General features: G+C 36.2%; 3 protein-coding genes across 5 annotated transcripts in view; 1 reads left to right on the top strand and 2 right to left on the bottom strand.

Annotated features, from left to right (window-relative positions):
* Positions 1-29,230: 29,230 nt before the first annotated feature.
* On the top strand, positions 29,231-36,718 carry LOC142340775 (uncharacterized). The gene is made up of 4 exons (XM_075391480.1): positions 29,231-29,298; positions 33,359-33,450; positions 35,564-35,614; positions 36,249-36,718. The coding sequence occupies exons 1-4, from the start codon at positions 29,231-29,233 to the stop codon at positions 36,539-36,541; spliced, it is 504 nt and encodes a 167-aa protein (XP_075247595.1). The 3' UTR covers positions 36,542-36,718.
* A 2,259-nt stretch (positions 36,719-38,977) lies between these two features.
* LOC142340777 (uncharacterized) lies at positions 38,978-49,170 on the bottom strand. Its single transcript, XM_075391483.1, has 5 exons — positions 48,925-49,170; positions 45,341-45,530; positions 44,784-45,001; positions 41,903-42,130; positions 38,978-39,249 (listed from the first exon to the last, which is right to left on the bottom strand). The coding sequence occupies exons 1-5, from the start codon at positions 49,024-49,026 to the stop codon at positions 39,064-39,066; spliced, it is 924 nt and encodes a 307-aa protein (XP_075247598.1). The 5' UTR covers positions 49,027-49,170; the 3' UTR covers positions 38,978-39,063.
* Positions 49,171-66,466: 17,296 nt separating this feature from the next.
* Positions 66,467-72,089, bottom strand: part of LOC142340772 (uncharacterized) — a 13,096-nt gene continuing 7,473 nt past the window's right edge. For all 3 annotated transcript variants that reach the window (XM_075391479.1, XM_075391478.1, XM_075391477.1), the window contains exon 4: positions 66,467-66,739. In XM_075391479.1, coding sequence (XP_075247594.1) covers positions 66,552-66,739 — 188 coding nt within the window. In that variant the 3' untranslated portion in view covers positions 66,467-66,551. The remainder of the gene's footprint in view (positions 66,740-72,089) is intronic.

Below are 72,089 nucleotides of genomic sequence, written 5' to 3'. Positions count from 1 at the left end.
ATACGTGGAAATATGACCAGTCATATGCGATAGATAACAGGAAAAACGAGAACTGAAGAAAATTTTGGGTTCATTTTACCGCTTAAGTTGAGTTTTGGTGAGAAAAAATTATCAGAAAAAACCTTTCGCTAGTGTAAAATCAAGCTACAATAGTCCTCCCGTCTTTTGTTATTTGAAACAGGATGTAAGCAATACTCTCCTTTGACTTCAAACAATTTTGAAATGGTCTTTTCGAGTCGAAGAATTGATAAATCTCATTCGCGACAGTTGTCCAACATGAAATTTGAATTGAACTGTCATCCTAACCAACCACTGAGGCTCTCAAGGACAATACTTTTTGTAAAAAGCATGTTATCTAAACATACGTCAAAATATGACCAGTCATATGCGATAGATAACAGGAAAAACGAGAACTGAAGAAAATTTTGGGTTCATTTTACCACTTAAGTTGATTTTTCGAGAGAAAAAATTATTATAAAAAACCTTTCGCTAGTGTGAAACCACGCTAGAATAGTCCTCCTATCTTTTGGTATATGAATCAGGATGTAAGCAATAATCTCCTCTGACCTCAAACAATTTTGAAATGGTCTTTTCGATCCGAAGAATTGATAAATCTCATTCGCGACAGTTGTCCAACACGAAATTTGAATTGAACTGTCATCCTAACCAACCAGTCAGGCTCTCAAGGACAATACTTTTTGTAAATAGCATGTTATCTAAACATACGTCAAAATATGACCAGTCCTATGCGATAGATAACAGGAAAAACGAGAACTGAAGAAAATTTTGGGTTCATTTTACCCCTTAAGTTGAGTTTTGGTGAGAAAAAATTATCAGAAAAAACCTTTCGCTAGTGTAAAACCAAGCTACAATAGTCCTCCCATCTTTTGTTATTTGAAACAGGATGTAAGCAATACTCTCCTTTGACTTCAAACAATTTTGAAATGGTCTTTTCGAGTCGAAGAATTGATAAATCTCATTCGCGACAGTTGTCCAACATAAAATTTGAATTGAACTGTCATCCTAACCAACCAGTGAGGCTCTCAAGGACAACACTTTTTGTAAAAAGCATGTTATCTAAACATACGTCAAAATATGACCAGTCATATGCGATAGATAACAGGAAAAACGAGAACTGAAGAAAATTTTGGGTTCATTTTACCCCTTAAGTTGATTTTTCGAGAGAAAAAATTATTATAAAAAACCTTTCGCTAGTGTGAAACCACGCTAGAATAGTCCTCCTATCTTTTGGTATATGAATCAGGATGTAAGCAATAATCTCCTCTGACCTCAAACAATTTTGAAATGGTCTTTTCGATCCGAAGAATTGATAAATCTCATTCGCGACAGTTGTCCAACACGAAATTTGAATTGAACTGTCATCCTAACCAACCAGTCAGGCTCTCAAGGACAATACTTTTTGTAAGTAGCATGTTATCTAAACATACGTCAAAATATGACCAGTCCTATGCGATAGATAACAGGAAAAACGAGAACTGAAGAAAATTTTGGGTTCATTTTACCCCTTAAGTTGATTTTTCGAGAGAAAAAATTATTATAAAAAACCTTTCGCTAGTGTGAAACCACGCTAGAATAGTCCTCCTATCTTTTGGTATATGAATCAGGATGTAAGCAATAATCTCCTCTGACCTCAAACAATTTTGAAATGGTCTTTTCGATCCGAAGAATTGATAAATCTCATTCGCGACAGTTGTCCAACACGAAATTTGAATTGAACTGTCATCCTAACCAACCAGTCAGGCTCTCAAGGACAATACTTTTTGTAAATAGCATGTTATCTAAACATACGTCAAAATATGACCAGTCCTATGCGATAGATAACAGGAAAAACGAGAACTGAAGAAAATTTTGGGTTCATTTTACCCCTTAAGTTGAGTTTTGGAGAAAAAATTATCGGAAAAACCTTTCGCTAGTGTATATTCACGCTACAACAGTGCTCCCATCTTTTGTTAATCGAAACAGGATGTAATCAACAGTCTCCTATGACCTCAAACAATTTTGAAATGGTCTTTTCGATTCGAAGAAATGTTAAATATCATTTACGACAGTTGTCCAACACGAAATTTGAATTGAACTGCCATCCTAACAAACCAGTGAGGCTCTCATAGACAACAATTTTTGTAAATAGCGTGTTTTGTAACCATACGTCAATATACGATCAGTCATATGCGAAAGATATCACTTGAAAACGAAAACAGAAGAAAATTTTGGGTTCATTTTACCCCTTATGTTAAGTTTTGGAGAGAAAAAATTATCCAAAAAAACCTTTTCTCTAGTGTGAAACCACGCTACGTTAGTCCTCCTATCTTTTGGTGTTTGAATCAGGATGTAAGCAATAGCCTCCTATGACCTCAAACAATTTTGAAATTGTCTTTTCAATTCGAAATGATAAATCTCATTCGCAAAAATTGAATTAAATTTGAAAGAAAACACAAAAGAAGTGAAACACTCGGAAAGAAGATTTCAACAGTTATAGTAAATCATTTTCAATCAATTTGAACAGGGTTTCTCTGAAACAGATTAATCGCGCTCAAAAGTTACGCAAAGTGTAGACAAAATTAAGCGTCCGTCTATTTCTCGAATAATGCAAGGCGATAAAAGTTTTTTCACATCAACTAAGGTGACATCACTATTCGCACACTGAATTAAATGATGATTTTCGTAGCAGCTACTGACCAATTCAAGCCCCTCGTCCAAATTCACTGCTACTCTGGAATGCTCGGTTGGTGACGAGTGATTTTCGAGTTTCTGTATAAGAAAACCTGTGAATGTTTTCGATGAGTCAAAATCAACAAGATGCACAGCTGCACTTTTTTCCGAAACATCAACAAATATGTCAGTCAACTGACCAAAACCTGTCGCGCCTTCTTTTTCATACTCAAAAAAATGCACGCAGGTTTTGTTAACGTTCCAAGTACATTTACTGCCGTGACAAGCATACATCTTAGAATCTAGCTCAAACGTCTTGCTTGACATTAAAGTCTCCCGGCTTCCATTTACTTCAATTATACGCTCCGTAGGCTGAAGCAGCTTGAGTGAACCCACTGTTATCGTCTTCGAGTTTCCCTTTAACTTTTTCCTGAAAAATCGTCTTTGATGCCGTTTGACTGCTAGCTTTGTAGCAACAATGGCACTTGTGTTTGGACCAATAGCGCGTTTCAGATGAAAATGAGCGGACTCAAATGGAATTGACGACAATGAAGCCAAGGGTCCCGTCTTTTTTGCCTGGTCAGCTAGATGACCGAGAGAATGCATATTGTAACTTTGAGCCGCTTCTCCATAAAAATTAGGAACCAATTTTGATAAGAACCTCTGCCTTGTCATAACTCTGCTCTCTGACCGGTTCAATTAAATAACGTATTGCAGTACTCAGTAGATAGAAGTGCACAAACATGGGCACTGAGAGAACACCAAAAAAAGACACAAAGCCGTATAAGAGAAACAACTTCAGTTCTGTTGCCTTCCAATATTTGAGTGTTTCTGGTGATCGCAATTGTCTTTTGTTGTCAGTTCCTGGCACCTTACATTTTGAAAGGTTGGCTGACACCTGCGTTTTATTCCGGCCCAAAAATTTTCTCGATCCGTTGATTCTGCAGAGAAGGGTTTTGACAACACCAAGGAGCACTTGATGCATGTAGTCTATCAGCATTTCATCGGGGATAGTAACAACACTTTCAATTGCTGAGGGCCCTAAACAAAAAGATATCCAAAACAATTGGAAAATTTTTTGAGTTTTTATGGGACTCTAGGAAAAAAACAGTGACTAAACGTTCTTAAACTCGAGCTATGCAGTAATGGGAGAAAGAAAAGATCAGAAATATTACCTCTTAAACCATATAATGATCTGCACTCTGATCCCAGGCATTCCAAAATTAACTGCCGCTCTTTTGATGTCCTTTGAGACACATCAGGCTCATGGAACGGATAAATCCAGGTATCTTTAGCCAGAGCTCTACGTCCAACAGCTAGGCAATTCGTGCACCCATAACGCCCATTAAACTGAGTTTGGTTCACTAGAGGTGCTTTCATTACCATATCAACAATTACGTATTTTAGCTTCACAGTGAACGTATAGGAACTCCCATTTATCTGGAGAACCTTTGGCGAACTGAAACCTGACAGGATTTTGACTGTATGTTTCATCAGATTTTCACAATGCGGTTTTTTTTCTCCACCAAATAATGAAACTAAGAGTAAATTCCGGTAGCTAACACGTCGCCTTGCGGGTAAGTTGAGAAGCATGAGCCAGACTGGGTACAGAGAAAACTTAGCTGAGTTAAAAGGAGAAACCCCGTCAGTGCTTAGAGCAAAATATAAACAGAATTTATTCGACTTCGGTAAACACAAGTCAGTCTGGAGTTGATAACCTTCAGTGCTAACAAGATCAAAATTTTCACTGAGCAAGTGACTGAGTTGTCGCTCAAAATTAAGGTCATACAGGAGGCCTTCTGGTAGTTGAGTTTCACTAAGGCCAGATAGTGAACTGATTTCTTGTTGTCTTAGTGAATATAAGCTCGGCAAATTGTTAGCTGCAGGTAACGCTTTTCTAAACAAGGAAAGAACTGCGCCCAAACCACGCTCGGGGAGATTATGAATGTCAGCTAATTCTATTAACTCAGAGCAAAATGATCGGGTAGTCAAACTCGAACCCAAACAGATCATCTCTTCAATTTCAGAGCTACTTGTCATGTTCGATCTTTCACGCCTTTCATCATCAGAGTGATCACCTGAGACCCTATCGGCTCTAAAAGCTCTTCGTCGTTGTCCGATATAAAGTCAATTCTATTAGGCGTTGAGCATTCCTTTTCTCTTACATTGTCAAAAAAAAGATTAGCTTCGGATGAAATGCCTAGACTTTCATTTTCTGATATATCGGGCGACGCAGTAATAGAGCTCGAAGACTCGGAAGATGTTTCGTATCTGACTCTGTACCGAGACTTCTTAATTCTTAGCGGCTGATAAGTTGGCCCAACATCTCGATGTCGCCTACGAAGTTTTTGAAGAGCTCGTTGCTCTGTGGTACTTGTCGCGAGCCGTTCGCTAACAGTGCTTAGGCTTCTAACTTTTCCAGAGCGCGTCCAACTTTGAATTGGATGTTCTTTACCGTGCATTTCAGAGAAGGGACATTCGCAATGCACTCTATTTGGGCCAAAATAATCACCACTGTATAGCACAGTTATCTCATCACCAGGAAAAAGACCGTTTCTTGAAATCACTCGAATGCTCACTTTCGTTCGCTTTGAATTCCCAACATAAGTACAGTTTTCCCTGCAACTAGAATTGATGAAGGAAACGCCTCCTAGCATAATTTTCGATCCCGTATGATGACGAAAAACCGACACATCGTTAACACCCTCAACAATTTCGCATTCTTTAATCGGAGCCAAGAAACCAACAAGACCAGGTATAACATCTCCTTTCACAAATCTTTTCTTAGCAAAGACGCCAAAGCTTGTGAAACCGTTGTCCATTTTAAAATTTGAAGAAAGAGCTCGATACTCAACGTTTAACAAAGACAGAACATATTCCTTCTCAATTTCGTTTTTCAGATGACTGAATCCGGACTGGTTTTTAAGAGATAAGTCGGAGACAATTTTATGGGAAACTTTGCCGTCCGAATCAATGTACTTCGAAGTGAGTTCAGCATCTGCTAACGCTAAGTCATGCCAAAATATATGACGATTCATGTTTTGTACTAAAGTATGAAACAAAGGAGTCAATTGGGTGTGGAAAAACTTAGAAAACAGTATATTCAAACAATTTCAAACACCGACCAGGCTATCTAAATTTGGTGTCGATCCCCTAACGAGCGTGATTTGAACCAGTTTAAAGTTGTATCAACCGAAAAGAAAGACAAAGGATGAATTGCTTTGGCTAAAGTTTTATTTCATTTCAATTGCCTTATCCCACATTGTGAAACAGTTGGAATGGGTTATAATGAGAACGGAAAAAGCGTGCAGCGAAAAACTAGCAGGCCACAGAGGTTGAATTTAAAAATAAAACATTTTAAGCATTACTGAATCAAATTATAGCTTGTCAGAAAATTGATTAGTTCAACACATTATTAAGACAACAGCAATAAGTTCTAAGAAAAGAGGATAATCAAACTCAGTGATCATGACTCAGTGTTCCAGTTAACAATTTTTGCAGCAAAAAATTTCGGATTCTACAAAGCAATCATTGCAACTAAATTCTCCGCACTTCGGACATTCTACAAAGTCAGCATTTGTGGATTTGACATTTATGCGGCAGACCGCACATCGTAGTGGCAAGAAAGAGCCAAAGCTTGAAGTCAAATTCCGTTTCTTGAAGCTTTGCCACCATTCAGTTCCTGCTTCCTGCCGTTCATGCCAAGTTGCAGGGAAGTTCACATCATAGTACTTCCCCTTTTGATAAACATATCCCAGTATTTGCTTTAGTTGTCTTTTTCTTTGTGAGCACCAACTTTTGATATCAGTAGCCATGGCTGCCTCTTGGATTTTGATGAACACGTTCCTCTGAGCAGGACTATTGGTCTTCAGCTTCCTTTTCAGGGTACTCAGTGGCACACCCGTAGACCGTGCAACACATCTTGCTCCATAATTCCCCTCTTGCACCAAAAACAACGCCATCTTCAAATCATACTCTGTGTAGCTATGAGCGGTTTTTCGTTCCTAGGATCTAGGCATTTTGCATCTTAAACAGTTACACAAACGAAGACAATAATTGTTTCAAAAATTGATGCGTTATCTATGTTATTTAGTAAGATGTTCCACAAAGATGTGTCGTAAAAATCAAATTCTAAAAAACGGTTCGATTCAATTGCAGGTTCTTCGGGGGACAACAAAACGAAAAGTCCAGGTTGGCATTGTCTAATTCAGAAAAAATTGAGCTCAAAAAAGGAATACAAAGAAAATACAACATATTCCTTCTCAATTTCTTTTTTCACATGACTGAATGCCGACTGGTTTTTATGAGACAAGTCACAGAAAATTTTATGGAAACTTTGCCGTCCGAATAAAAATACTTTGAAGTGAGCTCAGCATCTGCTAACGCTAAGTCATGCCAAAAATTATGACCATTCATGTTTCGCACTGAAGTATGAAACGAAAGGAGTCAACTAGGTGTGGGAAAATTTAGCATATTAAAACAATTAAACACAGCCCGGGCTATCTAAATTTGATCTCAATCACCTAACTGGCCCAATTTCAACGAGGTTAAAGTTTGATCAACCAAAAAGAAAGAAAGCAGAAACTGGTTTGGTTAAGCTTTTACATCATTTCAAATGTTTTATCCCAACTTGCGGAGCAGTTGACATGAGTGATAATGAGAACGGAAAAAGATTGCGAAAAAACTGGAAGCCAACAGAAGGTGAATTTATGAATACAGAAAACTTTTTACCATCAATAAGAGTCATTTTAAAAGGCTAAAAAACTTGTATCAAAACAATATTAACACAACAGCATCAGTAAAAGTAAAATAAAATCAAGAACTTCTGGTTCAAAAAGTATTATCGCTGTATAGAATACTGTATGAGAGACGCTGTATAAACCAGGAAACGATCCATCGTAATTGCTCGAATTGTTTTCAAATCGAAGGCTTTCAAAACTCCTAGTTTAAGTCCAATTGTTCACCATTATTTCCGGAGTTGTTAACCGTAGCTGACAGTTTCTTCAAGTCTCTACCTTTTTGATTGATTGTCCTTCTGGCTTCCTCCCATTTATTGCCGAACCTGCTCTCAATATAGCTTTTGATAATGTTGACTTTTTCGCTGTCCAACGGAGTACGGGTTGAAGTCTTCTGTGGGCTTATTATTCCCTCTCGCAGTTCGTCTTCCGTAAACAATTCACTTGCCAAACGGACTCCATATGCCCCAGGAGTTGCACCAGTTTTCAACTTCAAACCACTGTCACTCTTGCCAATTGACTGATCGTCTTTCGCTGGGGTTGAGATGTCGGCTCCTTCGTTTGACGTTATCGCTACTTTATGATACGAGGCTCTCTCGTTGCACCTACTTAGGGCTTCCTGCAAACGCCTGCTCTCTATTCTAGTCTTCTTAACTGAATTTTTGAGCTCTTCTGACGCGGATTCTAAATCGCTTAGAACTTTCTCAAGCTTGGTGTTCATTTCCAACTTCTAGAAATAAGGCAAAAATGAAAATTTCTTCAAAACTTAGTAAAATTGTGTTGTCCCTAAGGATTCATGCAATTATTAAAACCCAAACTTATGTGCTGTTAATATTTGAAAACACTTCAAACTTTTTAGGATCTGGAAAAAACTTAGAAAACAGCTTTTTCAAAAAATTTTGAACCAAGCCGGCTATCCAATTTAACAGCAGTTACCTATCTATCACGCTTTGAACGAGGATAAAGTTGATTCAAACAAAAAAGACTAAAAGAGGTTAATTTGGTTAAAAGTTTGTTTCATTTGAAGTGATCTATCCCAATTCTCGAAACAGTCGACATGGGTGAAAATGAGAACGGAAAAATCTTGCTGCAAAAGTATAGAAGCCCAGAGAAGGTAAATTAATGAATACCAAAAAAATCAATGAGAATCACTTCACAAGGCTGTAAAACATCAAATGCATAAATACGCCTCTCAATCAACAGTAATTACATTGAAAGCAACACTATGAAAGGTAATCGTAGCAGCTAAGAGAATCACTTTTTTACTGTATTGAAGGCATAATATCAGTTTACATAAACTTATTGCGAAAACAAAACAAGAAGCATTGGATGACTCTGACAGTCAGAACAAATCGACTTTGTCACAATTAAATGATTGGAATGAGATCTGGATTAATATAACAGGCAGTTGTATCAACATGAAAGAATAGTTTGCAACAGCATGAAAACGATCACACGATGTATCTTACTTTCTCGCAGCCATAAAAGTATCACCCTTCAGTGACCACCCCAAAGCCATCATTTTCCTTCGACGCATCCAGATCCTCCTTTTCAAAATTCTCAGCACTAGCATCCATCAACCGTTTCTTGACTTTTTTCGAGTCCCGTGCACAATCATTTATCGACTTTCGCGCAAGATACCATTGTCCAGGGAAACGCTCCTCGACCATCTTCTGAATTTTTTCCATGCGCTCAGGATCTAAAGCTGGTTTTGTTGCCTTCTCTGGTTGCGCAATTCCTCTAATTCGCTCATCTAAGGTGAATAATCTTTTAAAAAGATTAATACCAAATTTACCGGGCGTGCTCCCGGGCAGCTTATTGAGCACTTCGCCTCCTTCAATAAATTGCTCGCACGCACTGGCTTTCGGTGTTGGCTGCGCCGTAACTTCAGGAGCGTTAGAGTCTAGAAGCTTTCGAATATTTCGAGAATCTCGTCTTTGGATGTTCAATGCTTCGGTGACGAGCTTGAGCGTTTCACAAACGCTTTCTAGAGTCTCTACAAGGCGTTTATTTTGAACTTGATTAACAGCAACTTCCACATTCTCGCTTACTTCTGGTTCATCGTTTACATCGTTGATCATTGCTGTTTCAGCCTCTTGATTTGGTTGATGTGTTTCCTCGTTATCAGACAAGTTAATAGACTCATTATCGCTCTCTACCCGGATTGACTTCGATCCTGACTGCACCGGTTCTGTCGCTTTTCGTTTTCCGGAAAAGAACGACACGATGTCGCCATCTTTCTTTTGCGGGGGTTGACTTTTGCAATTTTGAGACTTGGAACTGTCTGGCAGTTCTTCATGAAGATCAGAGAACGTTAAATCAACCATTTCTGTAGAGGACACATTGTCAATCTTGTTTTCTACTTGCGTGAGTACTTGCCTCACAGAATCCTCAGAATCCGTCACACCAATGAACTTAGCGTGAAAAGTACCCTCGTCATAGCGCAACGGTAGTTTTTTGTTCGAGCCCGGCGCATTCGCGAACTTCAATCGTTCCGAGTAGTTTAAGTCCTTCGGCCAAAACTTGCTATTTAACTCGATCGAATGGTGATCACCAGTTGATGGGAAGAAGAAGTGAAATCTCTTGCCCGCATTTAATTTTAGCAGTCGTTCCTCATTTTTCCTGTTAGATTTTGTTGACAGTTCTTCAGGAATTTTGGAGACAACTTGGGAGAATAGCTTAGGCATTTTTGCAACTGAAACGGAAAATTTTGACTTTTAAATTGATCGTTCAACTTTCATGGCTTGATTAGTTCATTTCTGCTTTTTATTTCTTGGAAGCTGTCTTCAAATTCGTTCATCTGAAAAAACTTCTAGAGAAAAAGCGCTCAGACGAACAATTGAAAACAATAAAGACAGACAGCACTAATATAATTGTTAAACTTCGTTTGAGAGCAAATATTCAGCCACTCAATTGCCCGCTCAATTAGGCTCTCAATCGGCTGTTCATTGAGCCACAAAATTGGCTCTTCAATCAGTCACTAAATCGACTGTTTATTGAGCCACACAATCGGCTCTTCAATCAGCCTCTTAGTCGGCTGTTCATTGAGCCACACAATCGGCTCTTCAATCAGTCACTAAATGGACTGTTCATTGAGCCACAATCGGCTCTTCAATCAGTCACTCACTCGACTGTTCATTGAGCCACACAATCGGCTCTTCAATCAGTCACTCAATCGACTGTTCATTGAGCCACAATTGGCTCTTCAATCAGCCTCTTAATCGGCTGCTCATTGAGCCACACAATCGGCTCATCAATCAGTCACTTAATCGACTGTTCATTGAGCCACACAATCGGCCCTTCAATCAGTCACTCAATCGACTGTTCGTTGAGCCAGACAATCGGCTCTTCAATCAGTCACTCAATCGACTTTTCATTGAGCCACACAATCGGCTCCTCAATCAGTCACTCAATCGACTGTTCATTGAGCCACAATCGGCTCTTCAATCAGCCACTTAATTGGCTGCACATTGAGCCACACTCGGCTCTTCAATCAGTCTTTCAATCGACTGTTCATTGAGCCACACAATCGGCTCTTCAATCAGTCACTAAATGGACTGTTCACTGAGCCACAATCGGCTCTTCAATCAGTCACTAAATCGACTGTTCATTGAGCCACACAATCGGCTCTTCAATCAGTCACTAAATGGACTGTTCATTGAGCCACAATCGGCTCCTCAATCAGTCACTCACTCGAATGTTCAATGAGCCACACAATCGGCTCTTCAATCAGTCACTCAATCGACTGTTCATTGAGCCACAATTGGCTCCTCAATCAGCCTCTTAGTCGGCTGTTCATTGAGCCACACAATCGGCTCTTCAATCAGTCACTAAATGGACTGTTCATTGAGCCACAATCGGCTCTTCAATCAGTCACTCACTCGACTGTTCATTGAGCCACACAATCGGCTCTTCAATCAGTCACTCAATCGACTGTTCATTGAGCCACAATTGGCTCTTCAATCAGCCTCTTAATCGGCTGCTCATTGAGCCACACAATCGGCTCTTCAATCAGTCCTACTCCTACTTAGGCCCTCAATGTATTTGAATTAGTCCTTCACTATATTGAAAAACACTTTTTGTTAAACTGTAACAAAAAGATCGTATTTGAGTCCGAAATCTGACAACGTGTTAAGTACTTCTATCTCAGACAACCTAGAACGATAATTCCTTCGGCTTTAGAACCTATTTGGACTTTCCCACTCCTACTTAGGCCCTCAATTTATTTGAATAAGTCCTTCACTATATTGAAAAACACTTTGTTAAACTGTATAAAGATCGTATTTGAGTGCGAAATCTGACAACGTGTTAAGTACTTCTATCTCAGACAACCTAGAACAATAATTCCTTCGGCTTTAGAACCTATTTGGACTTTCCCACTCCTACTTAGGCCCTCAATTGATTTGAATAAGTCCTTCACTATATTGAAAAACACTTGTTAAACTGTATAAAGATCGTATTTGAGTGCGAAATCTGACAACGTGTTAAGTACTTCTATCTCAGACAACCTAGAACGATAATTCCTTCGGCTTTAAAACCTATTTGGACTTTCCCACTCCTACTTAGGCCCTCAATTGATTTGAATAAGTCCTTCACTATATTGAAAAACACTTTTTGTTAAACTGTATAAAGATCGTATTTGAGGGCGAAGTCTGACAACGTGTTAAGTACTTCTATCTCAGACAACCTAGAACGACAATTCCTTCGGCTTTAGAACCTATTTAGACTTTCCCACTCCTAATAAGGCCCTCAATTGATTTGAAGAAGTCCTTCACTATATTGAAAAACACTTTTTGTTAAACTGTATAAAGATCGTATTTTTAGTCCGAAATCTGACAACGTGTTAAGTACTTCTATCTCAGACAACCTAAAACAATAAATCCTTCGGCTTTAAAACTTATTTGGACTTTCCCACTCCTACTTAGGCCCTCAATTGATTTGAACAAGTCCTTCACTATATTGAAAAACACTTTTTGTTAAACTGTATAAAGATCGTATTTTGAGTCCGAAATCTGACAACGTGTTAAGTACTTCTATCTCAGACAACCTAGAACGATAATCCCTTGGGCTTTAGAACCTAATTGGACTTTCCCACTCCTACTTAGGCCCTCAATTGATTTGAATAAGTCCTTCACTATATTGAAAAACACTTTTTGTTAAACTGAATAAAGATCGTATTTGAGGGCGAAATCTGACATCGTGTTAAGTACTTCTATCTCAGACAACCTAGAACGATAATTCCTTCGGCTTTAGAACCTATTTAGACTTTCCCACTCCTACTAAGGCCCTCAATTGATTTGAAGAAGTCCTTCACTATATTGAAAAACACTTTGTTAAACTGTATAAAGATCGTATTTTGAGTCCGAAATCTGACAACGTGTTAAGTACTTCTATCTCAGACAACCTAAAACGATAATTCCTTCGGCTTTAAAACCTATTTGGACTTTCCCACTCCTACTTAGGCCCTCAATTGATTTGAACAAGTCCTTCACTATATTGAAAAACACTTTTTGTTAAACTGTATAAAGATCGTATTTTGAGTCCGAAATCTGACAACGTGTTAAGTACTTCTATCTCAGACAACCTAGAACGATAATCCCTTCGGCTTTAAAACCTATTTGGACTTTCCCACTCCTACTTAGGCCCTCAATTGATTTGAATAAGTCCTTCACTATATTGGAAAACACTTTTTGTTAAACTGTATAAAGATCGTATTTGAGTGCGAAATCTGACAACGTGTTAAGTACTTCTATCTCAGACAACCTAGAACGATAATTCCTTCGGCTTTAAAACCTATTTGGACTTTCCCACTCCTACTTAGGCCCTCAATTGATTTGAATAAGTCCTTCACTATATTGAAAAACACTTTTTGTTAAACTGTATAAAGATCGTATTTGAGGGCGAAATCTGACAACGTGTTAAGTACTTCTATCTCAGACAACCTAGAACAATAATTCCTTCGGCTTTAGAACCTATTTAGACTTTCCCACTCCTACTAAGGCCCTCAATTGATTTGAAGAAGTCCTTCACTATATTGAAAAACACTTTTTGTTAAACAGTATAAAGATCGTATTTTGAGTCCGAAATCTGACAACGTGTTAAGTACTTCTATCTCAGACAACCTAAAACGATAATTCCTTCGGCTTTAAAACCTATTTGGACTTTCCCACTCCTACTTAGGCCCTCAATTTATTTGAACAAGTCCTTCACTATATTGAAAAACACTTTTTAAACTGTATAAAGATCGTATTTTGAGTCCGAAATCTGACAACGTGTTAAGTACTTCTATCTCAGACAACCTAGAACGATAATCCCTTGGGCTTTAGAACCTAATTGGACTTTCCCACTCCTACTTAGGCCCTCAATTGATTTGAATAAGTCCTTCACTATATTGGAAAACACTTTTTGTTAAACTGTATAAAGATCGTATTTGAGTGCGAAATCTGACAACGTGTTAAGTACTTCTATCTCAGACAACCTAGAACGATAATCCCTTGGGCTTTAGAACCTTATTGGACTTTCCCACTCCTACTTAGGCCCTCAATTGATTTGAATAAGTCCTTCACTATATTGAAAAACACTTTTTTGTTAAACTGTATAAAGATCGAATTTGAGGGCGAAATCTGACAACGTGTTAAGTACTTCTATCTCAGACAACCTAGAACGATAATTCCTTCGGCTTTAGAACCTATTTGGACTTTCCCACTCCTACTAAGGCCCTCAATTGATTTGAAGAAGTCCTTCACTGTATTGAAAAACACTTTTTGTTAAACTGTATAAAGATCGTATTTTGAGTCCGAAATCTGACAACGTGTTAAGTACTTCTATCTCAGACAACCTAAAACGATAATTCCTTCGGCTTTAAAACCTATTTGGACTTTCCCACTCCTACTAAGGCCCTCAATTGATTTGAACAAGTCCTACACTATATTGAAAAACACTTTTTGTTAAACTGTATAAAGATCGTATTTTGAGTCCGAAATCTGACAACGTGTTAAGTACTTCTATCTCAGACAACCTAGAACGATAATCCCTTGGGCTTTAGAACCTATTTGGACTTTCCCACTCCTACTTAGGCCCTCAATTGATTTGAACAAGTCCTTCACTATATTGAAAAACACTTTTTGTTAAACTGTATAAAGATCATATTTGAGTCCGAAATCTGACAACGTGTTAAGTACTTCTATCTCAGACAACCTAGAACGATAATCCCTTGGGCTTTAGAACCTTATTGGACTTTCCCACTCCTACTTAGGCCCTCAATTGATTTGAATAAGTCCTTCACTATATTGAAAAACACTTTTTTGTTAAACTGTATAAAGATCGAATTTGAGGGCGAAATCTGACAACGTGTTAAGTACTTCTATCTCAGACAACCTAGAACGATAATTCCTTCGGCTTTAGAACCTATTTGGACTTTCCCACTCCTACTAAGGCCCTCAATTGATTTGAAGAAGTCCTTCACTGTATTGAAAAACACTTTTTGTTAAACTGTATAAAGATCGTATTTTGAGTCCGAAATCTGACAACGTGTTAAGTACTTCTATCTCAGACAACCTAAAACGATAATTCCTTCGGCTTTAAAACCTATTTGGACTTTCCCACTCCTACTAAGGCCCTCAATTGATTTGAACAAGTCCTACACTATATTGAAAAACACTTTTTGTTAAACTGTATAAAGATCGTATTTTGAGTCCGAAATCTGACAACGTGTTAAGTACTTCTATCTCAGACAACCTAGAACGATAATCCCTTGGGCTTTAGAACCTATTTGGACTTTCCCACTCCTACTTAGGCCCTCAATTGATTTGAACAAGTCCTTCACTATATTGAAAAACACTTTTTGTTAAACTGTATAAAGATCATATTTGAGTCCGAAATCTGACAACGTGTTAAGTACTTCTATCTCAGACAACCTAGAACGATAATTCCTTCGGCTTTAGAACCTATTTGGACTTTCCCACTCCTACTTAGGCCCTCAATTGATTTGAATAAGTCCTTCACTATATTGAAAAACACTTTTTGTTAAACTGTATAAAGATCGTATTTTGAGTCCGAAATCTGACAACGTGTTAAGTACTTCTATCTCAGACAACCTAAAACGATAATTCCTTCGGCTTTAAAACCTATTTGGACTTTCCCACTCCTACTTAGGCCCTCAATTGATTTGAAGAAGTCCTTCACTATATTGAAAAACACTTTTTGTTAAACTGTATAAAGATCGTATTTTGAGTCCGAAATCTGACAACGTGTTAAGTACTTCTATCTCAGACAACCTAAAACGATAATTCCTTCGGCTTTAAAACCTATTTGGACTTTCCCACTCCTACTTAGGCCCTCAATTGATTTGAAGAAGTCCTTCACTATATTGAAAAACACTTTTTGTTAAACTGCATAAAGATCGTATTTTGAGTCCGAAATCTGACAACGTGTTAAGTACTTCTATCTCAGACAACCTAGAACGATAATCCCTTGGGCTTTAGAACCTTATTGGACTTTCCCACTCCTACTTAGGCCCTCAATTGATTTGAATAAGTCCTTCACTATATTGAAAAACACTTTTTGTTAAACTGTATAAAGATCGAATTTGAGGGCGAAATCTGACAACGTGTTAAGTACTTCTATCTCAGACAACCTAGAACGATAATTCCTTCGGCTTTAGAACCTATTTGGACTTTCCCACTCCTACTAAGGCCCTCAATTGATTTGAAGAAGTCCTTCACTATATTGAAAAACACTTTTTGTTAAACTGTATAAAGATCGTATTTTGAGTCCGAAATCTGACAACGTGTTAAGTACTTCTATCTCAGACAACCTAAAACGATAATTCCTTCGGCTTTAGAACCTATTTGGACTTTCCCACTCCTACTAAGGCCCTCAATTGATTTGAACAAGTCCTTCACTATATTGAAAAACACTTTTTGTTAAACTGTATAAAGATCGTATTTTGAGTCCGAAATCTGACAACGTGTTAAGTACTTCTATCTCAGACAACCCAGAACGATAATCCCTTGGGCTTTAGAACCTATTTGGACTTTCCCACTCCTACTTAGGCCCTCAATTGATTTGAACAAGTCCTTCACTATATTGAAAAACACTTTTTGTTAAACTGTATAAAGATCATATTTGAGTCCGAAATCTGACAACGTGTTAAGTACTTCTATCTCAGACAACCTAGAACGATAATTCCTTCGGCTTTAGAACCTATTTGGACTTTCCCACTCCTACTTAGGCCCTCAATTGATTTGAATAAGTCCTTCACTATATTGAAAAACACTTTTTGTTAAACTGTATAAAGATCGTATTTTGAGTCCGAAATCTGACAACGTGTTAAGTACTTCTATCTCAGACAACCTAAAACGATAATTCCTTCGGCTTTAAAACCTATTTGGACTTTCCCACTCCTACTTAGGCCCTCAATTGATTTGAAGAAGTCCTTCACTATATTGAAAAACACTTTTTGTTAAACTGTATAAAGATCGTATTTTGAGTCCGAAATCTGACAACGTGTTAAGTACTTCTATCTCAGACAACCTAGAACGATAATTCCTTCGGCTTTAGAACCTATTTGGACTTTCCCACTCCTACTTAGGCCCTCAATTGATTTGAATAAGTCCTTCACTATATTGAAAAACACTTTTTGTTAAACTGTATAAAGATCGTATTTTGAGTCCGAAATCTGACAACGTGTTAAGTACTTCTATCTCAGACAACCTAAAACGATAATTCCTTCGGCTTTAAAACCTATTTGGACTTTCCCACTCCTACTTAGGCCCTCAATTGATTTGAAGAAGTCCTTCACTATATTGAAAAACACTTTTTGTTAAACTGTATAAAGATCGTAATTTGAGTCCGAAATCTGACAACGTGTTAAGTACTTCTATCTCAGACAACCTAGAACGATAATTCCTTCGGCTTTAGAACCTTTTTGGACTTTCCCACTCCTACTAAGGCCCTCAATTGATTTGAAGAAGTCCTTCACTATATTGAAAAACACTTTTTTTTAAACTGTATAAAGATCGTATTTTGAGTCCGAAATCTGACAACGTGTTAAGTACTTCTATCTCAGAAAACCTAAAACGATGATTCCTTCGGCTTTGAAACCTTTTTGGACTTTCCCACTCCTACTTGGGCCCTCAATTGATTTGAATAAGTCCTTCACTATATTGAAAAACACTTTTTGTTAAACTATAAAGATCGTATTTGAGTGCGAAATCTGACAACGTGTTAAGTACTTCTATCTCAGACAACCTAGAACGATAATCCCTTGGGCTTTAGAACCTATTTGGACTTTCCCACTCCTACTTAGGCCCTCAATTGATTTGAACAAGTCCTTCACTATATTGAAAAACACTTTTTGTTAAACTGTATAAAGATCGTATTTTGAGTCCCAAATCTGACAACGTGTTAAGTACTTCTATCTCAGACAACCTAGAACGATAATTCCTTCGGCCTTAGAACCTATTTGGACTTTCCCACTCCTACTTAGGCCCTCAATTGATTTGAAGAAGTCATTCACTATATTGAAAAACACTTTTTGTTAAACTGTATAAAGATCGTATTTTGAGTCCGAAATCTGACAACGTGTTAAGTACTTCTATCTCAGACAACCTAGAACAAAAATTCTTTCGGCTTTAAAACCTATTTGGACTTTCCCACTCCTACTTAGGCCCTCAATTGATTTCAATAAGTCCTTCACTATATTGAAAAACACTTTTTGTTAAACTGTATAAAGATCGTTTTTGAGTGCGAAATCTGACAACGTGTTAAGTACTTCTATCTCAGACAACCTAGAACGATAATCCCTTGGGCTTTAGAACCTATTTGAACTTTCCCACTCCTACTTACGCCCTCAATTGATTTGAATAACTCCTTCACTATATTGAAAAACAATTTTTGTTAAACTGTATAAAGATCGTATTTTGAGTGCGAAATCTGGCAACGTGTTAAGTACTTCTATCTCAGACAACCTATAACGATAATCCCTTAGGCTTTAGAACCTATTTGAACTTTCCCACTCCTACTTACGCCCTCAATTGATTTGAATAAGTCCTTCACTATATTGAAAAACACTTTTTGTTATACTGTAATCGGCTGCACATTGAGCCACACAATCGGCTCTTCAATCAGTCTTTCAATCGACTGTTCATTGAGCCACACAATCGGCTCTTCAATCAGTCACTCAATCGACTGCTCATTGAGCTACAATCGGCTCTTCAATCAGTCATTCAATCGACTGTTCATTGAGCCACACAATCGGCTCTTCAATCAGTCACTAAATCGACTGTTCATTGAGCCACACAATCGGCTCTTCATTCGGCCTCTTAATCGGCCGTTCATTGAGCCACACAATCGGCTCTTCAATCAGTCACTAAATGGACTGTTCATTGAGCCACAATCGGCTCTTCAATCAGTCACTCACTCGACTGTTCATTGAGCCACACAATCGGCTCTTCAATCGTCACTCAATCGACTGTTCATTGAGCCACAATTGGCTCATCAATCAGCCTCTTAATCGGCTGCTCATTGAGCCACACAATCGGCTCTTCAATCAGTCACTTAATCGACTGTTGATTGAGCCACACAATCGGCCCTTCAATCAGTCACTCAATCGACTGTTCGTTGAGCCAGACAATCGGCTCTTCAATCAGTCACTCAATCGACTAATCAGTGAGCCACACAATCGGCTCTTCAATCAGCCTCTTAATCGGCTGTTCATTGAACCACAAAGTTGGTTCTACAATTAGCCACTCAATCGGCTGTTCATTGAGCCATGATTGGCTCTTCAAAACAGCTCAAAAAGCAAAGCAAAAATTCTTAACCATATAACTATGCAAAGATTGGCGTCAAAAATTTGAAACAGATGTTGCAAACGTTCAATTTGGAAATTCATGACAAAATATAAAAGCACAATAAGTTCATAGCACACAAGTTAAAAACTCAAAAACTTAAAGCACCATGAATGGCCAAATCAAATAAAAGTTAGAGCAACTTTGCAACTTTCTTCATCAACAACTTGCTTATGTTCTTATAGCACTTTAAGTGAACTCCATCTTGGAAGTCTTGTCGCTTTATCGCATTCTCAAGCTGGATATGGCGCCGCTTGTATTTGTCAGCAAGCCTTGAATTTGTATAATGAATTCCCCGCTCGTTAGACAACCGAGGTATTATGTCACAAACGAAGCATTTGTGATTATTGTCCTCCACGAAAGTTACTAATTCTCGCATGCAATTCATCACGCCTTTGATATCAGATGGTGAGGGCACAGATGGGAACTTCGAACAAATATCATTCCCTCCTAGCATTATGATGATAATATCATAGCCAACCATTTCGTCCGAATAATTCCTCCAATTCTCCAACTTCTCACCACCTTTTCCAAGGATAACAATATGTGGAGGTAGAAGTAGCTTCTGAACATGGGAATCGCCAAACACGGCAATGGACTTGTTGTTTAGATACATTTCCGACTTGAAAAAGAGCAAAAACATAAACTTTTGTGAAGACATTACACAAATCACATTTACAGCAGTGACCATGTTAATAAATTACAGCATAAATTAACCCCTAAAGCTTAGTACCCCTGATACCCGGGGCTGAGTGGTCCCACTTCAACCCGTGGTGGGTGGTCCCAGTTCACACTTGGTGGCGTCCCCTGATACCCGGGGATGGGTGGTCCCATTTTTAACGACGGTACGGATTAAGCGCAACAAGCGATTCACAATGTAGATACACCAAAACTCTGGTTTTTTTTTACTATTGGAGACGTCTACTAGTGCTAACTAATTAATCCTGATCGTATGAAGTCCAAAAAAATTAACTCAAAGAGATAATTTGAAAAAAAAGAACGTATATATTGAAAAACACTTTTTGTAAAACAGTATAAAGATAGTATTTTGAGAGCAAAATCTGACAACGTGTTAAGTACTTCTATCTCAGACCACCTAGAACGATAATTTCTTCGGCCTTAGAACCTATTTGGACTTTCTCACTCTCACGTAGGCGCTCAATTGATTTGAATAAGTCCTTCACTATATTGAAAAACAAAAAAGAACGCTTTGTTAAACTGTATAAAGATAGTATTTCGAGAGCAAAATCTGACAACGTGTTGAGTTCTTCTATCTCAGACCATCTAGAACAATAATTCTTTCGGTTTTAGAACCTATTTGGACTTTCCCACTCCTACTTAGGCCCTCAATTGATTTGAATAAGTCCTTCACTATATTGAAAAACAGTTTTTGTTAAACTGTATAAGGATCGTATTTTGAGTGCGAAATCTGACAACCTGTTAAGTACTTCTATCTCAGACAACCTAAAACCATAATCCCTTAGACCTTAGAACCTATTTGAACTTTCCCACTCCTACTTACGCCCTCAATTGATTTGAATAAGTCCTTCACTATATTGAAAAACACTTTTTGTTAAACTGTATAAAGATCGTATTTTGAGTGCGAAATCAGACGTGTTAAGTACTTCTATCTCAGACAACCTATAACAATAACCCCTTGGGCTTCAGAACCTATTTGGACTTTCCCACTCCCACTTATGCGCTCAATTGATTTGAATAAGTCCTTCACTATATTGAAAAACAATTTTTGTTAAACGGTATAAAGATAGTATTTTGAGTGCGAAATCTGACAACATGTTAAGTATTTCTATCTCAGACCACTTAGAACGCTAATTCTTTCTGCTTTAGAACCTATTTGGACTTTCCCACTCCTACTTAGGCCCTCAATTGATTTGAATAAGTTCTTCACTATATTGAAAAATACTTTTTGTTAAACTGTATAAAGATCGTATTTTGAGTGCGAAATCTGACAACCTGTTAAGTACTTCTATCTCAGACAACCTAAAACCATAATCCCTTAGACTTTAGAACCTATTTGAACTTTCCCACTCCTACTTAGGCCCTCAATTGATTTGAATAAGTCCTTCACTATATTGAAAAACAGTTTTTGTTAAACTGTATAAGGATCGTATTTTGAGTGCGAAATCTGACAACCTGTTAAGTACTTCTATCTCAGACAACCTAAAACCATAATCCCTTAGACTTTAGAACCTATTTGAACTTTCCCACTCCTACTTACGCCCTCAATTGATTTGAATAAGTCCTTCACTATATTGAAAAACACTTTTTGTTAAACTGTATAAAGATCGTATTTTGAGTGCGAAATCAGACAACGTGTTAAGTACTTCTATCTCAGACAACCTATAACAATATTCCCTTGGGCTTCAGAACCTACTTGGAATTTCCCACTCCCACTTATGCGCTCAATTGATTTGAATAAGTCCTTCACTATATTGAAAAACAATTTTTGTTAAACGGTATAAAGATAGTATTTTGAGTGCGAAATCTGACAACATATTAAGTATTTCTATCTCAGACCACTTAGAACGATAATTCTTTCTGCTTTAGAACCTATTTGGACTTTCCCACTCCTACTTAGGCCCTCAATTGATTTGAATCAGTTCTTCACTATATTGAAAAATACTTTTTGTTAAACTGTATAAAGATCGTATTTTGAGTCCGAAATCTGACAACGTGTTAAGTACTTCTATCTCAGACAACCTAGAACGATAATCTCTTGGGGTTTAGAACCTGTTTGGACTTTCCCGATCCTACTTAGGCCCTCAATTGATTTGAAGAAGTCCTTTACTAGATTGAAAAACACTTTTTGTTAAACTGTATAAAGATAGTATTTTGAGAGCGAAATCTGACAACGTGTTAAGTTCTTCTATCTCAGACCATCTAGAACGATAATTCCTTCTGCTTTAGAACCTATTTGGACTTTCCCACTCCTACTTAGGCGCTCAATTGATTTGAATAAGTCCTTCACTATATTGTAAAGCACTTTTGGTTAAACTGTATTAAGACACACACGACCTACAAAATTGCCGGGCTTGGTCACAGGCGGTCTTGAGCAAAAAAAACAGTGACACGCATTGCTCAAGCCGTCACTGTGTTGCCCAAGAAAGAGCGCTGCACCGCAGCACTGCTACAAAAAAAACAAGGCACTCGATGAGTGCTCACAGGACTCAAACAATTGCAGCGCTTCATCACAGGAGGCTCAGAGCAAGCACAAAAAAGAAGCTCAGGCCATCACTGTGAGCGCTGAAAAGCAAAGAGAGCACAACGTGCAAAGTCACCATTTGAGGGTTGAAGATAGCTGTTGTTGCACGAAACAAACAAACAAATGCTCTAAAAAAGAGCATTATTCTTACATGAAAAGAAACATAAACACAGAGAAACACAGAAACACACCAAAACGCAACGAAAGACGCCCGCAAAACTCGCCCGCATCGCACGTACGTCCCCATCATGAGGTGCACCAAAGCCCAGAAGTGGGGGGGGAGCCGACTAACCGGCGTCTCAACGGGACAGGGGGGGAGGTGCACCCCATGGGGCGAAACGCCCTCACCTTAGAATAATAGTATACATAAGTAATAAGAGGAGAGAAGATCAACCCCTCAACCAATATGGGTAAAAATTGGAGTACAAGTTACCCACAATACATGGGTACTACAGCGCTGATACTGGTACCCCAAAACATCAATTTTCCTATTTTCCCAATGAAAATTCATGATTTTGGGCATATATTCATGGGGGTTGGGGGGGTTCACCTGCAGAGTGAAAATTGACCCCCTAGATCTCGGAAAACCCTATACAAAATATATATGGGGAGATTCCCCATTACAAATGGAGTTCAACGAGCCTATTCCTGCAGTTAAAGTCATTAGTTTCAACATTTCACACGTAGAAACGTGAAACGTACCAGTCACTAAAAGGCCAAAATGACCGTATGTGTCGAGGCCAATTTCTCGATAACGGCTGAAAGAAACAAAACGCCATTTACAGGGATTCAAGTATTGCTCAAGCTGAGTTCAAATCAAAATACAGATCAAAAATCGGTTCACTCTATGAGGAGATATTCCAAGATCAAGATACCGTACCAAATGACCAAAATGACCCATTTCGGGTCCTGTTTCTCTACTATAACCAATAACCACTCATTATAACAACCTGTAAAATATATATGGGGACAATCCCCATTTTACGTGCTGTTCAAATCACTAATTTTTACACGTGCATTTATGAAATTCAGAGTTCAGAGTGACCGCAGAACTGGCAGTCATCCGCTTCTGGGGACAAAATGGGGTCAAGTTCCCTGGCCAAGTTCTCTAAAACGGCTGAACAAAAAAAAACGCCCTTAGTACAGTTTGTAGCACTGCTTAAGATACGCATCATATTAAAAAATGAGCACAATCGGTCCACTCTAGAAGAAGTTATAGCAAAAAGTAGGTACGGTACCAAATGGCCAAAAAAGCGAGGTGACCTGACTTCAGAGCTAAAATTGGACATTTAAACCTCAGAAAACGCTACACAAAGTATACATATTCAGAATCTACGTTAGACGGGCTATTCAGAACACTAATTTTGTAACCTGAAGTAACAAAATTCAAAGGTTCAAAACGGGTACCAAGTACAGGTACCCTGCTTCACCGGGTCAAAATTGGGGCACCTGTCCTGGCCAATTTCTCGAAAACGGCTGAACGAAACGGAACGAGACCTATATCAAAACAAAGCTTATCTCAAGCTGGGTCTAACAAAAAAAATCATCAAAATCGATACACTCTACAACGAGTTATTGCAAAGTTAAGGTACCGTACCAAATCACCAAAAAGCCAGGGTCCTCTGGCTGCAGAGCCAAAATTGACCATCTAAACCTGCAAAAACGCTACACAAAGTATACATATTCAGAATCTACGTTAGACGGGCTATTCAGAACACTAATTTTGTAACCTGAAGTAACAAAATTCAAAGCTTCAAAACTGGTGCCAGGTGGTGTCATTCGCTTCTGGGGCTAAAACGGAGGGCAAGTTTACTGGCCAATTTCTCTAAAACGGCGAAACGAAAACGAACGCCCTTAGTACAGCTTGTAGCACTGCTTAAGATACGCATCATATTAAAAAATGAGCACAATCGGTCCACTCTAGAAGAAGTTATAGCAAAAAGTAGGTACGGTACCAAATGACCAAAAAAGCGAGGTGACGTGACTCCAGAGCCAAATTTGACTATCAACATTCCGTAAAACGCTATGGAAAATATATATGGGGATACTCCCCATTAACTGAGGATTCTAAAACACTAACACTTATTCCGCAAATCAGCTGTTTTGTTGTACCTGAATTTGGGTCACCCAGAATAGCCCAAAAATTCGACTTTTTTCAACTTTAAACATTATTAACTTTCTGATGCGACCGATTTGAGAAACCAACCAAATACTGCAAGCAAGAGGGGTTCAGTGCCGACAAAATGCGACCACTCCCGTTTAATTTGGTCCAGTACTTTAGCAGATATTAACAAAATACTGACTTGTACCCCATTTTTTGGGCTAAAACCGAAGCCCGAAATCTCCGGAACTGACGTAAAACAACGTGAAACAGAGTTGCCGGCGTATTTGTGGGTGTGATTCTGGTCCACTTCGACGTTCTGGGTCACGTAAAACCTTCATGAGGAGGTGGGAAAAAATTTCCCACCTCACCATGAAGGTTTTGACGTTTTGTGTATTTTGACATAAAACAACATCCACAGAAATTTGATGAAATCGTGAAAAAAAAAATTGTTGAGTTAACCCCATTAATTGATACAAATAGCTTCAGGAACCTAAATACTGCTCAGAAAACATAAAAAGCACGCCCAAAAACTTGTTCAATCGCAAGAAAACACCACTTGACTCATTCATTTGGTCAAATGACCTATTTTGATTACCAAGTTTCAAGTTTCGCTAAAATAAACCATCAAAACTTGTAAAAAAAATAGTACAATGTGTACTTGGGGATACTCCTCATCTACTGAGCAATCCAAAACACTACAATACTTATTCTTGACACAAAAAATTCCAACTATGTCGCCGCCGAAATAGCCTAAAATTGTCGATAATCGAGGTTCCTCGCTTACAGAGCAAAAATTGACCCACTCAACTCAATAAAACCACATAAAAAATACAAATGGAGATACTCACCGCTATCAGCGGAATCCAACGAACTAATATATGTAGGGAAACTAAGGTATTTTGGGGTATCCATTTTTGGGGACTCCAATCTCACCTAAAATGTTGACTTTTTTACAATTTTACCAATCCATAACTTTTTTTTACCCAGCCGAATTAGGGTTAAAAAATTATCAGAAGTGCCCGACGATTACAATACCAACACAATGAGCTCATGTTGGTAGAATTCTGCAAAGCACTTGCCTACTTATCAACAAAACAACTAACTGTACCTCTATCAATCTGAATCTGAAAGACTTTAAAAAAATGGAAGCTACATGAGGACCCTACGTCATTACTGCTTCTTTTTTAGTGTAATTCAGTTTTCCAGAGATCTATTTTATGCAGAAAGAATAGTTTTTGATTTAATACATAAGGAAGAGAGATTGCAATCAAGTTGGTCCACTTTAAAACCACTGCGTTTCCTGTTGTTATCATTTGAAGAAATTAAAGTCCTTTAAACCGTTTTTTCTGAAACTTCATCATTGATATTCACTTCAGAATCCCCAATGGCTCCTAAATTACTTGTTCGATCCAGAATTATTAGTAGGGCTAAAGTGTGGGAAACGTTTATATTAAACTTAACCGAAACTTTGCGAAACTTAATAAACGGCAGGAAAGAGTTTCATGAATGTTTGTTTTGTCTTCTATAATTTGTGCAGTGCCCTGTTTCTGAAACATGTACCTAAAATAACAAACAAATTCCAGTTTTCGAAGGACTGGGTTTTTGAAGCAGTGCTCATGTAGGAAAATGGTATTAGTTTGAATTAAAAAGAAAATCAATCTGATTCTGAAAGACTTTAAAGAAATGGAAGCTGAATGAGGACCATATGTCGTTACCGTTTCTGTTTTTGTGTAATCCAGTTCTACAGAGATCTATTTTATGCAGGAAAACTAATTTTTGATTTAATATATAAGAAACAGAGGTTGGATTCAAGTTGATCCACTTTAAAACCACTGCGTTTCCTGTTAGTATGATTTTAAAAAATTAAAGTTTCTTTAACCGTTTGTTTGAAACCTCAGTATTGAAATTAACCTGAGAATCCCCTAATGGTTCCCAAATTACGTGTTGAATCTAGAAACATGAGTAAGGCTGAAGAGTGGGAGACCTTTATATTAAACTTAACCGTTACTTTGCGAAACTTAATAAACGCCGGAAATAGTTTCATAAATGTTTGTTTTGTCCTTTAAAATTTGTAGAGAGCCCTTTTTCGGAAACATGTACCTAAAATTTGAAGACTAACTTCACTTCGACGAACAGGGTTTTGAAGCAGCGCTAATGTTGGAAACTGGAAGTAGTTTGAATTAAAAGGAATATCAATCTGATCTAAAAGACTTTAAAGAAATGAAAGCTAAATGAGGACCATATGTCGTTACCGTTTCTGTTTGTGTGTAATCCAGTTCTACAGAGATCTATTTTAAGCAGGAAAACTAATTTTTGATTTAATATATAAGAAACAGAGGTTGGATTCAAGTTGATCCACTTTAAACCCACTGCGTTTCCTGTTAGTATGATTTTAAAAAATTAAAGTTTCTTTAATCCGTTTGTTTGAAACCTCAGTATTGAAATTAACTTGAGAATCCCCTAATGGTTCCCAAATTACGTGTTGAATCTAGAAACAAGAGTAAGGCTGAAGAGTGGGAGACCTTTATATTAAACTTAACCGTTACTTTGCGAAACTTAATAGACGCCGGAAATAGTTTCATAAATGTTTGTTTTGTCCTTTAAAATTTGTAGAGAGCCCTTTTTCGGAAACATGTACCTAAAATCTGAAGACTAACTTCACTTCGACGAACAGGGTTTTGAAGCAGCGCTAATGTTGGAAACTGGAAGTAGTTTGAATTAAAAGGAATATCAATCTGATCTAAAAGACTTTAAAGAAATGAAAGCTAAATGAGGACCATATGTCGTTACCGTTTCTGTTTTTGTGTAATCCAGTTCTACAGAGATCTATTTTAAGCAGGAAAACTAATTTTTGATTTAATATACAAGAAACAGAGGTTGGATTCAAGTTGATCCACTTTAAAACCACTGCGGTTTTGTTAAATTTTTGTTGTTTCACTGCTGAATACAAAAAAGGTGGTAACCACACCTGAACTTGTTCAGGTGAAAATTTACCTGAAATACAGTTCAGTTGTATTTCAGGTGCTTTTACACCTGAAATTTACCTGAACTTCTAGTTACCTGAACTTTTTTTTAGTGTTTACAAGTTTTATCTTGGTTGAAGTAAAATTCCGACTCGGAAATATCCCATATCCTATTAGAAAACGAAGGAAAACAAGCGAGAAAACTTTCCTACCAGGAAATTCAGGAAAAAAAGAAATTGTAAGATTTCCTACTAGGATTTGCGAGAAAAGCAGGCGAAAGTTTTTTTCCGAGCAGGAAATTGCGGAAAAGCGGGTAAAAGTTTTTTCCGAGCCGGAAATTACGGAAAAGCGGGTGAAAGTTTTTTTCCGAGCAGGAAATTACGGAAAAGCGGGTTTTAGTAAGATAATCAGGAATCCTAGTGAGATTAGTAGGAATCGTTGCACCGGGGAGGCAGAGGATCAAACAACCAATCTTTGCCGTGTGAATCAGGCAACTTTATCTCTCGTCAATCACTCCTTTTTTGACAACTTTCTTAGCAAAATCATGGTATAAATTATAAACTTGTTCGATATACTTTTCTAAAATCATGTAAAGGGGCTAAATGCTCTGATTTTTTGAAAATTCAGCGCCTTATAAATGCGCTGAACTTATGTAAGAAATGCACTGACTCTTCAAAAAGTTCAGCTATTTTGCTCGCGTTGCCTGAGACTCGACCCCTGCTGTACTGTTTGTTAGTCGTCACCAAATCCCCTGTGCCATTAAAGTCTGATTATTTAGTTTGAACTGAAAAACTGTTTTGCTAGAAATGCGCTGAAAAGTGCTGAAATGCACTGAATTTATAAAAAGAAATACGCTGATAGTTCAGCGCATTTCTTACCTAATTTCAGCGCATATATGCGGGTTTCAAATAAAAAATGATTTAGCTAGTTTCAGGGCAAAAACATAACATAATAATAAGCTGAAGTTAACCAAAGCTGCTTTTTACATGAAACTTAAATGGTGATCATGCGCTTAAATTTCAAAGTTCCAGTACAATCCGAAAGTTTCAGCGCAATTTATTATGGCTTCAGAGCCTTTCCTAAATAATTTTAGCATATTCAGCACATTTCTTACAATAAAATGAGCTGAAACGGGGCTGAAATCTTGACCTGGAAGTGAGTAGAATCAGTTACAAAGTTCCATGGCACCACTGAAAACGGATTACAGTCTCTATAAAGAGAACTTTGAGAACCGCATTTCAGTTTCATTTCCAGGTAAATTACGTTGTTATACGACTCAGGGGCCGCTTGATTGTGGATGCTTTCGTGCTTTGGTCCATTTAGAATGCCATTTTAGTTAATGAAACCTCTGTGGAATAAATATTGGACAATACAATCACCTAACCATATGCTCTTCTCACCAGCAATTACGTCACTGTCAAGTTGAAATTGATTATAGATTTAATACCCAGAAAACTGAAAAATATCGTCATTTTAACTGGTTATTATACGAGCAAACTTCAATTATTATACCTAAACAGGTGGTTTTTAAACAGATCAGAGTTATATTTCGGATCTAAAATTAATTGACCAATTTGAAAGTTAATCATTATAACACATTGTAACCAATTGTATTCATTGCCAAGTACAACTAAATTGTAGCAACCCAATTTCAACTCAATTGTAACCTTTGTCCGGTCGACACAATGACTAAAAAGTTTTTTGTTCTCCAAATCGCATTCATTAAATTTCAAAACAGTGTGGAAAACAGTCAGTAATTCATTAGCTATTGCTTCGACTATTCACACAGCAGTTACTGAACATGATTATACACACTTAAAAAATTTTCTACTGAGTGTAAAAATTCAAACCCAGCAATAAATTTACGCAAAAGATTTGAACAGTGTATAGTATTTAAACAGTTTGCACAAAAAAACTAACTTTTTGTCAGAGCTTTTTAATCAACAATTTTGTTTCTGCCTTTAAGGAAAAGTCTCTTAAATTTGTTATTTTTTCCGAGTTATTTGTTCTGTTTTTACGGATATATTAGCCCTTCTCAACAGCGTTCTTCTAAATATTCTACTCACTATGACTAGTGGGGGGGGGGGGGTGACTTAATTTCTCTTAACAGAAACAAAAAATTGATTTATTACAGATGCAATATTTGTTTTCAGTCGTTGAAAAAAATGAATTAATGAAAAACCAAATTAAAAGCCCTGACTATCCTAGCTCTCTTATACTGGTGCTTTGCAATTTTATATGGCGTTTCTGGCGTTTCAACGCCTCTCGTACGGGCGCTCCAACATTATTCTTAAATCTATATTACCCTGAAAATCGATTAATTTTGCTCATTTTCTCACAACAGTGATAATACATGGTAACATTTTCTCGACTAACGTCGCTGTTCATCATGATAAAAAAAAGAAAAAAAATTAATTTTCAACAAAAGTGACCAAAAGTGCATGAACTTTTTAACTCAGTTTGACAACGAGAGCTATTCTTTTCCCTAACTGAAGGAAAAATTTTACATAAAAAATGCTCGAAAGGCTCTTTTCGCTTAGCCTAAAACTTGATTCCCTAATTTATGAAACGTTTATTGACGAGCAAACTCGTAAATAAAAGTTTTCTTGAGAGCCATTATTCTTCAGAGTTTCTGTTTTTTTTCGTTTTGTCGACAATTTTTCAACAGTAGGAAGCAGAGTCATTTGTTTGACATATATGACATTGAACTGTGGATAAGTGAAAATAAAAATGTTTACAGATGGCCAAGAAAATCTAAAGTCTTACGACGTTCAAATGTGAAGAAAAGCTTATCAGACTTAAATTATCATTTGGCGAAAAAAAATTTCTTTAGAGGATCAATCAAATTATATTAAAGTTAGATCAACAACTCAGTTTCTTCTGAGAAGTTTTGGTGAGTTTACTTCTGTAGCGATACAAATCAAATTGATGAAATTATTATATTCGCTCACTTCTGTTCCGTTGACGAAACTGTTCGATTGATAAAAAGGATTTGATCAAAAAATTATCAAAGCACAATTGAACTGAAAAAAGAGCTCGGCGATTTAGAATTTATTGTTTATGTTCCGAACCACCTTAGTGAGGAAGGAACTATATGCTCAAAAGGGGTGTTCATTTCAGCTGATTATGGACGATCAACATCTTCATTCTACAGAGTTGCGAATGGTATCGTTAGAAAACCCGTAGAGCAAACCATATATAATTGAAAAGTTTTCATTTCATTTTTTTTTCTAAAAATTTCGTGAACCTTCCAATTCTTTTATACGCTTTTCAGAAATTTTGTTCAAATTTTTCGTCAGTAAAACTGAGAGTTGTTTAAACTGTTGACACAAAACTCTAATGGTTTTGCCTACAAACATGGAGGATGGTTGCCAATTTGTTTGGTCTTACCACTTTATCTCAAATTCTTGTTAGTTTTTGAAAATGCACCACTGTTTTACCAAAAATGGCACCAAATATGCTTCGTTAGCCATTTTTTTCAAAATTTTCAAAAATAGACCTTAAAATTATTGAGTAATTGCCTAAAAAGTTTAGCAATTCCTCAGATTCCGCTGAAAGTGTTCTGTGATTTTTCGACTTTTCAAAGTAAAGTTGCTAATTTCTGTTGCCTTTTCAATTGATCACAATAATAGCAGGTCCCGATGGCTTTAAAAGAAACGCCAGTTGAGTCTATATAATGCTTTAATAAAACGCACGTGCTTTTAACAACGATGAACCGTTTTCTGGTTTTTATGCAAAGACTATGGGAATTTTTTACTTTATTTACTGTGTTTTATTTACTAAATATCATTTTTGTGGTCGTATCAGATATTTTGGATATTGACATGTCTAAAGGTCTTCTTTTGAACAAATAAATTGAATTTTGAATGATATCAGTGGATAACTAATCGTTTTAATGACTATATAAAAATCGCTTTGAAGGACACTTTTGAGTTTTGCCTCTTTTTGTTTTTCTTTTTGACCATCATCCTTGAAACATCTCACCCCATTTCAGGTAAAAAAAAACTGATGTTTTTTTGGCGTTGATTCTAAATGTTTTCATATATATTTATAGATTATGAGCTTTTTACTGTGGTTTTTGATGGTGGTTCTTTTTTGTATCTTTTTGTCTCTTTGCACAGTCTCTCCAAATTAAAATTCATTTGTGACTCAAATGAATACTATCAAACTTTTCAGTAGATAACTTATGTTTTTAGTGGCTTCAACACTAAGTTTCCGTAACATTCTCTTCTTCGAGATCTATCTGCATTCGTTGTTACTTTGTAGTCTGGACACCTAATCCCTACAAAAAATGTTAAACTGGCTTTCTAAAGTGTTACAAAATAATTCTTTTAGTTAACTATGGTTGTTATTGTTGTTATGGTTATTATGACGTTTGAAACTACTTGGTTTAGGAAAAATCATTGAAAACCTAATTTTGTATTTTTTTAAACTTACTACCGCCATTCTGTAGCATAGTCGCACTAAGCACAGCATGCATCTTCTTTCTAGAGAATAAATTAATCTTAATAGCGTTTGTTTTATTTTATTTAAGAAATTTTGGCTCTGATACTTCGAGTTTTTATTTGAAAAATGTGACATCAGGATATCTGCCCTCTTAGAGTTTTAGTCGTTTTTTTGTCATGTCAATAATGACGGTTTCCATTGGTTAAGATAAACAGAGCAATTGACTATATATGATTTTATTAGTGATCAACTTATAGTTTTCACGGACTTGACACCGTTTTTTCCAAGGTTTCGGTTAATATTCGAGTTTTGGTTATTTTTGTTGCAACTGTTTTTTGTCGTATGACATGTTCATGATGATGAGTTGTCCCAATGACTTCTTATGGATGTATAAAGATTTTAGCCCAAAAATTTCAATTTAAAGCTATTGGTTTTATTGAGGATAAAAATAATTGTTTTGGAAAATATCAAATTATATTTGAAACTTTGCCCTTTTGATATTTTTCTGTTGGTTTGTTACCGAGTCTCATCTGCTTTGAAGAGAAATAAACGCAGATTTGTTTTGTTTAGTTTTTACTTGCTGCTATTTTTCTTGGATAATCATTATTTACCTTTTGTTGTCAAACAATTTGGGTATGTTTGAGTTTTTTCTCTTCCTTAATTAAGTAGACAATTATGTTCAAAATTTGGACGAGCCGGGTTGGAACATAATGCGCAATCGCACATTACAGAGCGTCCCTGTCAGAAAACTACTTAATAGATTGAAACTAGTTTGAAATATTGTAGTCCAATAGAAATTCAACAATGATTCTCCATTCAAAAATTGAGCAATCCTGATTAGCTTTATGTTTTACACTCCACGAATATGAGATTACAATAAGTTTTTAATTCTAGCTTAAGAAATTCTAGCTTAAGTGATTACTTCGGTAAAATTTCATATAAACATAAAATTAATTGTTCAGATTCATTTTCTTTCAATGTAAAAATGTAATTAGGTTGCTTTTGTTTCCAATGGGTTTTCTTGAAATAAAAGAACAGAACTTCTTTCGTCCACTTCCATTTTGCAGAGCGAGCACTTTCATTTTTTGACCTGCAAATTGACTTTGAAACACCAAAAGATGAACCATATTGTTCAAACCTAAGCAATCCACCTAAGCAATCTACTGGAACTATTGATAGTTATAATCAGGAACAAAGTCTCAGATGGAGATTGATGTTTCCAATATTTCTAACAACAATTTATGGTCGGGTTTTTACAGTAGTTTACATTCATCAACCTGTAATTAAAAAAAATTACCAATGGTCAAAAATAGAAGAGCTTAACTTTTCATATGCGAATATAGTCGGAGCAATGTGCCAAATTTAAGAAAACTTAAAAAGTACGAAGAGGAACACAATTTATTTGTGAAAAGAACAATTATCAACAAGAAAAGAAGAGACGACAAAATGGTATCAGTTGGTGAGTAACAATATACATTACATACATACTCCCGGAGTAACCACTCAGGGTGTTTCAGTACTGAAACACTGTCAATTCCGAACTTCTCTTAGACTGTTTCCCGCTTTCCCATTCTCTGTTCGCGTCAGTAAATAACAATGCCCAGTCTGATTTTTCAATTACAATTGTATTCTGAATTTAGCATGATTTTACTTTATCCACAATTATGAAACATTATCAGCTGAATTAGCATTCTAATTTTTTTGCGTAATAATGTGTATGATTTATGGCATGAAACTTAGGAATTCCCAGGTTGAGGCGCCATCCGGAAGTGACCTCTAATCCGACCATGCCAGACGAAAGTAACCTCTGATCAGACCATCCCAGACCAAAGAGTCCACTGATCAGACCCAGTTACGCTCGAAATCATCCCTGATCAGACTAATAAGCGCTTGAATCCTCCTCTGATCAGACCATCCAAGACAGAAATCACCTATGATAAGACCATTACCATATTTGGAAGTGACCTCTACTTCTGATCACACTATCACTAGACCGAAGTGACCTCTGATCAAACTATTGTGCACTCAAACCAAATCCCGAACCTCGTAATTTTGGTCTGGAAACACCGTGTGCGTTTAACTTTGATCTGATCAGAGGTCACTTCCACCTGGCACCTCAACCTGAGTATGGGCACAAAATATGTTTCAAAAATCAATATAAAAATTTGTCTGACAACTCTATTGTTGTGTGGATAAAGATGTCACAAAATTAAATTGATTCTGAATCTGATTTTTATTTGAAACTATCATTATCTTATTCACCCATCAATCAGATGTCATTAGCTAAATTTTGGAACTGTAATCTGAATCTAGCGTTAACCGATATCCAACTCGATTGAACCAGGGCCGTATATGATTCTCATGAAATTTATCGAAAAAAAATCACGTACGAGATGCTGAATTAAAATCGTTCCGCATCTCAATCATGTAAAAACTGCATAGCGAGAATCCCAAATTTTCTTTGAAACTTTTTTCATAGATAAATTTTTAAAATATAGGCTATTTTCGTGTATATTTTCAGTTCAATATGTGCTCTTGACGATGAGAAAATGAAAACAGCTCCAGCAAAAAATTTTAATGAAAAATTACCTATCATTTTGTACACGTAGAGTGAAATAGCAAAGAAGACATGACAGTTTCCAAAAAATGAGACATTTCCAATAGTTGAGAAAAATTTTTAAATCCGAAAACTCTAAAAGTGAAAATAATACGTTATAGTTACCCAGGAACGAGTAGGTAGTTGACTAATCGACAATTGAAGCAACATTCGAACAAACGCCGGAGCCATGATCGAGTCGAAATCGAGAATTGATGATCGAGTTTTGAGTATGGATTAGACATCAAAAAGTTCTAGCCAAATAGTCATTCAGGTGGGCTGGCTACCGAAGAGGAGCTCTTCACACCAATTTTGAAAAATCTTTCAAAAATTTAGAAAGTTTAATAAATTTAATCAACCAGTGTTGCCACGATCACGGTTGCATTACTTGGCGATGAGTGACACTGTCTCTCTTTTCTACTAATAGTTACCATATGGAGACTAGGCGAAGAGTGGCGAGGAAAAGGCGGCGGAAAACGATGGTGAAATCAACTGCCGTGTAATAGAAATTATGCAACTGTTGTAGTCGTAACTAGAGTTACGACATTTAAAACAGATTAAAACATTACCACATGGTTTTTATGACCTTCTCGAAGTTACTCAGCGTTTGAAACTTCTGGATTGCGATAAAAACCGCTTCCCGGGCCGAGTTCTCACCCTTAATCCACCCCTAATTAGCGTGGATTAGAGTGTAATGCGTATTCCACTCTTTTTTACCGAAGAAATTATTATAAGAGTATATATTTTTTAAAAACTACACTGAATTTACGCTCTTTTCTCCATTCGTTTTACACTCGTTGCAAGAGTGTAATCTAGAGTGGACTGTTAAAAACTCTTCCACGCTTAATTAAACGGAGAAACAGGGGCGTATTTTTTAAATTTTACAATCTTTTCCCCGTTATTTTTGGGGAAAATCCTCGGCCCGGGTTGTTAGATAATAATGACCGCATTCGTGTAACTTCTGTTTTTGTTTCAGTCGTGTGTTTGTCCTTTGCTCTCTTTGGAGTGTCACTCGGATACAGAGGAAGTGAGTAATCCCAATAAAGATATTGTCATCAGAATGCCATTAATCATCCCATTTATTCATTATATGCCATGATGCGCGGGTTATTGTTACACACCCACACTGATGAGAAACAGAGAACCTTATATCCACTTTCATTTATTGAGACAATTTTCAATTTTTTCATTGCATCCGAGCCTAACAAATGCACTATCAATTTGATTGCAAATGGCTCCACCTATAGAATTCAAAGGTAAAAAGAACTGTGGTCAATTTCTTCTATCTCTGATCTAAGATTTTCTATCTATGATTTATAGCGTTGTCGATAATGAGTTGATCGTTTTTTTGTGCATTTTTTTCTGGCTAGGGCTGTAAGTAAAAATTAAAAGTAATGGAGTTTTTGTTGGGAATTTTAGTCTGACCCAGATGCTCCTAAATCTCATCAAAAAGTTTTAGCTTATCGAACATTTTTGACACCTCTTACAACAAAATGAGGGGACACCAGGGGGGGGGGGGGCATTCGACCCGGGTGCTCTTCTATACCTTGCTCGTTTTCAGACAGTTCCAACTAGTCAAACAGAACCAACCCGGCCGTTATGTTTTGCTTTTTGAAAGACACTGACTTTTTTTACGCCAATTAATTGTTGACAATTTTCAGCCCCTCTTCTGCCGGGGGAGTGGATGAAAGTGGACCCTGAATCTATTCATTCTTCGTATGAAGAGATGGAAGATTCCCTACTCCATGCGAACCTGGTTGGAGACCAGTTGAGGATGCAGGGATGCCAGCCATGGGAGCATTTCTTGGAGGGGGAGTGGTTCAACATCATCAACCCGGATGCCAATGAGATCGTCATCCAGATATACTGTGCCGGCCGGGTCCAGTGGGTGTTCATCGCTGGTATCCCACGGCACACCGCCGATGTGTACACAGTTAACCCGATGATCGCATGAAGAAGAGATCAAGAGGTCAGCTCAGATGAACTTACAGTCAACTATTTTGGAAACTTTCAATATGTTTGTATAGTTGAGAAGGTGAATAAATTACTCGTGTATAAAAAAAACAATAAACTGCGGTTAAAGCAATGAAAATTGTCCAAAACTGCTTTCAATTAAATTATTGTACTATTTTATCGTTTTTAAGGGAAAAACAACAGAGAAGAATTCGTTGGGAACCGGGAAATCCAATTAAGATATCTCTTTTCTCTTGAACCGAGTCGGAATATCCCCGAACTGGCAAAGTTAGCCATATTTTTGTCATTCCTCTATATTTGATTTCGACCTGTGAAAAAAACACGCTCGACCGAAAAAGGTACGAAAAGAACATGAATTACTCCAACTGAACAGAGTACTAACCCAATCTAGGAGTTTGCTCAATTCACCAGCTTATAGTTGCAAAAATGTCCAAGATTAGCAGCAAAAACTGTGGAATTATGTAAAATAAGAATAATGATGAACTATAATGAAATTAGATGTAATTTGACAGCTAAATTTTGGCTGTGAAATTACATCACTAGAAAGAAGTTCAGAAAGAAGATTTGTAAGAGAAAATGTAAATGCGGTGAATGCAGTAAAATTGCATAATCTAGCAGTGAGTTTATGTAATTTCATTTCTAATGTTTTCAAAGTGTATCCAGTATTCCCAATGAATGATGTTAAATGTGAGGGTTGTTGGCTGGATAATAGGAGTGAAGGGAACTGATAGGGTGAGGGAGATAAAAACTTGCATGTCTTGCAGAAATAGCGATGCACTGGTAAAAGATTGCAGAATTGTGCATGAGGCTGAAGGTTCGAGTCTCGGACTCCGTTGTTAGGTTTTTGTAATTGCAAGGTAAATTTTTTGTTAGAATCATGCGAGATCTCAAAAGACAAACGTTTGGTCTCGACTGGGGTAGTTCGGGTCAGCAAAAGCTTTCACATATTAGCTGAAGTGAAAACAAGTAACGCACCATCGCTGAATCCAGTTCTCAAAACTGAGTTTTTTTTCTTGCGCGGTAGACGAGACTTTGTACAGATACCAACGATTCAGTGGAACGCCTTTTCATTGCTATGCTTGATATTCGGAAAATTTATTTCACATTTCTGGAGAGTATGAATTGTTGATTAATACTATACAGAGCACTAGCAAACAACCGAACCAAGTTCGGTTAAACTTCAGTAGAATGTAAATACACTTACGATAGATGGTATGGCTTTCCATCGAAAATGACACCTGAGATGTCACTTTTCATTGATTTATTTAAATGGATTTCAAATGAATCATTGCTCAAGTAATATAGCTACAAGAAGGTCCCAGTTACCGCCAAAATCACCGCAATTTTTAGGGGTAGAACCGTTCCTTACTGCAATTTTTACATTTTCGGCAGAAAAATCTCGACTCGGGTTGATTTCATAAAGATTTGGCGCTGCTGTCTCCTGTTCGGTAGTAAGTCACCTAAAAGCTTCCTTAGTTGAGAAATTTTCGGTTTTTGGACTAGAAGAGAGAATAGATATAGTCGTTTTCAAACTTAAAATAGATTTGGTATTGTTTAGAGAAACACCGGGTTTTTTCAAACATGCACACGGATTAGCCCAGCAGACGGAACAAAGAAATTATTGGCATTGGACGTTTTGAAACGCAAACAACCGTCAAACATTTTGCTTGCAAACTAGAAGTTGTTTGTAAAAATTCAGTGAATGCGAATTAATCAACAGAATTCTTATCAATGTTCACAAAGTATAATACAATTTTGAATTTAAAAAAAAACTCAAGAAACATATACTCGTTCATTTTTTTTGTGAATGAGCTCAAAAAAGAGTTTTCAATGAATTGGCACATTCTTTCAGAATTTCTTTTTGAGATGAATGTTTGGCAAACAACCGTATCATAACGTCTGAATACATTATATGCAGAAAAATCAAAGTTCTTAATGGAAAAAACCGACAATTTCTTACGTCAAAAAACCAAACATACCAATGATCGCTTACGTTTAAATACCGAACATACCGAATCTTCTAAAACCGAAAATACCGAATCTCTCCTGCGTCCAAAAACGATGATACCGAATTTCTCTTACGCTCAAAACCCTCAATACGGAGCAAACCGAACATACCGAAGCTTTCTAACCTTTGAAACAAAAGATACCGAAGATTTCTTACAAACTTTTATTGTTTTTGTTCCGTCTTCTCAAATAGGGTTATGAATTCTAAAATATTTGCGTTGAACACTTAGTATTGGATCACTTTACTTGTGTACGATGCCCTAGTAGCATATATTAATAAGTCGGTGTGTGCGCACATGCGTGGTCTGTACATTTGTATACGTGCGCGGGAGTGTGTGTGTACGTGTGTGCGCGTGTGCGTGTTTGTGCGTGCGTGTTTACTCCTGATTCCGTGTTTATAGAAAATTGCTGAGGGTTTCAAAAGCGTAAATTTGGGAAATATATGCTTTATTGCATTCAATTCAGCTCGTTTTAGTTTCTTATATTGTTCCCTGATCAGAACATGCATTGCCCGTGTTCAGTGTAGAACCAGCCCTGTCTACCTTCCAGAGCCTTTTCAACCAGTCTGTATCGAGCAATTATGTTCTGGTTAATTGTCAGCGCCTCAACAGCTTCGCGAGAAAACTGTTTTATTAACTGCTTCGTCTTCGTCATGTACTTCGACAAGGTCACTATCTCCGACTGAAATGAACTTCTACCAGGTAGAGGTCTCAGGTAATCTATGCATTGGGATGGCAATAGCAAAACATTTTTCTTAAAAATACTAACAACGTAAAAATAATACCCAAACCGTATTTCGTAACGTTTTCCTGCAAAATTTGACAGAAAGAATACAGCGACAAGAAACAACAAATGCATAATTATGAAATTGCGCCTCGAAATCTTCATTGTATCGTTTTTATATAGTTGTTTTTCTGCCTTTAGATAGCCAGACAAAAAGACTGATCTTTTCAAGAAAACTTAAGTTTCAATTCTGACATTGAAAAACATGCACATTTCAAGATAATAATTTATTTTGAATTGTAGACAAAAGTGACTTCGAGAATTTAAGAATTTCTCAGCTGAATTTAAGAACACATAATCAAAACTAACATTGGACAGATTAGACAAAAAAATAACATTTTTACTTTTGAAACTGTTGGATTTTCTACAGAAAAACGCTTCCATTAAAAACGGCTTCCAATATGCATAGCCCATCAGAACTCAGAAATGAAAGTTGATGTTTACAAAATCATATGTCACATTTTCTGGCTTAGTTCGGCTCTGGAACAAAACCATGAAATTGGATCAGAGATATCATTAGTAGAAACATTTTATGCAACAAAAACAATATTCATTGCAAGAAAACAATCACATTTGTGAGCGGATGCTTTAACACACTGCCTTGACATTTTGATTGAGCTTACGTCCTTCAAACAAAAATTGTGCTGTTTTATTGGATTATCAACATAACTGATCGGCGAGCAGTTGGCTTTGTTACTAGCTATCTACAGTTTGTGCGACTAGCTTTGGTTTTAATGAAGGGGCATGGTGTTAGGTCAGCGCAGTGGGGGTGGTCTTTGGCTGCAGGAATCCACGTCCCTACAGGTGTACGGATCTGCAGGTAACTATCTGCAGGTGTACGGATGGGGGGGGGGTGAAGTGAGGGGGGCTGATGTGTGAATTGGGTGAGGTGGGGTGTATGGGGGGCGGTCAAACCCTAAGAACCGTTCTTCACGACATAAGTATACGTCTCCAAAACAGTTTCTGTGAATCGCTTACTTGATGACTAATGAGCTGAAAAGCTGTAAGAGAACATATCGTCCACTGGCGTTACCTGTTTATCCCATTTTTGAGGAGGAAAAGTCAAATGGCTCAGACGAAAAATTGGTCGAGCAAAAAATCGCATTATTAAAGACCACAGTACTATTATTCTTGCAACAAACTTCGTTCGAGAGCAATTAAAGATCCTCTTGAAATATTGCATTAATTGAGCTGAACGTACTGCAATCGATATGATCTGTTGATAAAAAATTTCTGAAAATTTTTTTTGTTTGAGCAACCTCAATAAAATATTATAACAACTAATTATGCAGTTTAAACAAGGGTACTGAAAAACATATTTGCGCAAAGTACTGGCTCATAAGTTAAGTCAATTCAGCATAAAGGGAATGAGGAAAACAACCAAATTGCGACTCAAGAATAGTTTTATAATCTTTTTTAACTGAAAAACTATTGCACAGGTTAGACAGATCGATTTCATTCTCCTAAAAACATAGGTATCATTTAAAAAATAAAAAATGTTAACTATTATGTTAAAACAACATTTAAACTATTGTCAATATGACTCTCATTTCACTTGATAAAACAAATGGCATAAATGCGTACGCGGTAAAGCAAAATGTTCTTTTTGTTCGAATTTTCTATTAATCCAGAAAAGTTAATAATTAGAAAGAAGGCCTCCAAATTGTTTGCTATAAATAAAGAGATAAATCTGTCATTTGAAACGAACAGTTTTTTTGACGCTATAGAGAAACTTCTGCTTTCGAAAAAAAATCAATAGAATTTTCTAATTAGAGAGAATTTTTCCTCATTTTTTAAAAATTGATGCTGGGTTTTTTTTTGCCCAGATCTTTTCACCAATATCTCAAAAACAGTGACAAAACATCCAGGGACAAAACTGAGAGATCAATTCAATCTCTGCAGAGATTTAAAGTGGAAAACCTGAACTCCAGAAAAACTACCTGTACTGCAGAAAAGAAAGCCAAATATGGCAAAAGAGTCTAATGTCAAAAAGGAGAATATACTGGCATTTATGGCCTTCGAGATGCCTATCTTCACAAATACCTTTAAAATTTCGCTACAGATATTTTATAAAAGAAGTGTTAATGCGCCCCCCTGTTGTCACCAGTTTTCCCCATTTCAAACTCGGAGTCTCAAAAATGTGCAAGCCAGCAGGACATTCCCTGGACAAAAATTGCAAACATTTTTTTGCAAAAATAAAAAAAAATTTGAAGACTTTTTGCGCAGTCGTCTAATTATCCAATAAGAATTAAAAGAGACGGCTGTCAAATTTCCATTTTTAACTACAAAAAACTCAGTGAATCTTAAAAAAGTATTTAAAAAATTACACTATAAAACTACCCATTTGTCTGCCCTTATTTCATGAGCATGACTGAGAGTTGTAATGGGTGCTTCTGATTTCAGCTGGACATATTGAGAAAAATCTCCGATTTAAAACGTTTCAAACGCTGCTTATAAAACTAATGCTGATTTGCAATAGCTGTAATTGAAAATTTATAAAACTGTTATCGAAGAGCAGTTTTTAACTAAAATCTTGGAATTGAAAATTTACCTCAATTCTAGGATCGGAATCGGAAGACATCAGCGCCTGTTGCTGCAAGTTATCAAGTCGTTCCTGAAACCGCTCATAACGGGCCAGCTCTTCGTCCGATATAGCCGTGAGTGCTTGGACTGCTGCCTCTTGACGCGCTGATTTGCGGTTCAAATAATCCAGCTCGTTTCTCAGATTTCTTTCAATGTTGGCCCAGTGAGTCTCAAAGTCCCTCTCATAAATATTGCACTAAAAAACTTGACGGGCTTCTCAATGGTAAGTGGAGCACCGACAAAAAATATTTTGAACATCTTGACAAGATCATTTAAAGTTTCGAATTTGGACATGATTTTAAATAATCTTACAAATTACTGATTGTTGTAAGTTAAGGTAGAAGAGAAATGGTAAAAAAAAAGTGAGAGATATTTTGATGGAAAGGCTGTGAGAAGGATCTGCATTTGATCAAAAGTGTTTTTAGGATTTGATCTAGTTCCGAAAACTGAACTCGATAGGTCAGTCCAAAAACCAAAAAGGCGTAGGAAAATTTTCGGTTTGTTCCATTCCAACCACAAGAAGAGTTCGGAATGTTTGGTTTCTTCTATGTCATTCTTTTAAAACATAAAAACCGGTCAGTTTTGAAACCTAAGAAATTACTTAGTAAAGACTGTTTTTTTTCTGCAGCAAATTCAATTCAAGCGAGGAAAATATTTTTTAAAACCCTTTGTCGTGCTTGCTGCCCAAACTAATTGAATGTAAGAAGGTTGAGAGTGAAAAACCCAATTAAAAGTGTGAATAAGGTAGGCGCTTAAAATAGCTTAACAAGAAGCTCTACTTGTTCAAGAAGCTCTACTTGTTCAAGAAGCTCTACATGTTCAACGTAATATTTGGATTCAGAATGGATTCCTTGAGGAACGAGGCAAATCGTGAAAATGGGTTATAAGAAATGCCCATTTGCAAGAGTTTAAGACCAGTTGGTGTAGTGGTTAGAACAATAGGATTGCAAGCAAAAGATTTGTGTTAGAGCCTAGTGCTGGTACTTTTTTACCTCAGTTGCGCCTGCTTAGACCCCCTAACATAGATCGAATTCAAAATTTTGTTTAAACGTTGTTTGCAAAGTGTAGAACATATATTGACGTTTGATAATTATTACTTCACAATTAGGCCGTTTCAATAATATCATCATAATATAGATGAGTACAGAAAAAAGGTTCTTTGATTTATATATTGAATCTAAAAAAACGACGGTTTGTTACTTTTGAAAAGCAAGCAGCACTGACGACAACGGAAAAAAAAGAAAAGGCCGGCTCTCAATGTTCTGATCTGTCTCAATTCAAACACATCTGTCTCGATTTCAGTGATTTTCTTACGTTCAAATTAAACAAAAATCGAGTTGTTATATCACAAGTGGTGTCAACTCTGGCAACAAAATCAATTGAACTAGAAGATAAAGAAAGCTGCTGAAAACTAATAACGATTATGTCCACTGGTAGCTGTCAATAATCAAAACCTGTCAAATTAAGCATACTAAACAAGCAACGACAATTTTGACAAAAAATGACTCAACTGCTGTAATGATATCTTAATTATATATTTTTTCAAAATTGCCACATTTGAACAAAAAGAGGTTGTCAAGTGATTCAAAAAAAATTTTGCGCTAATTATGGCGATCACAAGTCACATGGACGCGCCTTGCTCCTGTTACTTTGTAGAGCCTTATTAAAACGAACCCTTACTCTTAGGATTCCCTTGATAATGAGTCAGAGGCATGCATGTGATTATACTTTTATAATATACCGAACACGTATTTTGTTAAAATGTATTTCTATTCTGTCCGTTTTGATTGTTTAATTCGTTGTGAATTAAAAAAATAAAGTTACTTCTCTATCTCGAATAAATTAGTTGACGAGGGTGGTTGGCTGAGATTGGTTGGTAAAATCTCGTTTAAAATGGATTAAAAATGCCTAAAAAATTTTTCAAAGAAGCACAAGACAACACGAGCACTTCCACAAAGTTCGCTCAATAGAGAATGAAGAAAAATTTTGATAGCCCAAAAATACCAGTTATAGCCACTTTTCTTCTCCCATTGAAACAAGATTTGATTTTTGGATTGAATATATCGTACATTTGAAGTTGGTGTATGCTCAATTCAGAAATAGTTTGGCCCTATTAGCAAATTGCTCGTAAAATTTTTTTAAACATTTTTTTTCTAATTTCGAAAAACATTAATTTAAAATGATTTCTTTTTAAAACTCTATTTTGCCTAACTGCGCAGTAACCAAGTCTTGCCTAATCTTAGACTTGACAAGTCTTGAGCAAGTCTTGACATGTTTTCACAAGTCTTCAGACTTGAGATTAGTCAGTACTGATTTGTCAATTCAATACGTGTATTTCATTGGAGAAGTACTGATCAAGACTTGAAATTTGTTCCGCGTAGTAGTTTCACATCTGAAATTGATGGAAAATAAAAGATATAGATCCTAACATCTTGCAAGGTAAAAGGTCAAGTAGTCGTTTTTCCCTGGCAAAATTGCTTGCAAAATTTTTGCAGGATTTTGAATTATTTATCTCTAGGTTGCTCATCGGCGATTTAGTGCAAATGTAGCATAATTAAGCGAGATATCAAAAATAATAGCTTATTTTCGATTCTTGAAAGCTCTAAATGTTAGAAGTGCTCGGAGTTTACAAAAAAAACGTTTCTTGCCAATTTGTAATAGAATTATTGTATCTTTTCCGTTTGAGCCCCCCCCCCCCCCCCTAGTGGGTGCATATTTTTTCCAGCCCCAGACGCACGTGCCATAATTTTACATAATGATTTATTATGAAATGGCATGTCTTCTGTAACGGGGGAGGGAATAACGTACTGGGGGAGGGCAAAAACTTAGAAGATCCAAATTGTTAATACCTTCACAGCATAATCCTTTCTAAACAGAGCCTCTCTATGTTGCTTTCTGTAATCGACTATTTTGCTCAGGTCAATTCCCTCGGCAGTTCTAGCCGCTGAGTTGTCGTAGATTGGGGTTGATTTGTAGTTACCCTCCTTACGAGGAGCCAAGTTGCGCAATCGTCTCAGAAGGGGTACTTTATTTGAAGATGAACCTCTCTTGGTTGTTTGGTATTCTTTATTTGGATCTTTTTCCTTAATCTTTGTGATTTTGATTTACTCTTTACTTTAATTATCCTAGGGCCAAACCAAATTGAGTTCTGAAACCTCACCCAAGACCCCCCCCCCCCCCAAAAAAAAAAAAACCGATTGACTTCAGAAGCATGTGAACAAAGTACCGGCGCACCAATGGGCTGGTATTTGCTGCATGACATTAATGAGAGATCATTTGTTTCGGCTGATTCTAGCGGCTAAAAATTATCGGTGCCAGCAAATAGCGTTAAATTATGAATCAAAGAATCAAAGAAGATTGCATTCCGCCGATTGCGTTATGAATCGAAAAAGGAAAAAATTCCCTTGATTAGCTTTGTTGGTTGTCGGAGTCGGGTTCACAAAACCCGGACTCTGTTTATGGCAAGGGGATTGCCAACGATGTGGTGTTGGAGTCCCGGGGTAAGTGCCGTAGAAGCTCGTATTACCTTGTTTGGCGCGAAATTGAGTTTGAAAATTCTGGTCAGCTGCTGTGAAGTTGGCATCTGGAAGCTCGCTATGGGCCAGTTAAGGTTTCTTTCTTTTATCTGCGTTTGTTGCAACCCTTTTTATTTTGAGTTGCAACTGTATCCGAGAGTAAAATGCGAAGTAGTTTTTTACTTGGATCGGTTCTGGTTGTGCCACCCCCACCCCCTCCCCTCAGTAATTTATGCTCCCCAGTCTCAGATCACTGAAATTGAAAAAAAATTGGAATATTATTAGAAGAAACAGAAGACAAATACCTGACATAGAGTCAGCTCCTATAAAATACACATAAATAAGCAAATCAACTGGGGAATAAAAACATATTTGACAAAAAATCTACTGATGTTCTCATAAAAGATCGTACCTTGCCAGCCGAATTGTTTATCTCGAAAGTTAGCGTAATAAAGCTCCAAACAGATATCAGACACTGAGGAAAATCCGAAGATTTCAAAATGTTTACTGGTCACCTAAAAGCTTGACAAAACAAGAGAACAAATCGAATTATTATAAAAAGAGAACAAAAAAAAGTGGAGTCACAAGTTTTTGATCCTGAAAAGCGTTCAAAAATGGAACAGATTGTCCTATTCCGTAAAAACTTTGAACAAAAGAACTTGTTTAGAAAGTTTTAGCCCAGTTTTTCCTCGACCAGCCTAAAAATACCAGTTAACAGACAAATAGGAGCGTTCAAATCCTATTTTACCTCTGAGAAAGAAACGCCGCAATTTCAAGATTATTTTTGCACAAAAGGAAAACAATGAATGTAACAATCAGATGGAGTAATTACCCAAGCCGAGGTGCCAGACCGAAAACGGGCATGCCCAGACTGTCCCAGACGGAACATGTCTGAAGCGAAACCGTCCCAGACAACAAAACCTACAGGATCAGAGTTTCTTGCGTTCAAAGTCGAGTACGTGTAGACTTGGTATTAATGTACACATTTTTGTGCGCTCACCAGTCATTTGTGCGTTCACCACACTTTTGTGCGTTCAAAAGAATCATTGCGTTCCCGGAGCGCATCGTCAGAGAGATTCAGTACTGGACCAGAAAAAAAATCATAATGGTTTTTAGGCGGGCCATTACTATGTTCAGGTCCGAGATTTCACTGTTTAGTATGATTTTAGTAAGACAAGATGAGTCATCAACTGACTTTCGTCTGAACATGAATTTGTTAGTTCGGTTTGCGGTCTGGACATAAACAAATTCTGTCTGCCCTGGTTATGGCCATATTAAAATGCCTCCTGGTTTTGATATGCGCATAGCGTACATAATTATCCGCTCTTTCGCGCTTCTATTTGCTCAAGAGCCAATTATCTCGCGTCTCTCTCTCTCTCTCTCTCTCTCTCTCTCTCGCTCGCTCTCTCTCTCTCTCTCTCTCTCTCGCTATCTGTTTTGATCGTAATTAAAAATACATGCGTTTTCAATATACATGAATTTATATCAAGTTGAAGAACTTGTTCTGCGTAAGATTTCGTTTAATAGGCTCTGAAACTATGATTATAACTATATGATTATAACTATGCTTTTGAGTTATACTTTTTGAGTTTGTCTCATGCATTTGATTAATTTTAATTGCGGCTATTTGAATTGCGGCTCCTTGAATTGCGGCTCCTTGAATTGCGGCTCCTCCGACCTCCGCCTCCGACCTCTGCCTTCGACCTCCGCCTCCGACCTCCGCTTCCGACCTCTAAACTCTTCTCTAAACTCTTCAAGCACGTAAGTGTTAACTTAAAAATTTTATGCATTATTTGTGCGTTCACTAATTTTATCCGGACTTTTCTGCATTGATGTGCAGACCTTGCTTGATAAAAATAAAAATGAACATATTGTTTGAGAGGGAAAGTCTTTACTTCAGTTATTAAAGCGTGATTCCTATCAAACTTTACCAATGCTCAACAATTATATTGTTAAACGTGTCCACAAGGAATCAAAACGTTGGTTAAAACTTTTTCTTCTCTCTGCATTTTGCAACTCTTTAACTCTAATAAGAGTGCTAAATCAACCATGCGTTCATCAAACTTTGTCAAAATTGTTCCAATTTGAAAAAAACTGCAATTGAGTCTGATTATGTAGAGACATTTCAGGGAACAGTACAGTCTATCGTGGCGAACATTTTGTAAGAATCGATTCAAAGTTCAGGACATAATTTTTTTTTGAGCCGGACTTGAGGACAATAACTTTATTTCCTCACAAAGTCGTCGAAAAGTCTTAAAAGCGTAGCCAAAATATTTTTATACCCAAAATATATCGAGGATGGTCTTTTCGCAAATCCAGAAATTATTCACGGAAGCCTATCATGTGAGTTTTAGTTTGCTTTCCATCCCACTATTGCCAATTTGATACAAATAACGTGCTTTAAAACACGCAATTGAAAATTTTAATTTGCAAAAAGTCTACAGTGTACGAACTTAAAATTCCGGAAGTTCCTATTTACATAGCCAAAAGCTGACCTCCATAATTTTTTTTCAATTTCGGGCTTGTAAATTGCGTGCTTTGAGCAAGATTACAGGACTCTGTAGAAGTCACTTCGAAATTCTGGCTGAAGCTTTCGAATAAATGCCAGAAGTTCGCAGTCCCTTCAAGCAGAGTTACTTAACTTTTACGTAAAGACGAGCGATTCAAATAAGAATTAAGGCATGAGTGAACAGAGGAAAGGTAGCAGCGCTGGTGGAGAACAAATACACCCCCCATTAACGCAAATTAACATAATGGCGTGGCCCCTATTTTTCGGGGAGTCTGAAATAGGAAAACATCATTATAAAAGAAGGGAGCGTGGTTCATCCCCATTATAGACTTTTCCCGTCGTTGCAAAATTAGTCCTTCTTATGGAATATTAGCGGAAATTGAAGAGGGGGTTGTACTTTATAAAGTTTGCGCTGGGCGTGGGGGTGGGGAGGATTTCGGGGTTTGAGCTATAATAAAAGTCCAATTTGTGTAAGTTGTGATTTTTGGGATCATTTCCATTGCCCCCCCCCCCCTCACCCAGCGTAGTGGTAGCATATCATTTGCACCTCCCGGACGTACGTGCCGTATTTTTACATAATGATTCACTAGGTAATGACAAAGATCCGATTTTTGCTATCATCCTTTTTGGTCTCCCACTCCACTTTAGTGTGCGATAATAACTTTTACCCCTGGCACTCTTTAGATAGTATAGTGTGCTATATGACATCACATAATTCGCAAGTGGGGGTATGAACCAGTACTTGTGTGAATGTCTATTTTATAAAGATCTATACAGGTAAAAGGGATCTCTTCTGTTTGCCCCCCCGCCCCCAGTGCTTTTTACGCCCCCATTTACAACTATATGTTGTTACATAGCACGATAGCATGTTACTATGTAAAAAACAGGACGTGCACCTGGGGGCGTAAAAAATATGGCGGGGGGGGGGGGCAAAACAGAATAGATCCGACAAAAGAAACGTTTCCTGGAGCTTTCTGGTGAAATATCTTCTGGTTCTGCAAGCGGAGCCAAATCATAATCCTCTAAGTCTTCATCAATAAAAGGGAAGTTTCTGGACATGGTAGCCATTGTAGTGTCTCGAAAATTTATGAGTTTTCTTGGTTGCTATGCTTGTGGATTCTCTTTCACAAAGCAAGAGTTAATTTTGTCCGATTCTATCTTTGTTTTTGTCCCGCGCAAAATTTTACGCTGCGTCGTTTTGCTACGCTGTTCTGAAAACTCTACGTTCCACGAAATATCTCGGGGGCTGCTTTCAATTACAAAACCCCGCTAAGTGCGGCAACTAGGACAAAAAAAACCCATCATGCCATCACAATGAACTGGGCAGAGTGGAGGGCGGGGGTGAGGGGGGTCAAGGGTGAGGGCGGGCTTTTTGTGTAATCTTTATTGCGAAAGACGAACTCTCGATTTTAATGTCTCTATGTTATGACCTTCGTGCGTTCCATGTTTTTCAGAACTTGCGCTTTTGAACGCATGACGCCCACTTGATGTGTTCATTTCGGTCTGGACGTATCGTTGTCTGATATGCCTCGTGGGTCCAATGCCCATACTTGTCTCCTTTAAACTAGCAGAGGTAACACAAAAGCTCCTTCTTTGAATTAAAACAAATGGCTTTACGCATAAATCGAAGTCAAGAGGAAACAAAGCCAAACTGAAACATTGCAATGACGACAACACCCAGGCTGAGTTCCCAGACCGAAAAGCAATAAGTCCAGACCATAATGAGCGTGAAAGGGTGACGTCGTGCGTTCAAAGTTACACGATCTGGAAACACGAATGAACGCACAGAAGTCTGGACATAGGCAAATTCAACGCACAAAAGTCTAGACACCGACAAATTTGAACGCACTAAAGTCTAGACACAGGCACTTTTGAACGCCCGAAAGTGCAGACATATACAAATTTGAATGCACGAAAATTTTTTCTAGAAAAGCTTTACAATTCTTATTTTACTTACTCTTGGTATACTCTATACCAAGTGTGGTTGAATTTGAATATCTCGCTGACCCGATGAAAATCCACCATTTTTTAATATATATCATCAAAAACGTCTAGCACAACACAATTTGATAGCAAACAAGCAAAGTTGTCGTTCGCAAAACGACTCTCGTTTTTGGGTACCACAAGTCTTTTGTTGTTTCCCAACATAGAGGATCTATGACAATGGTTTTGATTGTTTTGAATACCTCCTTGACTCAATAGAAAGCAGAACAGCATCTTTATAACTCTTATTTGGTTAATCGAAACTAAAAGGGGACGAAACTCAAAATTTTCACCTAAAGAAGCTTGTTTAAAAAATATTATTTTTTCTTTAAAATAAAACCTTATTCGGTCATTATCCGTTTATTTGAAACTGAAATATAATTTCTAAACTTTTTCATAGCTTTGACCATAACTTCTTGGCTTTTATAATTCAAACAAATTTTTTAAACTGCTTTTTGTTTATTTGAAATAAAAAGAAATGAAAAACTAATTTTTTCCAAGAGATGCTAGTCCAAAGTTCTTGGCGTCGCAGACTCCACTTACTAATTTTTCACACCAAGTTTTGTTCAATTTGAAAACTTCCTTGAAAACACGGAAATTATTAATTGCTTGTTATGCGCTTATTTGAAACTGAAAAGAGGCGAAACCCAACTTTTCCTAGAAAAGGTTCACCAAATGTGTCGTGGTCGATAACACGGGTCAAAGAATTCAATAAGTTGAATTTTAAATTAAATTTTGAACTGAAAATATACAAAAATTAGCTTGTATTTATAGTGGTTATCTATGCGAAAATATACAGAGAAAATTTAAATTAGCTAAAAATATTTTACATGATTGGCATGTGAATAGATCTTAACTCCGAATCCCGGAGGTGATATTCTATTTTCATCAACATTTCATGAGAATCATATATGGCTTGGGTACAATCGAGTTCATTAGTTGGAGGTCGGTGGATGTTAGAATCAGGTTTCTGTTGGTGGGAGAATTTACTTCTGACATATGATTGATAGGTCAATAAGATAATGATAGCGCCAAAACAAAATTAGAATTGAGTTTAGTTTTGTAGCCATTACTTATCGACACAGCAATAAAGTTCGTCAGGTAAGTTCTTCTTTCGTTCTTTGAAACTTTAATAAATCTTCTAAGTTTCTTGATGTTTCATTGAAACCATCACATCCTCCCTCCTTTTTTAAGCAAGTTTGTGGGTATAGGTTCTCCAAATCTGTCAGGTTGTTTTCTGTTCCTGGTTGATGTTCGTGAAGGCTCTGAGGTTTCGGGTTGTTGGTGCTCTGCAGATGATGTGGCTGCAGAAGCTTCATCTTGATGTGAAGGTCCCACATCTGTGTTCTGAGGTTGTAGTTCTGATTGAGATATGGTCTCCTCCACTGCTGGTTCAGTTTTCACATTGTCCTCGTCTAGTCTCGCAATTTGGTTGTCGCTCACTAGAATAGTCCATGCTGAGTTTTCGGGCTGTATGAAAGATGTGTTCAAGCCCTTCCTGATGATGAAGGTAGCAGGAACTGTCTTTGTGTTTTCGTTGGCCTTGAATAGAATGGGTTCGCAAAAGTCGAAATCTGCTATTGCTGGTAGTCTCACTCTGCGTCCCAACAAGAGTTCAACTGGAGTTTTGCTCCTCGTCTTTGAAGTGTTGCGATGTGTCATCAGTGCCCTTTGCAGGAATGCTCCAAATGACACATTAAGGTTGGGACTCCACGCTTGAAGTGCCCGCTTCACTGTCTGAACTGCTCTTTCAGCTAGTCCATTAGCTCTTGGATGATAGACGGGTGATTCTATTTTCTTAATTCCCAGTGATTCACACCACTGTTTAAGGTCACCACTAACAAATTCAGGACCATTATCAGAAACTAAAGTTTTTGGTATTCCGAATCTTGCAAAGATTTTACTAAGATATATTTTAACTATTTCTGATGTTCTAATTCCCGCTGGGAGGGCTTCTATCCAACCAGAACCCGCGTCAACAATTACTAATATATTGCCCTGGTCCTTAACATAGCCCCAGTCCATGTGGAGCCGTTCCCAAACGTCGGCTTCTGGCCACGTAGAGACTGTTTTTCCCAGGCTAGGCCTGTTCAATTGACAATTCTTACATTTACTAAAAAAGTGTTGAACGTCTTGGGTAATGCCAGGCCACCAAGCTATCATTCTGACTGATGCCTCAGTTGCATTCTTTCCGGGATGTGTCTCATGCGCTTTTGCCAAAACCAAGTGTCGTAGTTTGGGTGGAATGAAAGGAACAACACCTCTGAAGATGATTCCATTATGTAGAGTAAGTGCATCTTTCTGTTGTTCGAATCCTTTTTCCGCTTCTGAACATTGTTTCCAATTGCCGCTTTTGATTCATTTCATTATGTCCTGGAAGAGTCTGTTTGTTCCAAGTTCAGTTTTGATTCTGCTTGGGTCACCAAATCACTCTGAGCGAAGTAGATGTTATTGATTGCGAAGCACACTCGATCGTTGTCGGATTCGTCTTCGTCAAAATCCATTCTGCTCAAAGCATCTTCATGGGGTATCTGCTCCCCTGGTGTGTACTTCAACTCATAGTCGAAGCCCATTAGAGCTATTGCCCATCTTGTGATTCTCGCTGATGCTGTCTTCGGGATCTCCTCGTCTGGTGCAAAGAGATATTTAAGTGGTTTGTGGTCAGTCTGTAGGGTGAATCGTCTTCCAAGAAGGAATTGCTTCAATCTTGTGACCACAAAGACAATTGCCAGTGCTTCCCGCTCTATGTTCGAGTAGTTTTGCTCCGCTGGAGTCAATTTTCTCGATACATATATGACTGGATGTACTTCTTGCGAAAGAACCCCGCCAATGGCTTTTTCAGAGGCGTCAGTAGTAACTGTTGCTTCTTTTTGTAGACTATATGGCTGTACTAGTGGGTTAGCACATAATTCATTTTTTATGTCTTCAAAAGCTTTTTGTTGCATTTTGCCCCATGAGAAATCGCTATTTCTCATGTTATTTAAGGGTAGCATTTTTGTTGCAAAATCAGGAATCATTCTTCCGTAAAAATTAGCTAGCCCAACAAACGATTCGAGTTGTTTATTGTTAGTTGGTGCTTTTGCATTTTTTATTTTTTCAACATGTTTGGGATCTGGTGCTATTCCCTCCTTTGAAATGGAGTATCCCAAAGGCTAACGCTATCGACTGGTTTTGAGTTAGATTTTTTCTCATTAATAGTAAAGTTTTTCTCACGTAGTCGACTCTTGACTGCAAGCATTCTCTTGTCGAACTGCTCCATGGTAGTTCCATACACCAATACATCGTCTTGAAAGATCACAACACCTTTAATTTCTTTGAGTGTTGATTCGATGCAATTCTGGAAGATTGAAGAAGAGTTTTTCAATCCCTGAGGTAGTCGGCACATCTTGAACAGTCCCTGAGATGTGTTGATTGTGCATATATCTTTTGCTTCTTCGTCAAGTTCAATTTGATAGTAGGAATCTGAGAGGTCAATTTTGCCAAAGTATGAGGCCCCATGTAGGTTATGGAAGATCGTCTCCATGTCTGGTATTGGGTAGTCCTCATCCATGACCTTGCCATTGATGTGCACTTTCAAGTCCACGCAAAGTCTCAGTTCTCCACTCTTCTTTCTCTGCCACACCACTAGAGATGCATTAGTGACTCCTCCTGGCTGTACCGGTTCAAGGATGCCTTGTCTGACCATTTGTTCCAGCTTCTCTGTGACCTTGTCTTGAAGAGGTAGAGGTATTTTTCTGGCTTTGCAGAACATTGGCTGTGCTCCTGGTATCAACTTCACATGAGCTTTGTAACCCTTCACAACAGGTAGGTGCTCGGCTGTGATGTTCTTCACGCCGTGCTTGGGTAGAAGGTCTCTACCAAGTAGTCCAAATTCTTTATCAGACTGCACAACTGCAAGCTTTGAGTGAGCTTGCTTCCGTTCCACTCAACGTCACAAGTAAGTAATCCCAGAAGCGTTAATTGATGACCATCTTAAGCTTCAAGATGTCTTATCTTACCATCCAACTGAGGTTTACCAAGCTCAGTCCATATTTTTGATGATATCACTGTGCTATCTGCACCTGTGTCTACCTGCATTTTTACTTTGCAGTTATTTATTGAGATGTATTCCCATGTCACAGACATGCTAAAGACTTGTTCTTTAGTATAAAACATTCCCATCTCCGATGCTGGAGATTCTTGCTCTGAAGAAACATTTTCTTCTTCGCAAAAATTATTCTGTTTATTGTACTTACCTGAATTTGGTTGGGGTTTGCTTCTACACATTTTTGAGAAGTGTCCCACCTTTTCACAGGTGTTGCATTTCTTACTTAGCGCTGGACAAGGTCTACTAGAGAGTGGCTTACCTCCACACCTAGTGCACATGTTGCTGTTTCTATTAGCCGTAAGTTTTTCATTTGGTTTTCGAAAGGTCTTTTTGAACTTGAACCCAACTTCTTCTTTCACCGTAAAGGGCTTATTACCTGATGAAGAACTTGCAAAAGCCATTACTTGACTTCTGAACTGTAAGCTCTCGGTCATTTCAGTAACCAACATTGCTGGTTTTGTTTTAATACCGTCTAGTAGTCTAAGTTTTGCTTCAGGGTCCCTCAAACCTGAGATAAACTTTATTTTTACCAACTCCTCTTCGGGGTTGGCCGCTGTTTTCAATTTTTCGAAGTCGCAATAGCGTGCTTCTTCTCTAAGACGTGCTAGGAAGTTGTCATCTGACTCCCCTACACCTTGGATTACGGACAGAAATTTAGCCCTTTCTGCCGTTACTACTCTCTCTTTAGGAGAAATATAATTTTGAATCGCCAATCTGATGTCTTTATACGGAGTGTCTATTAAATTCCTAGGACTCATTAAGCTCCTAAGTTTAATAATTGCATCTTGCCCGCACATACTAAGAAAGAGATTGGTTACCTGTAGGTCCTGTACAGTACCATCGGTGTTGACCTTGTCCTCTTTCTTCTCTGCGCGACATTTCGCCACAAAAGACATAATCCACGCAGTAGCTGATTCTGCATTCTGTAGATCCAAAATTTGTCTGTCTGTAGCTGGTCTGGACACCATTGTCGTGGTCGATAACACGGGTCAAAGAATTCAATAAGTAGAATTTTAAATTAAATTTTGAACTGCAAATATACAAAAATTAGCTTGTATTTATAGTGGTTATCTATGCGAAAATATACAGAGAAAATTTAGATTAGCTAAAAATATTTTACATGATTGGCATGTGAATAGATCTTAACTCCGAATCCCGGAGGTGATATTCTGTTTTCATCAACTTTTCATGAGAATCATATATGGCTTGGGTACAATCGAGTTCATTAGTTGGAGGTCGGTGGATGTTAGAATCAGGTTTCTGTTGGTGGGAGAATTTACTTCTGACATATGATTGATAGTTCAATAAGATAATGATAGCGCCAAAACAAAACTAGAATTGAGTTTAGTTTTGTAGCCATTACTTATCGACACAGCAATAAAGTTCGTCAGGTAAGTTCTTCTTTCGTTCTTTGAAACTTTAATAAAACTTCTAAGTTTCTTGATGTTTCATTGAAACCATCACAAAATGTTCTTGGTGTTTTATAAGTCAATGTAAGGGGATCTATGGCTATGAGTTTGGTTTGATTTAAACAGCTTTTTGATCAGATGAAGGAACACTATATATCAGAATATTTTTTGCTTATTCAAAACTAAAAAGGGCTATTTTTTATGGAAGCCAGGCTAAAAATTCCTTGTGTCGCAGACTTCACTTACACTAGAAATCTTCCACGCCAAGTTTGGTTCTATTTGAATAACTCCTTGATCTGATGAAGATACACTGATTCTTAAAATATCTTCGCATCTATTAAATTAAAAAGAGACGAAAATGGAAACTTTTTCCTAACAATTCTGGGGCAAAATTTCTTAATGTTTGAAACACACCACCGTGTGTTTCCGTATATAATTTCATCCCATATGATATCTTTTGAAAAACCAGTCCACGAGCTACATAATAAACTAGGCGTCTCTGTAATGTGCGTACGCACATAAGGTTCCGATCCCGCTAATCCACATTCTTGACTTAATTGGCTACCAAATGATGAAGATAAAGAAAACCTTCAACAACATAAATATCATTCAATGCGCAACCAAAGAAAAACAATAATGCCACCCTAGAGGGCCAATGAATGTTGTTGTTAATAGGACAACCAGAAAAGTCAATAATAAATATCAAACAACAAACTTTATTCACAACCAAAAATCGGTGGCTATAGTAAATAAAATCATGACAAAATCAATTTCGCATCAGATAACAGATAAACGAAACGATGTGACCAGTACTTCCTTAGAAAGATAGGAGAACTGTTCTCAATGCGACTGGTTAACAGGCCGATCAAAAAGAGCAACGAGGTGCGAAGTTCAAAAAGACGCTTCCATTTTTGAAAACAATTATTTTACAGTTATTAATGTCAATAGATATCAACTGAAATTACTAAAAAGTTTATTTTTATCTCCATAGGAAGCAATTAAGACATGCCATAATCCAATGTTTTTTTGCGAGAAATTACAAAGGGAATGGATCCTACGATTAATGTTATAAATTAAAAAGAAAACAAAAATCCTATAAAATATACAAATATAAAAAAATCTCAAATATTTTAGGAAATCTCGTAGTAACAGTAGTAACAAAGACAAGAAACAAGCGTTTGACGCTATAACCTTCATAGATATCAAAATACTGTTCACAGGAAACGTGTTGTGACCTGTGTTTACAGAGACTGAGCTACAAATCAACAGAAAAACCATTTAAAAAAATGACGAAGCTCAAAAACCCAAATATATTTTTGAAAATATTTTCAAAATTTATAACTGCCTTAAATATTCAATAGACGATGTTGACTTAGATTGTGATACTCCGGATGCCTGTAAAAAATGAGACGAAGTCACGACCCTAAAAAATAACAAATATATAACGATGCCAAAACTTTAAACAATTTTAGGAGATCACACTATTGAAGGTACTATAATTATAAGATTATACCTGCAAGAACCGTAGGTTGTCACTTTTATTTCATTTTAACAGGAATAAGCTTTCCTTATAAAAAGACTACGAGAAGATAAGAAATAGAAGAAACCAAAAAATTTAACAGTTTAGAAATCTCGAAAACTTTTTTTGTGAAATCAGTAGTGGAAGCCATATTTCACAACGTATAACTCAGCGCAATAAATGTATGAGTCAACAAAAGCAATTGAGGTTTTTAATTAATGAGATTGAAATACATGGTTACGCAACTGAAAACAAAATGTATACAGTTGAAAAAAAAAATGTTTTTCTTCATTTATTTTTAATATCATTAAAAAAAAAACAGCTATAAACTAAAATCTTTAACTAGGTTATTGCTTTTACTGTAGTTATACATCCTTAGGAAATAATTGAGAACTATCGTGAACATGTATATGGCGTACAACAACAAAAGAAACAAACATAGGCAAAAACAAAAGAAGTCCATTTAAATTTCGCGAGATAACTGTGTGTCAGTCCAAAAAGCATAAACTATATAACTAAAACAATTCCCATATCCATATACGCTTTTTCTGCCAATGATGTGCGTTTTCTATAATTTTCCTCAGTTGACTTGCCACTATTATGATAATTTGACAAGGCAACAAAATGAACTCAAAAAAAGTGCTTTTATGCCCAAAAAAGAAAAAATTGAACAATAAACTTGAACAATTGAACAAAAAACCATTACGAACATTTATTTATGACCGACAAGAATTCAATTTCTGCTTTTTTACTAAGTCTGCAACGGAAGATGAGAGAAATAATTTAAAAACAGTGGCAAAATTCAACAATCAACCGATATTTTCTTAAAAGGCTTATATTCAAGTTAAAACAGACATTAGATAACAATTGAATGATTTGTCTAGATTCATTTTTAACTCCTTAAAAATATGTGGATCTTTGAATGGGGACAAAAAGCTATTGCACCACAAAAAAAAAACAAAAAATGAAAGCAAAAATCAAGAAAAAAATTGAAAAATTTTTTTCGAAAACAATTTGTCAGAACCACAAAAAAATCAGCTTATTTTGAAACCGTAATATAATCTCGTTGCTCCTTGTTTTTTTAAATAGTAACTGTCATTAATTATGCCCTGATCTGAATTTCTTGTAAGTAAAATAAACTTTACATAAAAACCTTTTCATAGCGGAAATATTTTGAACAAAAGTCGCGCCCAATTAAGAACTAGAAAAACTTTTCTTGTTAGGATCCATGAAGAGATAGAGATCAGCCCAGATTTTACTGCGCAATCGAAAAAAAACTCATTTGTTCAAATGGTTGCGAAACAGATCACTTTTTCAACAAAATTTTACAGGTTGTCAAATATTTAATGCAGTTTGTGTAATTATCGGGTTTTGATTTGCAAAAAACTGGCTAAATAATAATTCCAGAAGACTCTGGAAGTCAGCGGTTATAGAACCAGCTCGTTTGTTAGCTTAAAAAGAATACGGCAGCAGTTTTAAGGCATCAACTTACAGCAAATTTAAAATGATTGGGCTAAAAATGCAAATTTGTTCACGAAAAAAGTCGAAATTTGAAAAATTTAGCTAAAATTCTAGCAAAAAAACCCGGATCGAAGAGTTAAGCAACCCCTTCTCTATCTTTAGAGATGAAATCAATAACACTGCAGTAAAAAAATTTGAACAAAATTCAGAAAAAATGATGAAAATAAGGTCAAAATTACCGAAAATGTGAATAATACAGCTGAATTACGTCACATATTCACAAAATTTTAAACCTCGATAACTCTCTGTAGAAAGCAAAAATTGAAAAAATCTTTTTACTTCCATATTTTACGCTGGACGGGCTTTTTAATGATACCACTCACAACTCTCTACGATGATTATATCGATCGGCCAAATTTGACTGAACAAAAAAACCCATTTGAGAATATAGTTCCTCCCCCACTAAAGTGGGTCGGAACAAATAGCTTACAAGGGGTCAGAAACAGCACTGCGGATTATAAAAAAGCGAATATCCAAATTTTCGGAGGACATGCATTACACAACCTATGACTCTGCCAATGTACCCCTATACCTCATGTGATTTGGATCTAGGGTCTGATGAGTTTCTTTTAAAGACTGCGTTATCGGTTTCCATTAGATTAATAAGCACCTGCCTACATTTTGTTAAGACAATTCATCAAGTGTTACAAGTTAGAATGCTTCTCAATCTAACACGATGATAAACTGACTTATCATATCTTACACTTCAAACCCGAATTCAGATATCATCAAAATGATTGGAGAAATCTTTAGAAAACAAAGTTGCACGAATTTTAGATACCAATTGATGTGGAAAAGTGTGGAGACATTAATTACATAACCACATTAAAATCTAGCCCTTCAGTGCCAGCATAATAAATTCAACCCAAATTGTTTATCAACAGGGTGGAAATCTTGCGGGCTTTGAAATTTGTTTGCATCACTCCTTGAAACAATCTTTGAACTTCATTTTGGCTAATCGTCTGTCCCTTTGTCTTGCATTTCTCGTTATGAACGGCAAACTCGGTGACATTTTGTTTTTCTCTATTCTTTACCGGTTGTTTTATCGTTCATTAATAGGGCTTTTTGAGAGTTGTAAATGTCGATAAACTTTTATGAGTAAAAAAGTTTCGAATCAAACATGTTCAAGTTTACAAATGACAATCCCCAAAAACTATTAAACAAAATCAGTGCAACAGAAGAAAAATACAAACTAATCAGAGAATTCAAAAACCACCAAATTATCGAACAAAACAGTGAAAATCGATTTTGATCACAAAGCTGTGAAACGCATAAGAGCTAGATTTCTTATTTCTATATTAAATCGAGAAAAATTGATTACAACTTATATAAAAAACGTGCTGTTGTCGATAAGGTAACAAAATAGTATCTGAACCAAGTACCAGACCGCGATGAAACTAGAGAAGAGAACTATGATATCAAAACAAAATGTTTTAAATTTTTAAGCACATGAAAATAAAATAAGCACAGATATAAAACAATGGGAAACATCCGAAAATTTTAAATGTTTACTAGTCGCCATAACGCCAGACAGAACAACAGAACAAATCAAATTATTATAAAAAAGAAAACGAAATTGAAGTGGAGTAACAAATCTTTAATCTTGAAAAGCGTTCAAAAATGGAACAAATTGCCCTCTTCAATAAGAATTTTTAACAGTAAAACTTGCTTTAAAAATGTTTTAACCTTGTTTTTGCTCGATCAACACAGGAAAGTACCCGTTAATAGACAAATAGTAGCCTTCAAATCCTATTTTTACCTATAAAAACGAACAGCCACATTTTGAAGATTACTATATTAATAACAATGCTGATTAATTTAATTAACATTTTAGAGCATGTAGATATCTAACCTTAGGGTTATATTCTGAGTAAATTACATGTTTCAAAAAAAAGAAAAAAACCGCTCACTGAGATATCTGAAGACATTTCTGTGCCTGATCTGTCAAACTGCAGTTCTCATATGAGTCAAAACTCACAAACATGCGTTATATAATAGAAAACTCGACAAAATTTGCAAAGCCAACAAATTTTTGTAGATATTTTATCATTCTTTTCCGCTTGTTTAAATTAGTTGATACAAACATACCTAATAACGAATTGACTTGTTTGTAACGGATAAAGAACGATTTCATATTAAAACACTATAGAAAATTCTGGCATTATAATGTCGAAACCTCAAAAATTAAAGGAAAATGAACTCTCAGAATTGGTTTTTTTTCCATTTTAGATTAAACTTCAGAACACAGTGCAAAACGAAGCTCAACGACTGTAAAAGTTCAAAAACGATTTCAAAAACAAAGCTGCCCATCCCCATTCGGAAATTTTAATATTTCGCATTAAATTGATAACTCATTAAAAATATAGCACTTAAGAACATTTATTTTACCCAAAAAACTCAACTACGTAAAAATGTCAGAACGTCTAGAAATTAACTTGCAAAACTATAACACAGCATACGTCAACCATTGTGGCAAGAAAAAACAAACTAAAACAAAATCTGCTTTGATAAAAAACCGCTCTTTATCAAAACAATTACTCATTTAAATAGAGATTATTTTCAATCCCAGCTTCACTCTTTTTCGTTCTCTCTCTCTCTCTCGCTTTCTTTTTATTCTTCTCTTTCTCTCTCCCTCTCTCTCTCTCTCTCTCTCTCTCTCTCTCTCTCTTTCTTTCTTTCTTTCTTTCTTTCCTTCTTTCTTTCTTTCTTTCTTTCTTTCTTTCTTTCTTTCTTTCTTTCTTTCTTTCTTTCTTTTTTTCTTTCTTTCTTTCTTTTTTCTTTCTTTCTTTCTTTCTTTCTTTCTTTCTTTCTTTCTTTCTTTCTTTTTTTCTTTCTTTCTTTCTTTTTTCTTTCTTTCTTTCTTTCTTTCTTTCTTTTTTTCTTTCTTTCTTTCTTTTTTCTTTCTTTCTTTCTTTCTTTCTTTCTTTCTTTCTTTCTTTCTTTCTTTTTTTCTTTCTTTCTTTCTTTTTTCTTTCTTTCTTTCTTTCTTTCTTTCTTTCTTTCTTTCTTTCTTTCTTTCTTTCTTTCTTTCTTTCTTTCTTTCTTTCTTTCTTTCTTTCTTTCTTTCTTTCTTTCTTTCTTTCTTTCTTTATCTCTCCCATCCCCCCTATAAAAGCGTGCAGTGAAAATCAAATCATTGTTTCCTTTCACATCACTATGGTTAACATTTTTTGTTAAAACACTATTTATCCACTTGCGCATTTCATACATCAAAAAGACACCAAAAATTTTATTGTTCAAAAAGATGTTCCAACATTACTCGCTTTCAAAGCGTAAGTTAGAGTCACAAAAAAATCAACAGCTTCGCCCTGAACAAAAAGCGCCTAAATGCAAACACATTTCTTTGGACTGTAAGGAAAATGGTAGCGACACGAAGCTACAAAACATTACAACATCACCATATGCTGTAATAATTAGCTAATGTAATAATTCTTTGATAACCGACAGCAGTCAGACTTAAAGTTTTACTAGTTTGCACGCTTCTTAGATTGTTTTTTTTTTACTGTTTTCACAACAATGCATAATTTTAATTGAATGGTAAATAAAAAGGCCTGGAAATTAAACAAACTTTTTTTAGCCATGTGAATTCTAATACTGCAATATATGGCCTCATCTCTATACAATTTCTTAGTTTAACTTCAGATATTGGCTTAGAACCTTGATGGCAGATTGCGAAGAATGTCAGAGAAATGAAAGTACTAGTTTTATGCAGTCAAAGTAAATTCAAGAGTAGGAAGTCGAATAAACTTCAAACTTCAAAGCAAAGAAAAAAATCTGTTCAATGGAGAGATGAAAAAAGCAGGGGGACAAATTTGATTCAGGAGGCAACCAATTAGTGAACTGAATGAAATATTTTCTCAATTGACGGACTGATTGTCAATTGTCTAATGAGATAAAACTAAGAAACAAAATAATTAAAAGAAAAAAAGGTAGAACTCGAACAGCAAAATTGTTATTCTTCCTACCCAAGAAAACGATTATGAGGGAAAATGCAAGCTTCGAAGCGTAAAAACAATTGTTATAAAAATTTTTTCTTTCAACTCAATTGTAATATACTTGAAAAGAGTGCGAAAAATCATAGAACAACAACATTTTAAGAAATGACGTCGCAGATTGTGAGATATTGGAAAGAGCGCGAAGGCAACTATTAACGTAGACAGACTAAAGTTGGAGGAACTGCTCTCGAACCACAGGATGGGGGAAACAATGTTAGAGATGTAGTTAATTTTATGGGTGCCAAAAACTCGTACCTCATATGGGTTCGAACTGAGAACTTCAAGATAGCAGTTAGCCATCTTAACCGCTCAGCTACTTCATCTTTGAGAAATTCCAGGCAGAAGTTGCTTTTTTCTTAGCGACAAAATTTTGGAATATGAGCAAGTGAAATCAATCAAACCGAAGAAGCGAAGCATAAGGATAATTCAAAAATGTTCTAGAACGAAAGCGCAAACACGGTCAAATATTTATTTTGCATAAAAAGACCAACATGTTTACAATAATTGCATCAAATTTTGTTCGAGAGCAATTAAAAATCCCTAAATCGGGGAAAACAATTCTGAAATATACTTAAAGTCTTGATTATTGTTTAGGATGCCCAGGAAAAAAATTAAAAGTACAGTGTGCACTTGTTTGAGAAAACCACTTAAGTTTGAAAAGTTCGAGCTAAAAACTGCTCTGAAAATCTGCACATGCAGAAACTGTTTCGCTTTTCAAATCGCTTTTCAAATTTTTCACATGTAATTTTTCTCATTCTCAAAGAACACTGCATGCGAAAAAAATTAAAAGTACAGTGTGCACTTATTTGAGAAAACCACTCAAGTTTAAAAAGTTCGAGAGCACCGCATGCGAATAAAATTAAAAGAACACTGCATGCGAAAAAAAGTTAAAGTACAGTGTGCACTTGTTTGAGAAAACCACATAAGTTTGAAAAATTCGAGCTAAAAACTGCTCTGAAAATCTGCACATGCAGAAACTATTTCACTATTCAAATCGCTTTTCAAAGTTTTCACATGTAATTTTTCTCACTCTCAAAGAACACTGCATGCGAAAGCCTGCCTTCTTGTTCTCTTTTTTATTTGCTTTTCCTTTGATCGTCTAAAATTTTAGCTGTAACAATTACAATATTACCAAAACTACCATATCATTCCCCTTAATATTTCCTCCTATAAAATAATTCAAAAAACGATGGGAAAAAAGTGGTCAAACTTTTGCTTGGGAACACAAAACACAAGATTAATTAAATAAAAATATCTGACAAATTTTTCATACTTCTGTTTAAAAGAGGTCTGTAGATTTTTTTACTGAAAACTTGATGTCTGATCGCCCCATTTTCAACTTTGCTGAACTCTAATCATTAATCCAATTTGAATCCTCGTTGAAAACAAAAAAAAGAAAACGTAATTGAAAAGAACTTTGATTGCATTGTACTAAAGGTTAGCAAATCAACTTTCTAGTCTATTCTGCAATCGACATAGTTAAATTTTGGACAAAATTTACAAAAACTAAAAAAACAGAAAATTCCATGAAGTTCAATGAAAATTTACAAAGATAGCAATTGAAATTTCTTTGTCCTATTACTAAGCTTGAGAAAACCGGGCTTGTTTTAGTTGCAACTGGTAGATAAAAAAGCATTTTTAGCTGAAAAGAAATTTTTTGAAAAGAGACAAGAAATCACAAAAATATACACAAGCTTGGACAGACAAACACAAAGCAACAGAAATAAACACGCACACACATGCATACACACACAAAGGCAAGTGCATGCGAAGACACACGCACAAACACATACACATGGAAACACGGACACGCACCCACACGCATACACATACGCATACACACAGATATAAACCCGCAGTATGCATGCACACACGCATATGCACGCACACACTGCTATAACAGAAAGTTTTTGATCGAAAGTTTTAGAAAGAAAGATGAAAGGCTCTAAGAGTAAGTTGAATGGCTTTAAGAGAACTTAATACCCACTGGGCGCTAACTCTATCTTGTTTCTGAGAACGAAAAGTCTAATGGGTCTCTCTCAGAGAGAGAGAGAGAGAGAGAGCTAGGAATTTTTTCCATGAGTAGATTCGACTCTGCAACTTTTAATTTTCTAGCCTAATTAGTAATTAAATAATATAGAAAAGTTTCTGCATCGGTAAGTCATTTGCAAGACTTACAAAGTTTTGCTGGTCGGTAATGATCGTTAAACTCAGAAAAAAACGGAACTACTCAAAAAAATTTAAAACAATTGTAAATTACAACAAAATCTTGCTAAAAATTGTGATTCAGAAACATTTCATTGACCACAGACTATCCAGTATTCCTACTTCAAGCCTTAAATAGTTTCACTGGCTCATACTGATCCATAAACTTCAAACATATCAAAATTATTGAAATATTGATAGCCGATCCATTAATTCTAGAAACTATGCAACAGCTTAACATCAAACATTGGAGGAGGCCATGTTGCCAGAAAAAATATAAAAAATTTCAAAAATCTTCAAAAACTACTCGAAAAATTGCCAAGCTTCATTTTAAAAAAATGCTCGAATTCGTGATATTAAAAACTTAACAAAAAACAATCAGTTACATCTAGAAACTATGCAATAATCTATTATCAATGCCTAGAGGAGGTTGCTTGGCTCTTGAATCTGAAGAAACCTTAAAAAATGACAAAATTTTCAAAAAAATTGAAAAAATTTGCATTTTTATTAAAAAAATTGCAAACCTTTGCGATAATAAAAAAGTTGAAAACTTTTCCATGACCAATAAAATTTTTATAATAACTTATTATCAAACTCTAAAGGAGGTTTTCTGACCCCAGAGGCTGAAAAAACCTGAATAATGACTGTAAACCTGAAAGAAACTGAAAAAATTGTGAGTTTTGTCGAATAAATGCTAATTTTCGCGATGTTGAAATCTTGAAAAACATTCCATTACTTCTAGAAACTATGGAGTTATTTATTATTACAAAAGAGAGAAGATTCTGGAGAAATCTAAAATAATAAGAAAAATTTTCAAAAAAATTTGAAAAAAAAGTTTTATCAAAAAGTTAAAAATGTGACAATTTATCAAATGTTAAAAAAGGTGAAAAAATATGAAATTGCCAATAACTTTTTTAAGTAAATTATTATCAATCCCTTAAGGAGGTTTTCTAGCCCCTGGGGATGGAAAAACTTGAATAATGACAACACATGTCGAAAAAATGCTAAAATGCTCGTGATGTTGAAAAACATTCCGTTACCACTAAAAAGTATGCAGTAACCTAATTTTAAACCGTAGAGGGCATTGACAACTAGGCCTGAAAAAACTCGAAAAAACGTAAAAAAACTCGATATTTTAAAAACTTGAAAAAAATTGTGAAAGTTAGTATAAATTTGGGTGTTTTTGTTTGGAGTACCAGAAACATATACCTCTTAAAATGATCATATAAAGTACGTATGTCTTGCAAAAGACCTTAATCAACTTTAACCAGCCCCAACTTTAGACAGGTCCAACCAAAAACTCGAAAAATGACAAACAATTGCAACATTTTGCGCTGAAAAACTCCTAAAAGTGACCTTATAACCTTAAACTACGGCCTTCCCACCACTCTGAGCACTTGAGGGACTACTAAACGCGGATAAGAGCCTCTAATGAAACCAGTTTATCCCGTATTTAAGGACGAAAGGTCAAATGGGTCAAGCGAAAAATTGTATAAAAGTAGACCGAAAGGACTAATATTATTGCTACAAACTTCATTTGAGAGCAATTAAAAAGTCTATAAAATAGTCAACAATTGGTATACAGACAACATTTTTTACAATTCATCATAAGTTAAATTAATAATATGTACGCAGTAATTTGGTAGAAATTTGCTTATCTAATAAAGCCATTTGCACGAACAAAATAACGTTGTTGCGAAACATCCGCTCTTCCCCCCTGCTTTCACAGTTGGATTGCAACCCCCCCCCCATACACAACAATTTGCACCCCGTTTATAGCAACCTTTCACACACTCGCGAAAACAGTGACGCACAAACTGCAAAAACGAAAAAGACAGAGAAGAGCGGGAAGCAACGCATTTAATAGTCCTGATCTAAAAGGGACATTTTCCATATTCCCTGTAAAACCAGCCACGCCTTTCCTTAAGCGCCTTGCAAACTAGTTCATATCTATCATACAGTCTGTCCCAGTTCTGCTTTGCCATGTCTGATATTTGCTTCATCTCAATCAGACGCTGATCGGATGCTTTTATCTCTGATTGCCATTTGAGAAGTTCCATCTGTAACACAAAATTGGTCAAAATTTATCATCATTCTCTTAGCAGACCCACATTGAGGTCCCATATTTATTTTCCTCTAATAAAACCAGTCAGACACAAGTTAGCTATAAGCAGACCGAAGTTTGCTCCATTTGTTTCTGAGCAGAACGCCCAGACTAAAAATTTGACCAAACCGATGTCCAGACTTGATATAGAGAAAAATTTAAAACTCAATCCGAATGATTATCTATACCAAAGTTTGCACAACGTTTTCCATGCACGTTGCCTCTCTTAATATACTCTAAATGGAAAATCGAATCGCTCGAACAAGCAAAATTATATTTAAACGGTCGAGAAAAATTTCCATAAAAACAGAAAATTGGAAACGACTCTAAGACAAGAATGGGGCATAATTGACCAAATTGTGCAAGTGGATTTCCCAGGTTGAGGTGCCAGACCGAAAGTCGATATGTCCAGACCGTCCCAGACGGAAAGTGTCTATGTCCAGACCCTCCCAGACGGAAAGTGCCTATGTCCAGACTTTCGTGCGTTCAAAATTTTTCGTGCGTTCATCGTGCGTTCAAAATCTTATATGACCGGACTTTAGTGCGTTCCAAATTAAAATTCGTGCGCTCATTTGTGCGTTCAAGTCCAGACTATCGTGCGTTCAAAAACACGCATGTCCAGACTTTCGTGCAATCAAAAATGCGTATGTCCAGACTTTCGTGCGTTCATTTTCAGATAACGTTCTTATAATGTATTCGTTTCAAGTATAGATACGTTAGCGTGATGGTTGTGATGAAGTGCCCAAGCAGTTGCTATATTTTAATTAATAAAGATGTTCGATGAAAGTATTGGCTGAAGGGGGTGCCAGCGACCTAGTTATTAAAGTATGATTTGCTTTGCAACTTCAGCAAGGGTTTATAATTCTAGGTGTGAAATTGTTTTAAACAAAGCAAAATGTTGGATGCGAATTTTCCTGCGTTCGATGTTTTGTAACTTTTGAACTCAAGTGAGTTCAGGTTTTCTTGGTAGAAAGCTTTCACTTGAGTGAGCACTCTATTAAGAGTGTTTAGTCAAACATGGATTCATTAGTTTTTGGCATTCTTGTTTCCATTCAAAAAATTTTCGTGCGCTCCGAGTCACAATGTCCAGACTTTCGCGCGTTCAAAATTTCTTATGTCCAGACTATCGTGCGTTCAAAATGGCACATGTACAGACTATCGTGCGTTCAAAATTGCATATGTCCAGACTATCGTGCGTTCAAAATTGCATATGTCCAGACTATCGTGCGTTCATTTTTTTTCCAGACCGTGTAATTTTGAAAGCACGACTCCAGCTTGTGCGTTCATTTCGGTCTGGACATATCGACTTTCGGTCTGGGACCTCAACCTGGGTTGATATGCAATCTAAATAGAATGTTCTGTGGAATACACTTACATTTGCTAAATTGGTTTGGATTGGGATATTTTCCGATATATGATCGCGATTTGTTTAATTGAAATCCGGGATTTGGGTAACTCCGCAAACTGCGTATGATTTTACAATTTGCGTAATTACCTTGAACAATTTTGTCAAAAACTACCAAAAAGAGAACTGATATATAAAAATAACTCGTTATTTAATGGATAAACTCCACTGAATTTAATAAAATTGATGCACTCGGTTTATAAGAATTGTCTAATTGTATTTTTTGCTTTTTCTCAAAAACGTGCCATATAAGCATCCCCTCAAGATTTCAACACACGGCGGCTATATAATAGTTATTTTCCTTTTTAGAGTCCACCTCTTTGGTCAAATAGGAAGGAAATTTTCAATTGAAGTTATATAACCAGGTCTATATGTTTTCCCAACGAAGAGTTTATTTTTTGCACAAACATCCCCTCTAAGCACCCAATCATGATTTTAACATATGAGGACTATATAATTTAGTTAAATTCCTTCTTTGCACAAAAATTCCCTATTTGGATGGTTAAGAAGGAAAGAAGGAGAATTATATATATATATATATATATATATATATATATATATATATAACAGGGATTTTTATTGAAAACAAAGTGTTTATTTTTTATAGTTATTGCAACGAAATTTGACTACAATTGTTTCAAAAAATCTGAATGCTTAATAAAGAAACTCAAAATGAGTAGAAACCTTGAAAGTTCAATCAATTTTTATTTTCACAGATTTCCAAGAAAAAATTAATTTGACAAATTCCAACCAAACTCAGCTTTCACAGAATTATTTTGTTTAGGGAGTTGTTTGGGGAGTTCAAAATTGAATTATTTCAAGAACATTGTACAGAAATCCTAATGTACATAAAATAGCCGCGATAGACGCTTGTGGCCTAGCATGAATTGAAAGAACAAAAGAAATAAGATTGACTGAACGACTACCAGCTTTTTAATTGACCACTAGACTTTTTGGTTAGATTCGGGCTGTCACTTTTATGAGACACATTTGCTCTACAAGGAAAAAGCCCTAAGGGAGCTTTTTCAAAATTAATATTTGACATTAAAACTCAAGACTCTATTACTCAAAAATTAGGGCATATAAGTTTGGCACTACTTAGATGCACACTATTAACCTTCGATAAGTAAATGCTAATAAATCTTAAAGTTCTATAAGTGAATTCAGAAATCATTTTTTGAGTGAGGTAAGTCACGCAATTGACCTAAAAACAGTAATGACGTCACAAACACAAATTTTAACTGCAAAGCAGTAGAAGTCACCAAAATCATTGAAAAAGTCAGTTCCAAGAAGTCAGGGTAAGACGAAACAAAAATCTGTTAGACGATTATAAAATAGGAGCGCAATAATAGCCGCCTGGAATTGCTGACGCTGATTACTAATTAAGAAAACCATACGTTAGCCACTTGAATTGAGTTGTTTTGGCCAAAAAATTTGTGTCCTAGTTGATTTCAGAGCTCTTGTAGATCACCTTGCAACTCCTCGAGCTCATTCCAATATTCATCAACTCAGCTGAAGCAGTTCATTATTTAAATCAAGTCGTAGGTTGTCAAAATTTGCTCCTAATTGAAAAAACGCTATGATGTTTAGGTTTATCTCAATAAAAATCTTAAAATAATTTTGTTGAAATCAAAATTAATTGCCCTGGATTATATAAACTAACCTCAATTCTGCGAGGAGTTAATTGTACATTTAATTATAGATTTAACATGTAAGTGTATTCCATCTAGTTTTTTTTTGAATAGGGAACTTTAGTACTCGAAAGAAAATTAGAATTAAAGAATATAGAATCGCTTTTTCATGCGTACTAAAATCCACTGACAGAATTCTGTAAGTTTAGGCCACTTTGCATTGTCAATGTGTTCCACAAAATTGCTCTAAATGCGTTCTGAGAAAAACACTGAGGGATAAGTGTAACTGTAGTTCAATTTTCCGTCAGTGAATTCCACAGGTCTAAATTTTGGGCAAATTTGAACTAAATTAGAGATTTGCAGGAACAAGTAATGAACAAAACTCCAGTCTGAAAGAGCAAGGAAGCAAAAGTATGTCTATTAGAAACAAAAAACACACTAAACTGGTCCAAATTTTCATTGTGAAAACTGGTACAGTTATTGGCGCAGGATTAAGTGAGGTCTATGACTAACAAAGGATAAAATTGGTTCTGAGAAGAGCGGGTAAGCAAAATTGGGGTCGACTTGGGCGCTGGGCAAGAGAAAACATAGGTGTATGGAGTGCAATGATAAGGGTTCATTTCTTATAAATGAACTCATCTAGTAAGTTAACAGAGATAATTTCGAGCGTGCTTCTGATGAAGAGACCAATATTACTTACGACTAATCTTCTTCGAGTCATCAATTCATATAAAACTTTTAAAATATAAGCATCAAATTCTGTTCGAAAGCAGTGAATAAAACTCAAGATATCCTTTACAAAAAGATCTTGTTCCAACAAAAATAATTGTTCAAAATAAAACCGCAATCTCCTCGTTTTTTGAATTACCAACTGGCCTGAAATTCGAGCTGCAGCCAAAAATTAAAATAATAATAATAATAATAATAATAATAATAATAATAATAATAATAATAATAATAATAATAATAATAATAATAATAATAATAATAATAATAATAATAATAATAAATTGTTTCCAGAGTATTCATTAGAAAAAAAAGAAACTTGCTCTTTTACATTTAGAAGTTAATATCGAAATTCATTTATGCATTCAATACTCCAGGAAAACACTTTTAGGCCAAGGTTGGCCTGTTTTCAAGTGTCTGTAGCGAAAGAGATCGTAAACATCAAAGATTATATGTAAAGATTATAAGAAAATTTTACTAGCTACATTAAAAAAAATGTTGGAAGCTTGGAGTTTAGAAATCGGTTTGGTCTCACATTTTAAACCAAGATAGCAACTCATCATTGTCAATAATATATAAGTCCAAAAACTTGTGACAAAAGTCCTTTACTTGCCGCTTTGAGAGATCAAAAATAAAATTGACAAAATTGGGAAAAAAGTTTAGCAAGCAATTAACTATTTTTACAAATTTTTGGTTGCAGTGAGAAATTTTCAAACTTGTTCTTAAATAAATACAATTTGCGAGAACTGTTTCGCGCATTTGCTATTTTGAGAAGCTCTTCCCTTGAGATACAGTTCTTTAAAACTGGGATTTCACATTCTTTTCGTATTATTTTTATTGCCATTTTGAGTATTTCATACAGGTGGAGCCTGATACATTTTAAAGTAGCAGTTCTTTCCGCTTACTTGTTATGGAGTCAAACCTTTTTTTTGAATGTTATGATTCTGGCTATTCTTTTCACCATTTGATTCAGGGGTTTGAGTACTTGATTGCTTGTGTTAGCGTAAACTAAGACTCCGTATTGAATTACTGGTTGCACATATAATCGATAGACTTGAACTAACTGATTCGTTGTTAGGACCTTCCTAATTCGGTAGAGAAGTGAGCAGAAACCTGACATTCTTTTCGTTCAATTTTCAGCATGTTCTTGAAAACTTAATTTATGGTCTACCTGAATCCCTAGATACTTAAAAGTTTCAACATTTTGGATTGTTTTACTGTTAATATACACTCTTTCAGAATTTTTTTGCACTCTTTTCGAAAAACCGACTCATTTTGTCTTCTCAACGTTTAAAGTCAGTCGATTTCTTTTCAACCAGGAGGCTGTTTTCTGAAGAATTACATTGATTTTAGTTTCATTTGTTTTGGGTTCACTTTTTGTATAAACTACAGTGTCATCTGCATAGAGGATGGATTTTATGTCAGATGTTTCGAGGGTCAGATCATTTATGTATATAACAAAAAGCAAAGGACCCATTAATGAGCCTTGCGGGACACCAATTTTTATGCTCCTCATAGATGACTTCTTCGAGCCTATTTCAGTGTA

The sequence above is a fragment of the Convolutriloba macropyga genome, chromosome 6, assembly GCF_964194025.1.
Source record: "Convolutriloba macropyga chromosome 6, txConMacr16.3, whole genome shotgun sequence".
Taxonomy (NCBI): Eukaryota; Metazoa; Xenacoelomorpha; order Acoela; family Convolutidae; genus Convolutriloba; species Convolutriloba macropyga.
This window is presented reverse-complemented; position numbering and strand designations above follow the sequence as displayed.

Coding starts and splice junctions, on each gene's coding strand:
- LOC142340775 (XM_075391480.1), top strand. CDS start 29,231: ATGACTAAAAAGTTTTTTGTTCTCCAAATCGCATTCATTAAATTTCAA. Junction 33,451..35,563: donor CGACAAAATGGTATCAGTTG/GTGAGTAACAAT, acceptor TTTTTGTTTCAG/TCGTGTGTTTGTCCTTTGCT. Junction 35,615..36,248: donor GTCACTCGGATACAGAGGAA/GTGAGTAATCCC, acceptor GACAATTTTCAG/CCCCTCTTCTGCCGGGGGAG.
- LOC142340777 (XM_075391483.1), bottom strand. CDS start 49,026: ATGGCTACCATGTCCAGAAACTTCCCTTTTATTGATGAAGACTTAGAG. Junction 42,131..44,783: donor GAAAGGATTATGCTGTGAAG/GTATTAACAATT, acceptor CAAGTTTTTTAG/TGCAATATTTATGAGAGGGA. Junction 39,250..41,902: donor ATTCCGATCCTAGAATTGAG/GTAAATTTTCAA, acceptor AGTTCATTTCAG/TCGGAGATAGTGACCTTGTC.